Source organism: Dermacentor variabilis, unplaced genomic scaffold, assembly GCF_050947875.1.
Source record: "Dermacentor variabilis isolate Ectoservices unplaced genomic scaffold, ASM5094787v1 scaffold_20, whole genome shotgun sequence".
NCBI classification, from domain to species: Eukaryota; Metazoa; Arthropoda; class Arachnida; order Ixodida; family Ixodidae; genus Dermacentor; species Dermacentor variabilis.
This window is the reverse complement of record NW_027460368.1, coordinates 2,090,580-2,142,500: the sequence shown is the minus strand read 5'-3', so window position 1 is coordinate 2,142,500 and position 51,921 is coordinate 2,090,580. Positions and strand designations below refer to the sequence as shown.

The window sequence follows — 51,921 nt, the reverse complement described above, 5'->3', positions numbered from 1 at the left end:
TGCTGATTATGCACCGATAACAACTTGCCCACTTACCGCTCTCGCAATTATCATTTTTAAAATCGCGCGTTTTGCATCGTCCGCCTTGATTTCTCGGCGATTCAATTCTTCATCGTTTTCGGTTCTGTCGCGCAGACAACCACGCGTCTCGCGAAGGAATCCCGAGACAGCGTGCCACGGGCAAGGCGTGCCAACAGAATCGCGCAGGTTCTCGTGCGAACCGCGCGACCCAAAATCGAGCTCGGCTCCAGGGATTTTGTCCAGCACGGCGTCCACACCTAGCGGCAGCCCAGCTACGCCGTGGATGACGCCGAAGGACTTGACGCGATCGCGAAGCTCCAACGAAAGAGTAAGACCCTCTCTTCGCTCTCTGCTTCGTCGTTCAATGCGGTAACGAAAAGCTCTCACACGAGCCGTGGTGGCTTAGTGGCTATATCGCGCGCTCATTCTCAACACCAGGTCGCGGATTCGATTCTACCCAACTGTAGCCTTACTGTAATGCAAGCCGCATTGCTTATGTCCTAGACGCGGGAGACATTTCGGAACAAATTCAAGCGCGAAGAAGAGAAAACCGTCGGAAGACCGTTTATATGTAGCTATATAGAACCAAATAATATGTGATGTTCCGTATAGCCAGCCTTTAAGCTTGCTGTCGACATAAATTCACTTTGCTGTTCATGAATTAGATCGTCGTTGAACATGCAATTTAAGCAGGAAACGCCATAACGTAACTTTGTACCTTTCAAATTGTTCGCGTTTGAATTTATAATGTCAGTACCTAAGAATACAGGCACGGCTGACGCGAAGAGAGAACCATAACGGGCCTAGTGATTTTTTCTGTGTGCCTGTTTCCCACTTAACATGCACATGGTATAGAGCCGTCAGGACGCTTAACACGCTCTAAAAAAAGTTTACACCCTTTGGGATTTATATCTGCCACACAACAATAATCGCCATCTGCCTTGCTTGCGTTTCCTTTCTTGAAAACGCCGCGCCGGTATACCTTCCAGTCGGGTATGCTATGTCATGCTGATAACGCGCATGCCGTTCGTTACTGGAAAGTACCGGGCTTGCCGCGTTAAAGAAAGGAAACGCATCAAGGCAGATGACGATTATCGTTGTGTGGCAGAACGGGCACTCCAAAGGGTGTAACTTTGCCTACGAGTGTAGACCGGCTTGGACTGACACCAGCGCCGCAAAGTGTTGTGCGCTGCCATCTTGGTATGTTTGCAGCGGCTTACGATAGCTGGAGCGCAGCTCGATTTCACTGCTCGTCTTGTGTTTCGCTTGTGCCTGACCGGCGGGGACAGTGCGCTCACTTGACGTGTCCGTTCCGCCATGTTTCGCTGGTGACTGCGGTCTCACTCACGTCCAGAAAACACGTTGCGCTTTGCTTACATCGGCAAAGCGACATGGCGGCCGACAGCTCGCGAGCCTTTCGGGTTTGGCCTCAAATCTGGCGCTTTAGGGAAATGATAAATATTAAAAGGAGAGGAAATACAGGCTTGTGGCGATTGTAAAGGCAGGACAATAAATAAATCTGCAAATCAGGTGGCATAGTTTATGTTCTTCATTTCTTATATTCTCTGACCGCACGCATCGGAGTGCTCTCGCGGAGTGCTCTCGCAGGTGCAATTCGCAGAAAAATTGTGACGCAACCGTCCGTCGTACAACGTTCCGGGTGACGTCATAGACGCGTGTCTGTGTGCGCAGTGCTTATAATTCGGAAAAGTAAAGACTGACCGCCTGAAAAAGCAGGTAGATCCTATGCCCTGCGGGAATCGGTGTTCTGCGAAGCAGTGCGCGGGGAGCCTACCAAGTTAACGAAACGACCATGACAGCTTAACGAAACGACCATGACAGCACCAAGACGTAGGCGGCTACATAGATAGCTGGATGCTGTCAAAGTGGCAAATATGCGCCAAGAAATGCATCGCATTCAATAAACTCAATTCGCAAACCGCAACCAAACCTCTATGTCGTCCCTATATAAATGACATGTTTTCGCACTCCCATACGTAAGCAGTCTTGAGTGCCTTTGCCGAATCTTCTTCCATAGGAACATACAGCCATTTATTATACTGACTGCAGTTTGCCTTTTTGAAACCAGCAATATAACCATATAAGAAACGCGCATTGCAAAGTGTAAAGCGTGACAATGTGAATAAGATCGGGAACACGCTGTGTAAGTCAAAAACATGCGACGGGGACGTCAAGTTATCTTATGTGCACTTATAAGCTATAAGATGCTACCTTTCGATACATTGCATCTATGGTCAGAGTGTTTCTAGTTACCTAAAAAGCCAGTTTCTTATCCCACAAGATGCCACTTAGCGATTTTCGCCAATACTTAGACATTAAAAGTTTGCATCGCATCCACGCGTCTTCCTAGCTCTGGACACGCACAGCTCTTACAACCCGACCGTGGATCTTCAGTGGATCGTGGACTAAACTGGAAGCCAGACACTAACCTGTGAGAGCACTCCGATGCGCGCTGTCAGAGAATATAAGAAATGAAGAACATGAACAACTATGGGCCACCGGATTTGCAGATTTATTTATTGACCAACCTTTACAAACGCCACAAACGCGCTTTTCCTCTCGTTTTCCTATTTATCATTTCCCTAAAGCGCCAGCTTCGAGGCCAAACCCGAAAGGCGCGCGAGCTGTCGCCCGTCATTTCGCTTTGCCGATATAAGCAAACCGCAACGTGTTTTCTGGACGCGCGTGAGACCGCAGCTACGTACGGACACGTCAAGTGAGCGCACTCTCGCCGCCGGTCAGGCACAAGCGAAACGCAAGACGAGGAGTCGAATCGAGCTGCGCTCCAGCTGTCGTAAGCCACTGCAAATATACTGAGATAATAGAGCACACCACTTTGCGGCGCTGGCGTCAGTCCAAGCAGGTCCAGGCCACGCTGCAGCGATCGTGTTAAGCGTGTTGACCGTTCTAGGTGCATTTACTTAGCAGCGCTATCTATTCGCTTATTGAAAGGCTTCACCTACATTGTGGTGGTTCCTTAATGCATCACGCATATTCAAGTCTAGAACATAAGCCGGTAGCTTTACTTGCCGTTATTCATTCGCTGTTGACAATGTTAAGTCACAGAGAAAATTGCAGCTAAAGCTTTCCTTTGGGAAAGGACAGTTTCGTTGTGCGCAACGAAATGAAGGTTGCTGATATCCCTACGCTAGGTTTCACAATTCTATGGCACTGAAGTCGAGGCTACGCAGCGTTCTCTCGTACTTGAAAGTGCCTCCGGAAAGGAAAAGACAACGCTTTCATATTCTGGGGCACATTGCGCAATTGCACTCGCATTGGCGTGGTTCTCGCTCCTCATTTGGCGAGCACCAGTGGTAGTTCCTAGCGCATTGCCTCAGTGCCGTAAAACACGGTATCTAAGTACAGAAGCTGCACACCCTGATGTCACGAACACCCCTATGGCTACCGTCAGTTTCAGAAAGGCAAGGCATTTTTCAACAAACTTCACACAAGTTAACTTTCTGTAAATATGAGATGAATATTAGGCTAGTTTTGTAACGCTACTTGGCGATGCTTACTTTTCAAAGAGGTAGAAGACGCACATTAGCGATTAGCTATGTCAACAGCAGAGTGCAATACAAGGACGACATGTGTTTGTCCACAGGTCTGCAAGATGGTATCACGGAGGGGCCGCCTGCGAGAGTCGGCTGCGTACCTGGTCGGCAGCTGTTCCGTCGTCTGCCTGTCGGTCAACCAGCTCTCCTCCAACGTTCGCTGCGTGCGCAGCATCTCGGGCCATCACCAGGAGGACCTCGACAAGTCATGCACTGCCAGCGCAGCCGATAGGTGTCTGCACTTTGCAGAGCTGTCTCTATGGAACAACTTCCTGTGGGTCATCATCATCAAGCTACGCGAAGGACGGCTGGGCCTGGCTTGCCTACGCGGACGCGTGGTTCCTTTGACCTTCATGCGGCGCAGGCGGTCGTTCATTCTGGTTCATTGTCCGCTGATGCAGCACCGCTCCACCGTGTTCCTGCAGCTGCTCGAGTCACGGATGTCTCCAAAGCAGTTCCAGTTACGGGACGGGGTGGAGCTTAGCAAACACCTGAGGTACGCCAGGCCCTGCTGCCGCATGTTGGACTATCCGACCAGGGACCCGATGGACGCGCTCCCCTCCACATTGACCTCACTCGACCCGCTGGAGAACCTGAGCGTGCGCTTTTCGAGCGTGGGCGTGAGCAAGCCATGTGAGGTGGTGGACAGCTGCGACATCATGCGAACGCTCGTCGTCTTCGAGCGCTGGACCGACGTAAGCGACGCTCAGGCGCTGATGCGCTGAGGCGGCGTGCTACGCGCAGCGCCAGATCCACGTGGACGAGCTGCTCCCGACGAATCACTCTCGCTACGCGCTGGCCCACAATCTGTCCTGTACCGCAGTCATCCAGGAGTTCGTTTTCAGCTGCTGTGCGAAAGACACGTGCGCGCTGCTGACCATCTCGCAGCGTTGTGCGTCCTTGCGGCGAGTCGGCGCGCGACTCAATGAGTGGCCAAGCCCCTTTGACTGTAGTTTCAGCTTATCGCGACGTTTTTGGACATTTCAGTGTATATTAAATAGTTTTCGTTGGCTACTTTGGTCTTTTTGAACGGTGGAATGATGCCACACAGACAATGGGCGAAACACAGCGACTAAAGTTGTCAAGTAGCTTGCGCCATTAGGCATGTGCTGCCTGCTGTCTTTGCAAGCAGGCTGTCTTTGCTATTAGGTGTATGCCCGAATGAGCCTTCTATATAGCACATTACACGTTATTAATTACCCACATTCACTTGAAATTTTTGCTCGGCAACGCTTACTCCTATTACTTTTGACAATAACCAATTGCATGTAACCAGTTATTACGAGGCAAGCTTCTGTTTGCAACGCAGGCTTAAGCGCATAGAATTTTGCGGGAACTAAATCAGAAAGCCCACGGTCGATGGCACGCTGCAGCCTATGGGGCATTCGTGTTCAGTCTGGCATACACACGTCACAGTATTCGTTTCCTCATTATGAAGCTGCATCAGATGTTCGCCGACAATTTGCACCGGCCTTTCTATATACTCGATAGTAATGACCACTTACGACGATGATGCCAGGAAATTACCTAGGGAAGCTTTTTAACTCTTCTTTGGCCCTATGGGGATCGCCCCCTTTTCTGTCACTAGCAACAATGTAATGCTCCGCTTCGCAGAAGCAACGGACGGCACTTTTGGAACGTTGAGTAACAATACTCGTGCGCGGAAGATATTCGTACATTACAACATTGGCCTTTGTCTCAGCGCGCACATGCCAGAGTATTTATTTTCGCTGCTGGCGTCCTCATGTAGAGACTAGCGAAGGTAGCCGACGAAAATTTTGAAAAGTAGTTGTTGGAGAAGGCGACTCGCGAAAGGCTACAGAGGACACACTAAAAGCACCAAACAAGTTTGCTGACTTTACCATGTATGAGCAATATTTATAAACATTGAGAGGACAGTGTTGTAAATGTACTCGATTACATTTCCGAACATGCTCTATTAACTTCATCGTGAGTGAGTGAGTGAGTGAGTGAGTGAGTGAGTGAGTGAGTGAGTGAGTGAGTGAGTGAGTGAGTGAGTGAGTGAGTGAGTGAGTGAGTGAGTGAGTGAGTGAGTGAGTGAGTGAGTGAGTGAGTGAGTGAGTGAGTGAGTGAGTGAGTGAGTGAGTGAGTGAATAAACTTTATTGTAGGTCCGGCGAGGACGCGAACTCGTCGCGCACCCGGCTAGTCCCACGTCGGGACCGGCAGGTCAAGCCCACCGGCCCGCAAAAAAAAAATCAATTTTGGAGGAGAAAGTTCGTATTGCTATCGGTTAATTTCTTTTTCTTTAATTTCTGTAACGTGTCCAAGCCGGTCCCGAATAGACAATTTGCTGCTTGCTACAGTCTCGCCTAGTAGACTGCTTAAGTTACTGGATATGTGCCACTGGGTTTGTTCCTGAACAGACACCTTCGGCAGTACGTGTGCAATATAGGAATGTGCCCATTCTCGGCCCACCACCTGTAATGGATGTGCAAAGGGGAATCAAGCGGCATTTATGCACTCCGAATGTACTCCTATAACTACGAACATCAAAGTGACCTAGTCAGTGTTCACCTCAGGTCACTTCATTGCCTCACTGACTCACTCTGAGGAGAGCTATTTCCCTTTAGCAGCCTATGTTATATCCAATGCTGGACCAAGGCTTCTCCCAGTGATTTCCAATTACTCGCGTTCTGTATTAGCCACACCCACCTTTACCAGCAAATTTGCTCATCTCGTCACCTCTCCTAACCATTTACAGCAATTTACCGGATTTGCTTTCCCACGAAACACGACACGTGCTTTTGCTGTGCATAATGCGCCCCGGATATATATATATATATATATATATATATATATATATATATATATATATATATATATATATATATATATATATATATATATATATATATATGAGGATTTATTATAAGACACTAGGCACAATCTAGTTGCACCGGCAGTACACGAACACTGATCGTGCGCACAGCCGACACAAGAGCGTTTACTTCGTCTTCCTCTTCACAACAATGGCTCTCGGGAGAGAAGAGGAGCCATCCTGGCGACTTACGGCGTAGTTAGGAAGAGGGGGTCATAGTACGGCTTAAGTCGATTTACATGAACCGTGTCACGCCCGCGATGCCTGAGGTCGGGTGATGGCGTCACAGGTTCTAGAACGTAGGTGACAGCGGAGGTATGGTCTATGACTCGGTAGGGGCCATCATAGCGTGCAAGGAGTTTGGTTGAAAGGCCAGGGCTGTGAGGCGGGACCCACAACCAATCAAGGAAACCAGTCGGGAAAGGTGGTGTAAGCGCGCCATTGTCACGCCGCAGCTTTTGACGACCTTGCGCAGCGGTCGTAAGGGTTCGCGCGAGCTGCCTACAGTCTTCGGCGTATTTGGTGGCTTCAGACACAGGCGGTCACTCGGAAGCGTCGGGTCGGTATGGGAGCAGTATGTCCATAGTACACGAGGGCTCTCGTCCATACAGCAGAAAAAAGGGGCGAACAGCCAGTGGTAGCTTGTGTGGCCGTATTATAGGGATACTTGACGAACGGCTAAACAGGGTCACAGTTACTGTGGTCCGAGGCGACGTACATAGTCAACATGTCACCGAGTGTGTGGTTGAACGTCTCTGTGAAGCCGTTCGTTTGCGGTTGGTAGGCTGTAGACTTGCGGTGAACGATGTTGCATCCAGCAAGAAGGGCTTGGATTACTTCGGACAGGAAGACACTTCCCCTGTCGCTGAGCAGTTCGCGTGGTGCGCCATGTCGAAGAACGAAATTCCCCAAGATGAAAAACGCAACTTCGCGCGGCTGCCGGGAGTGAGGCAGTCTTGGCATAGCACGTCAAGTGGTCGACACCTACAATTATCCATCGGTTACCCTCGAAGCTGCAGGGAAGTGGCCCGCATAGGTCTATGCCGACGCGATCGAAGGGCCGAGCTTATCAGTGCTGCGGCTGTAGCTCACCAGGAGGGCGCGGTGGAATTTTACGTCGTTGGCACGCCGTGCAAGCGCGTATGTACTGGCGCACGAAGTGATACATGCCGTGCCAGTAGAAACGCTGCCTTAGCCGCGTACACGTTTTCAGAACGCCGGCATGACCATTATGAGGAGTAGTAAGAAAATAAACGCTTATGTCAGAACGCATGTGTCGTGGTATCCCAAGGAGCGATTTGCGACCATCAGGCAAATAATTTTTGCGGTAAAGGACGTTGTCGCGTACAGCAAAGTGAGCGGCTTGGAGACAAAGTGTTCGAGGAGAGGGTGTGGCGGATGGTTCGTGGAGGAAATTCAGCATAGTTAAAAGCAGGGGAACCTTACGCTGCTCGTCCGGCATATCAGCGACGTTGAAGGCTGACATGGATGCGAAGAGCGGAGACACCGAAGCCACATCAGAAGGTAGCGGTGATCGGTAAAGCGCATCGGGCGTCAAAGTGCTTTTTGCCCGATCGGTAGACAACGCGGATGTCATATTCTTGTAAGCGAAGTGTCCATCGGCCTAGGCGACCTGACGGATCCTTCAACGAGGACAGCCAGCAAAGGGAATGGTGGTCGGTGACAATGTCAAAATGGCGTCCATATAGGTATGGACGCAATTTGACGAGAGCCCAAATAATTGCCAAGCACTCCTTTTCTGTTACAGAGTAGTTGGATTCTGTCTTCTTTAAAGTGCGGCTCGCATACGCAACGACGTAGTCGTCACAGCCGTCTTTACGTTGTGCTAGGACTGCACCAAGTCCGATGCCGCTGGCGTCCGTGTGTACTTCTGTAGGCGCTGTGAGATCGTAGTGTCGAAGAATCGGTGGCGAAGTAAGTAAACGACGTAGTTGCTTGAAGGCTTCGTCACAGGAAGTTGACCATGCGGAGATGCCGTTGGTAGCGGTGAGCAAATTGGTCAGTGATGCGATGACAGTTGCAAAATTGCGCACAAAACGTCGAAAGTAAGAGCACAGCCCTATAAAGCTGCGGAGCGCCTTAAGAGTAGTGGGCATCGGAAACTCTGCGACCTCGCGAAGCTTGGCTGGGTAAGGTAGCACACCGTCCTTCGATACGTGTCCCAATATTGTTAACTTGTGGGCAGCAAAACGGCGCCTTTTGATGTTGAGTTGGAGGCCAGCAGAGGTGAGGCAGGTCAGTATCTCACGCAAGCGAACGAAGTGCGTCGGGAAATCTGGCGAAAACACCACGATATCATCAAGGTAGCAGAGACATATTTTCCACTCGTAGTTACGAAGGAGGGTGTCCATCATACGCTCGAAAGTAGCGGGCGCGTTGCAGAGCCCGAATGGCAATACGGTAAATTCGTGCAAGCCATCGGGTGTGACGAAAGCTGTCCTCTCACAGTCATCTTCTGTCATCGGCACTTGCCAATAGCTGAAGCGATGATTCAAAGATCAGAAGTACTCCGCGCCCTGTAAGCAGTCGAGGGCGTTATGATATCCGAGGCAGTGGATAGACATCTTTACGAGTGGTCTTATGGAGTCGACGGTAATCCACACAGAAGCGCATTGATCCGTCCTTCTTGCGTACTGATACTACAGGAGACGCCCAAGGACTGTGGGAAGGGCGAATGACGCCACGGGGCAGCATATCGTCGGCTTGCTCGTGAATGATCTGTCGCTCGGCGGCTGACGCGCGGTATGGTAGCTGGCGTAAAAGAGGATGGCAACCAGTGTGAACGCTGTGAGTGACGGTTGCCGTACGCCCCAGAGATGGTTGTTCACAATCAAAGGACGAGCGAAAATTCTGAAGAAGCGCGAGGACTTGCTGGCGATAGGGAGGCGGCAGATCGGCGTCTACGACAGATTTAAGAACGTCTAACGACGACGATGACAATGATCATGATTACAGGCACAGCACGGGAGAAGTGAGGGCGTCGAGCTCATAACAGGCCGTGTCGTCGGAAGCATCGAGAATGTGAAGTGGGTCAAGGGGCTGAACACGACCTAATGATTCGCCGCCCACTAAGGTCACAGGGTAGTGAGACGGGTTACACACAAGCTTAGAGGATAATCCAGATGTAGTGGTGAGGACAGCAAAGGGGAGAGGTAGGGCCTTGCGACGTAGAAAAATAGGTGATGGTGTAAAAAGTACTGTAGCGTTTGACGCGGTAGAGCAAGAGATGAGCACAAGCATAGACATTTAGGGCGTTATGTCCGTATGGGACACAACGGTGAGCTTGGAGGCTTTATCTTAAGAATGGTCAGGCAGCGGGGCATTGGCAAGCGGGAAAAGCGCCGCTTCGGCCCGGGCACAGTCGATGATGGCACGATGGTGAGGCAAGAAGCCCCAGCCCGAGAACGATGTTATGTGAACATGAAGACAACACGAAAAATTCAACAACATAGACGATGCCCTTGATGACCACCCTTGCCGTACGTTGAGCAAGCGGGGCTATATGCTGCGCAGTCGCGGTGCGTAGAAGCATACCAAACAGCAGCGTTGTGGCCTTGAGGAGGTTACGCCAAAGCTTTTCGTCGATAACAGAAACTACAGCCCCAGTATCAATAAGCGCAGTGCGGCGGTTCCTTCGACTAAAACGTCCAATAAATTGCTTGGCGACTGTGCAGGCCTTGTAGAAGTCGCGAATCTTGCAGTTCGTGCCGGCGGAACTGCAGCAAATGGTTTCCCTCGCTAGGTGACTGGCTGCGCGGGAGGAGGTACAGCTTGAAGTCGTACTGGCGCAGGAAACGGGAACGTCGGCAGCGCGACCGCGAACCGACCGCGACAGCGCGACTGCGATTCGCAGGTCGCGCTGCCGACGAGGGTGGTTTGGACGCCAAAGCACCCTCGCTGTCGGAAGCCTGTGTCATCCGCGCGCTCCTTGACCGCGCAAGCTCTCGCCTGCGTTCTAACTACGCCTCCGTAAGGCCAAATAAAAACGCGTCAAGCGTCTCAACGCACTCGCTCGCCCCCCGCGAGGAGTTCATAGCTCGAAGGAGCGTTCAGTGGCGTTCAATAGGATATTAATGCTTTCGCATTCAAAACAAGTAAGAAGTTTTTGGGTGTCCTCGGATGTTCGTAATATTGATCAACGACATGCCTAACGGAAGGTGATCTACAAGACGTCTTTCGCAGATGACTTCGTAATTTACCGTCGCATCAATAATTGCCAAGATCACGTACATCCTAAGAATGACATAAACCTAATTGAAAACTGGTAATCGAAGAGAAAGATGATGCTTAACGTTTCGAAATGTGAATGTATGCCTGTACCTCGGAAACGTTTTATTGCCTTGTATACATACTCTTTGTACTCGACACCGGTATCGCGGGTGTAGGAATAGCGGTACCTTGGCGTCCTCACTACAACAAAACTAAACTGGGCAGAACATGTAATAACGGTCGCAGCAGAAGCATCGAGGTTGCTGGTATTCATCAGAACGAATCCTTGTGGCTACCCTCTGTCAGACAAGGGGCGTACAAAACATATGTCCGCACAAAGCTTGAACATGCGGCGTCTATTTGTAACGCCCATCAAACTTAGATCATTAACGCCATTCAGGCAGTCCAAAAGCGCTCAGCACGATTTGTATGTTCTGATTATGATTACAAGGACCGCATCAGCAAAATATATTCCTGCCTCAGTCTGTCTTCTCTAGAATACCTATGTAATCTAGATAGATATTATACGTAACCCTTGTGCTAACTACAGCTCACCTTTCTTTTTGGTTGTTCAATGCTGCTTTGTTTCTCAGCATTCCTTTTCTTTACCAAGTGTTTTTGAATTGTGTTTGTCGCTTCCACCATCCGCATGCTGCGCAATATCTTTTTTTCAAATATGTCTTTAGTAATTCATGCTTAACCACATCCTGTTGTATCCTGTTGTTTTTCAACTGCGTTTATTGATTGAATTGCTTGTCGCGTGTTTTCCCCTACTTTTTACTACGGTGACGGGACCCGTCATAATATTAGATACACTGGCTAGAGGAATATCCCTCAGGCCGACTTCTCTGCATTTCGTATCACTAACCTTCTCTCTTTCTCTCTCTCTGTTGTAGGGAGCGGCGAAATCAACCAAAATACCGTTTCCAACATAATTTATCAGTCCAAAGTGATCGACTGTTTTTCTTTACTGCCCATTCAAAGGACTCGAGTACGGCTGACATTTTTACTCCAAGGGAATAGGAGGGCTCGATACTGGCACAAGTGTCTTCCATGCAACACGAGCAAATAACTTTCCCGACTATGCGAGGCGACGGCACCAGCACTGCAGTTTCCTGTCTCAATTTTCACCTTCACATATCTAAGTTTTCAGTGACTAATGTTTCTGTTCTTTTTGTAACGAGCCGGGAATAACTGGATCGTTTTCTTCCTTCCTGCCGCCGCTTCTCCTCCCTCCGTAGGATGCTCCTTGCATTTCCGACTAGCAATCTAGAGGCTTCAATTTATCGACATCAAACCTCTCCCTATCTCGGTAGTTCAGTGGCTACGACGTTACGCTGCTGAGCAGAAGGGTTTGGGTTCTATCCTGACCCGATAGGCCACATTTCCATGGGAGTGAACTGCAAAAACGCTCGTCTACTTAGATTAAGGTAGACGTTAAAGAACCCCAGGTAGTCAAAATTAATCCAGAGTTCCCCAGTACGCCGTGCCCCTACATCGTGGTTGACGCACGTAAAACTCCACACTTTAATTCCGAATTTAACATCAAACCTATTGTCCTGTCAGTCGGGTACCAAACCGCAGCTCCATGATATTAGAGCTCCGTATGAGTTCATTGAAGCTTCCGGAAGGTTACGTGCTTCTGATGCTACGCTGCTAAGGGTGCCCAGGGAACTCTGTTATGTTTTGGAATGTTCCTTCGTTGATTGTTGGTACTGTTTCATTCGTTATTGTTGTGCGTACCGTTGGTTAATTACCTTGAGTGTGGTCAATTCCCTTCCGGGAGTGAGTCATGATTTTGGACAACAAAGACATGGATTTCTCGGTCGTCTTGCGTTTTTCTTCTTCCGCCAGGAAGCAACGACTGTGACGTAACAGTGTGAAATTGTGAAAAGATTGCAGGGTATATAACGAACTCTGTAATCTGCGATCACTAAGACATGCGGTGAAAAATGGAGGCAAATAAATGGGCTTGGAAGGAAGTGCAGGAACGCACGATGAGCTGTGGAAAAGAAGGTATTAGGAGTGACGCTACTGGATAAAAACAGGACAGTATGAATTAGAAGTCAAACAAAGGGTATTATATGGAATTCTGCCGTGTATTATGGGGAACGATCCAAGTTGGGTAAGTAGAATAATGATCAAAACGTTTATCCGTAGGCCTACCAGAGCAACAAAATCAGTGCCAATGAAAGGGAGAGGTGACTGAGGGCGGTAGATTAAATAGAGCATTGATAGTGGCAAATATCCAGGCATAGTATTTCCTAGGCTGACGCATAACGGGCATAAGTGGACATCTCGGAGACATTCGGCAAATCAGCATATCTAAATTGGTATATTCATCATCATCATTTATTATTCCCCTAAAAGCTTGGGGCATTACATAAAAGGGGGATTGCCTATATAGAATACCCTAAAGGAACTGACTATACTGAGGGGGTCCTTCACTATAGCTATAACACTATACTGACGGCTAACAGCAGACGATGCAGAACCTTTGCAATAGCAAGCTTTTCCGTCTCGTAAACATTTTTCTTCAAGCTTCACACCGGCACCTTGCTTGTGAAAACGTGGTTAGAAGAAAAGGGGTTTGCGTGCCATTGGGGGGCGGGGGGGGGTGGAAGCAGATGTTTACTGCCCGACGAAGCTGAAGCTATTCAACATGCTTTCGTAGATTCTAATAACGCCATACTATTTCGGGATATATTACAGAGAAATTTCAAGATTCGCTTACATCTCAATCCACATGGCATTCTTTTTTGATATTTTTAAGTTTGATAGGGGTTACAAATAGCCGCTGCATATTCAAGCTTTGTGCGTACATATGTTTTGTAGGCCAGTTGTCTAACACGGGGTGGTAACAAAGATAGATTCGTTCTGATAAATCCCAGCGACCTTGAAACTTCTGCCGCAACCTTTATTATGTGTTCTCTCCAGATTAGTTTTGTGGTAATGAGGACGCCAACGTACCGCTATTCTTGCACAAGCCATACCGATGTCGAATGCAACGAGTATGTACAAATAGAAATAAGACCTTTCGGAGACACATGAATAAATTTACATTTCGAAACATTAAGCTTCATCATCCAATTTGATCACCAGTTTTCAATCATGTTTAGGTTACTCTGCATGTGTACGTGATCTTGGTAGTCACTGATGCGATGGTAAATTACACAGCCAGCTGGGAAAAGGTGGATTGTAGATCGAATTCCGTTATGTATGTCGTCGATAAATATTAACAACATCCGAGAACCCCGCAACAGTCGTACCGTGTTTGATTAGTGCATTTGGCGTTGTGTGCTAAGCACGAGGTCGCGGGATCAAATCCCGGAGGCGGCGGCCTCATTTCGATGAGGGTGAAATGAAAAAAATAAAAAAATAACACGCGTCTACTTATATATAAGTGCACGATAAAGAACCACAGATGGTCAAATTTAATCCGCAGTCCCCCGCAACGGCGAGCCTCATAACCACATCGTGGTTTTGGTACGTAAAACCTCACAATACAAAAAAAAACTTAAACACTTACGAGCTCTGAATGCGAAAGCATTAATGCGCACTCGAACGCATCTGAGCGATATCGCGGGCAAAGCGCTGTCTGGCCCTCGCGGGCAAGACAGCGGGTTGTGGCGCTGGGCGCGTTTTGGTTTTTCCTAAAAGAGGTGAGAGCATGCGCGGACAAGGAACCCGCGGATAACACAGCCTTTCGAGAGCGAGCATGATTTGGCGTCGCGGCGATTCCCTCTCCCCTCACGCAGCGTCTGGCGCGCTACTGCGGCAGCAGGTATTCCCTTTCCCTTTCGCCCACTCTGCTATACGCCAAGGCACGCTTGTGACGTGGCGTCGCGGCTAATGGGAATTTAGGTTCCGTTTCGCTGCTACAGACGCTGGACGCCGGCTTTTTTCGCTCAACGAGCCCTTTGACCCTTTCGCATCAATAAGCAATGGCCAAGAACCGAACCTTGAGGGGTACCTGATGTTACTTTTGTTCTTAGAGAATGCTGACTTCCCATGACAGTAAACTGCACTCAATCGTCTACAACAAAATTAACTTTGTTGCCCAATTAAGACCTTTCCCAGCGTTCCTACCACGCGTATGTCCAGCGACAAGCGTGCTTGCAGGGCTGTTTGCATGCTGCTTCGGAAGTTAATCTTTCGAGGGCCTACAGCGTGAGATATGTAAACACATCGCTCCATACAAATCACAGACACCATCCATACTTTTCCTGGACTATTCTGTTACAATAATTAAAGAATCAATGCCTGCGCTTCACGTGTCACCTCCCCTTGCACAGTTTATTTCTGTCTCCTACTTTCGGGTATATTTCACAAGCCTCGCTACCCGCCGTGGTTGATCAGTGGCTATGGTGTTGGGCTGCTGAGCACGAGGTCGCAGGATCGAATCCCGGCCACGGCGGCCGCATTCCGATGGGGGCGAATACACCCGTGTACTTAGGTGCACGTTGAAGAACCTCCAGGTGGTCGAAATTTCCGGAATCCTCCACTGCGGCGCGCTTTATAATCAGAATGTGGTTATGGCACGTAAAACCACATAATTTAATTCACAAGCCTCGCTATCCCGTTCGTGAAGTATATGTCCACAATTTTTCTATGATCCTCCTAGCCCCAAGAAACTCGCAGAGCACTGTAATAAGACCCACGCTATCTTGTTATATCACACATTTCTTCCTCCAAAACTCCAAAACTTCTGAGAATATATGCCCTCTTTACTTTCTGACTTCCCGAAAGCCTTATAGCGATCAAGCGTATCTGGTCGATTCCACTAAGAAGCCATTCAACCATGTATAATCGAATCGAGACCTTCGATTAAATATGCCCAGAAGAATGCCACCCATAGTCTCTTCAAGGACAATTGCTTTTCTTTCTGTACGTTCTTCAAAGTAATTTTATTTCTCGTCACGATTCCTATTTGACGGCGCGCTTTAATCGCGGGTGCGCCAAATATTTTAGCTCAAAAGCTGAAGCACAATGACGCGTTAAGGCAGAAGTAGGTCGCAAAGTCTTTGTGAAGAAAGCGAACACGCAATCCGTATTTCCCAAGAACAATGAAAAAGGAACAGATTGCTGCAACCCTCATGCTCTTGAGCTGTTCCATTTGTAGTAACAACAACTTGCCCAGTAATTCCTTCATGTTCAGTTATAGTGCAAATATACGATTCAAAAAGGGATGTTAGTAAACATTCGCATTGGAAAAAAATGAGCAGTAGAGATGGTGATTCTCTTCGGATGTCAACAGGCGCAAAATCTAGACAATGTGACCTGCGATGAGAGTGAGTTTTTACAGCGAAGCTGTTATACGCTAGGTGCTTGCGCTTTGTGTGCGTAGGCAAAAAAAAATGGCGGCAACCCCAGAGCTAATAGAGCTAAAGCATAAAGCGAAAGCGTATCGCCGGGTATGCCCCAGCTGCGTTTAATCGCGAGAAGTGCCAAAACCAATTGTGATAAAAAAAACATCGTAATAAATAAAAATAAAACTGGAACAGACACTGCTAAGTATGGATTAATCTTTGATGCCACGGGCTCTATAGTGGAACCACGTAACCTTATCTCATTTCCCTTCCACCCGTGCAATGGGTTGGTCGCGTGCGGTGAGGGCTGCGGAAGAACAGCGCGCCTACGAAGAACGTTGTCGCGAACAGAAGCGCGACGGTGCGCGGCGTCGGCGGGCTGCACGTAATACGGACGAAGAAGGTGCCGCAAACGCCGACTGTATGCACATTTGCTAGGATCACCCCTACCAACTCCACTCCCATCGTAATCGTGGGTCATTTCAACATAGACGTGTCACGGCCAGATGGAAAGCGGTTCGTGGCGTTTCCCTTGGAAAGGTTCGGCATTCAATGTTACACAAACATCAGTGTGCCCACGCCACGTCATCAGTCGCGTATTGACCTCACACTGACCAAGAACCTTTCCAGTGTCGCCACATAGCCACTAGCCGTATATCATAAGGATCATAAAGCGATAGTCACCTTGGTTACCAAATAATAAATCCAAAAAAGCAATCAAAAGAAGGTTAAAAATCAGGAAGCCATTCAGTGTGGAATTTAATAAAACAAACAAAATCGTGAAAAATAAAGAAATTCATTGTGGTATGCGTCTATTATTTTCGATCAACATATTTATTATCAACATATTTATCACCATATATACAGCTCCACTGGTCAGCCGCCTTCACAGAGTGGAACGGTTCTGAATTTTTTTCACTCCTTGTTATCTAACTCTCAAAAAATATTAAGATTTAAGTAAAAGACCACGCTCGGAAGAACACAGCAGTGTAGGTGCCTTGCGCATGCTATGCGTACTGCTACGAGCCAGCCGCGTTAACACTGAAGCGATCACGTATGGCCACAAGCCTTGTGTCCTACGGAAGCTCATTAGGATGACATGCAGCAGAACAGCTTTAACCGATCATAATGAAGAGCAAGGCACAACGGATCACATTGCTGTTTTCTATGGACGTACGACAAGTACTGCGCCTCGATGCACTGCAGTCCTGTTTGCTATCGTGACAGGCACACAATGCGACCTTACACAGGCCGCGAAGAAGTCAACGCAGTGCAGCCCCATCGTCTGCAGGATATCCTCGATGCTAAAGTGGCATACTAACTGTCCTCAAGAGGATAAATGGCTAAATTTCATCCGCCTGGCGAGAAGGGTTGCCTTCGGCTGAGTCGTACCTAAAACGCCTAAATCTTCTGAAAGTAACCACATCTTTCTCCTCCTCCTCCCCGGCGCTACTTCTCTCGGCTCCTCCCGGGCGCCGATGATGGCGGCACCTCGGCCGGGTGCAGCTAGCAGACGCTCCCAACGTTCGCGCCTGAAGGATTTTGTTGTTGCGTTTGTGACAGGAGAGGTTCATAAATGAGTTACCCCAATAACTGCCTGTATCCACGTTGCACTGCTTTATCGAAGCTCCCTCCACTGCGATCACTTCTATTGCGATGTCAACGGTGGAGGTGGTGTGTTCAAGCGAGCTAACGGGGTGTTTTTTCTCGAACGGCGCCTTTTGATCAGCCTCATTTGAACTTCAACGCCGCCAACAGAAATTGCAACAACATACGCTTTGTATGTGGACATTTATCTTTTACCTTTTTAAAACACAAGCGTGGGGTCTAGGCTTCATAAGAACTGACGATGCTGTACTAGTTCCATAATCTGTAAAAGGCGCGTTTGCTCGTACTACAAAAAGGTTGGGTAATGCATCTGGCCTTAATTTCTCGATGCCGTAATTCCGAAGGATTGGGCTTCCGTATTGGTCTTCGGTGAAGTGATGCTAAGATGAATAAACTAAGATTTTGTATACGGCACACCTTTTTGGAGAATGATGCAAGGCACGGAATTAAATATACACCGTGACATTCCACAAATAATTTCGAAAACAAGAACTGTTGCTATGTCAGCCCGCCATATGCGCGGCCAGAACGATTTTAGCAACGTCGAAAACGGTCTGGGTCATTGCGCGCCCCTTCGTTTGATGTTTCTTTTACCCGACCTACACGCGTTAAAAATGTTTCAACCAGCTTAGATTTGCACGACATTTTTGAACCCAGTATAATTTCGGCTGTGTTTAGCGGATGTCTGCGTCATGATTTATTATGCGCGCAGATATGGCGCACACAAGGTATAGCTGTCGTTACTGCGCATAGGCACAGTAACTGCCGACTTGAGTAACCAACCCGCAAGTACACATGCATGCACCAATGCGCGTTTCATGAAAGCTAGACCTTCACCGCTTGTAGCATGAACAGCGGGGTCTCAAACGATGAGAACCGCCGTTTTAGTCTCGAGTTTGTCAGCGGAGTTTAAACAAAAAATACGCCTAGCAATGCGCGTCACTTCAGTACGCAATACACGTCACCGAACGGCTGGTCAGTGACAACATATGAAGCGCAACTTTCGTGTCTAAGCCTAGCAACGGTTTCAACCACAATGAAACTAGTGCGCCAAGAATCTGCGCAACGTCATAATGTAGCCTGCCGAACCAGAAGCGTGAACGGCGAGGCTCAGACAACATGAAGCATGGCTTTTGTAGCAGCGAGTGAACATTTGCAAGTGCAACCGTGCCGAACGTTATTTAGTGCGAAGAAAGGCTGCAGACGCTCGCGCTTCTCACTAAATCGTCCGAAAAATTACGAGTGACTTCTGATGAACGGCGACTTTCCTCACAAAGGCTCGGGTCCAGCGCATTTTCAAAATTTGCGCGGCCGATCCTCTGCAGCCAACTCTTTTGGCGAGCTGCGTTGCTTCTTGCGGATAGAATAACGAAAAGTCTTTTCCCTAGCCTACTCGGTTGTTCCACCCATGAGCACAACATAGGACATCAACATCCATCAACATCCCCCATTTCTTTTTCTTGATTTCAACTAAGATGTCATTAACTCGCGTTTGTTCCCTCACCGAATCTGCTCTTTTCTTATCCCTTAACGTTACACCCATCATTCTTCTTTCCATAGCTCGTTGCGTCGTCCTCAATTTAAGTAGAACCCTTTTCGTAAACCTCCAGGTTTCTACCCCGTAGGTGAGTACTGGTAAGATACAGCTATTATACACTTTTCTCTTGAGCGATAATGGCAACCTGCTGTTCATGATCTGAGAATGCCTGCCAAACGCACCCCAGCCCATTCTTATTCTTCTGATTATTTCCGTCTCATGATGCGGATCCGCCGTCCCTACCTGCCTTAAGTAGATGTATTCCCTTACCACTGCCAGTGTCTCGCTACCTACTGTAAACTGCTGTTCTCTTCCGAGACTGTTAACCATTACTTTAGTTTTCTGCAGATTAATTTTTAGACCCACTCTTCTGCTTCGCCTCTCCAGGTCAGTGAGAATGCATTGTAATTGGTCCCCTGAGTTACTAAGCAAGGCAATATCATCAGCGAATCGTAAGTTACTGAGGTATTCTCCATTAACTTTTATCCACAATTCTTCCCAGTCCAGGTCTCTCAATACCTCCTGTAAACACGCTGTGAATAGCATTGGAAGATCGTATCTTCCTGTCTGACGCCTTTCTTTATTGGGATCTTGTTGCTTTCTTTATGGAGGACTACGGTGGCGGTGGAGCCGCTATAGATATCTTTCAGTATTTTTACATACGGCTCGTCTACACCCTGATTCCGTAATGCCTCCATGACTGCTTAGGTTTCGACAGAATCAAACGCTTTCTCGTAATCAATGAAAGCTATATATAAGGGTTGGTTATATTCTGCACATTTCTCTATCACCTGGTTGATAGTGCGAATATCGTCTATTGTTGAGTAGCCTTTACGGAATCCTGCCTGGTCTTTTGGTTGACAGAAGTCTAAGGTGTTCCTGATTCTATTTGCGATTACTTTAGTAAATAGTTTGTAGGCAACTGACAGTAAGCTGATCGGTCTATAATTTTTCATGTCTTTGGCGTCCCCTTTCTTATGGATTAGGATTATGTTAGCGTTCTTCCAAGATTCCGGTACGCTCGAGATCATGAGGCATTGCGTATACAGGGTGGCCAGTTTCTCTAGAACAATCTGCCCGCCATCCTTCAACAAACCTGCCATTACGTGATCCTCCCCAGCTGCCTTCCCCCTTTGCATAGCTCCCAAGGCTTTCTTTACTTCTTCCGGCGTTACCTGTGGGATTTCGAATTCCTCTAGACTATTCTCTCTACCATTATCGTCGTGGGTGCCACTGGTACTGTATAAATCTCTATAGAACTCCTCAGCCACTTGAACAATCTCATCCATATTAGTAATGATATTGCAAGCTTTGTCACTTAACGCATACATCTGATTATTGCCAATTCCTAGTTTCTTCTTCACTGCTTTTAGGCTTCCTCCGTTCCTGAGAGCATGTTCAATTCTATCCATATTTTACTTCCTTATGTCAGCTGTCTTACGCTTGTTGATTAACTTCGAAAGTTCTGCCAGTTCTATTCTAGCTGTCGCTTTGGCTTCTTTTAAATCCCCAAATGGTACCAGTGCGAGAGTGAAACAAACAACGAAAAACATTATGGCACGTACACAAAAAGAAACTGATGGAAGAGAAGGCGCTTTTTTTTTCCCACCATGACTTCGGGCCGAAATATGCTCAATTGCATGACGAATTTCCCACGATTACGAAATTACCGTCAGAAAAGGCGCATCAATAGATGGTGTCCAGATACACATCGCACATTTCGTCGCCGATTCTATGCGGTGGTCGTCATCGTGTGCTGACAACAGAAGTTGTTGTGGTCTCTGCCCTTGGTTTCCTATGCATGTTAACTTGTGCCTATACAGTGTACAGCTTGACTGAAAACAAGAGGAATCTTCGCAGTATGATAATTGCTTTGCCTGTGCTATAGGAACAGCTCCCTTTTGAAGCGGGCAGTAGATGGCGCCACCAAGATTTTGTTGAGCTAGCATTCAGACTTTCTGAATTTTACCGAGAAACGTAAAAAAAACGTTGTTTCATCGAAACCAGCTAGGTGCGTCATTCATCAACCATTTCCTACATAAAATAGGAGGGCGCGCTGAATCATCCTCGAGGTCCTGTGATGAAAATGTGCTGTTCGATTTATGCCAAGCGTAGGCAAGAATTGCTCGCCATGCTTAGAACGGCGGCGAGTCCTGTGGTCTCCTTAGTTTTTTTTTTCTTTCTTTTTTTGCACCATGGCTATGGTGGCCAGAAGGGGCAGTGTGACGGGTGGCAGCCAGCTGGCTCCTCAGATTAGCGATGAAAGTTGTAGATGTCGCTACTTGCAGCTGGTGTGCAGTTTTCGCGGCTTTTGAAGGGTGCGGTGCACGGCAGCTAGCACGCGCGTAGCGTTCACTTTGCGTCGCATTTGAATTTTTAATGTAATGCGCGGTGCGAAGATCGCGAAGTTTTTGCAGCTTGCAGATGCATTATTAAGAAGGGTGACACTTCTTCGGAGAGCAGATAATGGAAATATCCGTTATTTGCAACACCGGAACACGCAGCAGATGTTTCGCCACGCGATTTAAAAAAGGAGGACGATCACATTTGAAGGCCACTCTGTACGAGTTCGTTTTTTTTTTTGAAAGGGTTGCATGGTGTTAGCGCAAGCGAGCGTGGACCGTGAACAGAAACAACCCGAAACGCCTACGTTCAACTTGGGTCATCTGCCACAAATATAGCCAGTGGGCGCAGAGAAAATCGTACACGCAAACAGACAAAATAATGCCGGGGCTGCGCGCAATAAACCGGGGTATAACATCACCACGTCGTTCAGCTCACTATTCGCGTCTGCATGCGCCTGCAACATGCCTTTCAAAAAGCGTTAGCTTTGTAAAAAAAATTTGGTCCATATGTCGGCGCTTTGGCGAACCTCAACATGCACTCAAGATTTTCCATCACTGCTTTTGTTGTACAAGTCCACAAGACGAGAGGAAACACTTTATTACGTAGTACAGTAATCCACATGCACACATCAGACTGAGCATAGCAGTAGGCTGTACTTCACTCTCCTTAACTTCAAATGATTCTGGCGCACCCTTTGAAGAGCCTTGTCCCTGTGCAATGTGAAAAGGCGCCGCCTAGTTAACACCACATACTGGATCATTTTTGCAGTGAGCTCTCTGCGACGAAGCTCGCGTTCCACATGGCGGATTGTTAAACTGCTCAAGAACTGCTAAAATCATGCACACGGAAAGCATAAAGCTTCTCTGTAAAAAAAAAATAATGTCAATGCATACTCTAGCACGAGCGTGCCTAACTCATCTCCATGGTACAATAGGCCTCCCCTATCAAATTTTTGCGTGAACAGGCTGTCTGCATTGCATCCAGCTCCTGCTCCGGTGACTACTTCCGCATTTATCACTTGCCGAAAAGTCCGACTTCAATTCGATCTGCCGTTCGCGAAGGACACAATCCGTTGTGAACTCGTTGTTTGATATTTTGCGAGTCCCGACCACAATTCAGACCGAGCTGCGCCTTTAGGCGGTCTAAAAAAGGCAGGCATTGGCTTTGCACGTTCTGTACCCGCTTCTGCGCCCGTATTCAACACATGTTCGCGCTTTTGACGCCATGAGGGCACGACGTGTTGTCTAATACATAACACATGAGCAGCACAAGATCACCCACTACCCACCTCAACATAATCTCAGTGGCACGTGTGCGACGCTTCCCACTGATCACGATCGACGTGCAAACAAGCGCGGTCTACAAGCCTATGCTTGCCCGGCAGACCTCCCTGGCGCTACACTGGCAAGGGCCGCGCCTCCGCTCGTCCTTTGTACGGATGGATGGATGGATGGATGGATGGATGGATGGATGGATGGATGGATGGATGGATGGATGGATGGATGGATGGATGGATGGATGGATGGATGTTAGCGTCCCCTTTAGAACGGGGTAGTGGGTTGTGCCACCAGCTCTTGCTATTATACTGCCTAATGTTGATGTTGATGTTGAGTTTAATGGCGCATAAGCAACTAAGGCGATCATGCGCCAATCGCAAGGTATAATGTAGGAAAAAGCTGGGTAACCTCAAAAGGTCCTTTTCTGATAGAGGACCCCGAGGAATCCCACAAATTAAATAAACACCTCAGCATTCTTCTCAGACATGAGAAGGTGGATGAGGTGTGCCAGTGGATGTGAAAGGGAACAAGGTCAGGCTTTACAACTGTTCAAGAAAACCGGTTTCTTTTAAAAAGCTAAATACGTGATTTGTCCCAACCAGTGCATCTTCACTTCAAATCAATGAAGGATGAAAAGGAATGCGTTCGCTATAAAATGGCGTAAAATATTTTTTTCTCAATGTCTCAAGTTGTCTGCAGGAGAGTAAAATGGGGTTTACTGTAAGTTCGTCTCCGCATTTGTCACAAACAGGCTTGTCTTATTTTGTCAGCAAGTAATTATGGGTAAGGTGTGTGCGTCCAATGCGGAGGCGACAGACAACTTCAATAAAACGTTCTTGGTGTGAACATTACTTCCACTCTTCTATGATGGGTTTTACAAGGCGTAGCTTATTGTTCGTTTGATTGTTCCATGCGGACAGCCATTTTCCTTTCAGTTTATGGCACACTAATTTCATGCAATCTCTGTAAGGAATTATTATGTTTTTGATTTCCTTATTTAGAGCTTTCGCTGCGCTCTCGTCTGCTTTCTCATTTCCAGAGATTCCTACGTGGCTCGGCACCCAACAAAATTTGTTGTTTTGTCCCCGCCTCGTGGCTCCTGTTATGTTGTGGAGGATGTCGCCGATTATTGGCAGAACTGCATTCCTAGGCTGAAGTGCTGTAGGAATGCTTAGTGAGTCTGCATAGATGATGCTGTTTTCAATGTTTTCATTTATTATTCTTTCCACAGCCATGGAAATTGCATGACTCTCTGCAGTGAGAATTGATGCACATTGCGGTAGCCGTACTATTTTTTCCCAGCTATTCTGTATCACAGCACATCCCACGTAGTTTGCAGCTTTGGAACCATCGGCATAAAATGCTGTATATTCCACATATTTTTCTTTTAGTTCTAAATATTCTTGTAATATATGTTCCTGCGGCGTTAGTTTTTTCTGAAATCGTGTTAATGAGAAGTCACAAACCGAGGGCAGGCAGTACCATGGTGGCAGTGGATCGGGTTTCTGGGCAATATTAGGCAATATGTCCGTTACCTCTAACTCTTGTAATTTCTCTTCAAAACGGAGAAGGAGTGGTCTGGTAGCCTGGGTTTGCTTGTGAATAATATTCTAGATTGGCATTTGTTAACTATTGGGTAGCATATATGTTTTGGCAAGGAACGGATCTTTAGAACATACGAGCATGTCAGCATGCTTCTTCTGTCGGCAAGTGGGGGTTCCTTAGTTTCTACATACAAACTCGTTATGGGCGACGTCCTGTAGGCACCAGTTGACAAGCATAAACCTAAATTGCGTACTGGGTCCAATCGTTTCAAATATGATGATCTGGCAGAGCCATACACTATACACCCGTAGTCCAAGGAGGGGCGTATGACGGAGCGGTATACTTGTAGATGGCATGCCCTATCAGATCCCCAGCGTTTCCGTGAAAGAACTTTAAGTATGTTGAGTGCTCCAGAGGCCTTGTTTTTCAAAGCATTTATGTGAGGTAGGAAAGTGAGCTTTTTGTCAAAAGTAATACCGAGGAATTTGTGCTCGTTTTTTACTGGGAGTTCGGTTTCATAAAGGCGTAGGGTGGGATCAGGCTGTAAACCTCGTTTCAGCGAGAACATAACAGCCACTGTTTTCTGTGGGGAAAACTGGAATCCATTTTTATCTGCCCATGTTGATAGTTTGTTTATTGTTAACTGTACTTGCATCTCGCATGTTGCTACGTTTGATGATGTGCAAGCAATCTGGAGATCATCAACGTAAACTGAATACATAATGGATTTCGGAATTATTTGTGCTAGGGAGTTCATTTTTACAATAAAGAGGGTAGTGCTTAAGATACACCCTTGTGGTACCCCATTTTCCTGACTGAACTTCTTTGAGAGAGTTGAACCGAGGCGTACATGGAAATTATAAAATATGAAGACGCCAAATAAACAGACACACACAAGAGAAGAGAACGGGAGAGGGCGCCACTCGCAACTGTCCTATTCTCTTCTCTTGTGTGTGTCTGTTTATTTGGCGTCTTCATATTTTATAATGAACAGCTACCGGCTAGCCCAACAAGAAGTGCTTTGAACGGAAAGAACGGTTGGAAAGAACGGTTGGACAAAAAGTCTCGCAGGCAGTTTAACATCCTGCCGCGAATGCCCAGATCTACTAGGTCGCGGAGAATTCATACCTCCAGGTAGTATCATAAGCCTTGTCTAGATCAAAAAAAAAAAAACGGCAAGGCAGTGTTGTCTATGGATGAATGCCTCTCGGATTGTGTTTTCAAGTCGAATGAGGTGATCAGTTGTAGAGCACGTTTTTTAAAACCACACTGATGGATGTCAGGTAGTTCACGGGAGTCTAGAAAAAAAATCAATCTAATACTGCCTAATAGTGCCTAACGTCCTACCTAGGTTAACAAAGAAAAAAGACCCAAGATGAATTCCCATAACCAAATTTTCTGACTCCCTATCGTGAACTTTGTTTTTGTACGTTTCCCTACTTTTCTTTCACCAATCTTCCAATCGCCTCTTATTATTCTCTATTGCGGACATGTTTACTTTCCCCCTGCTCTCGCTGAACCCAAGGGCATCAAGGAGGCCAGGGGTGCCTAAATCGACCGCTGAGAAGATATCTTCACATTCTAATAAAACATGCTCCATAGTTTCCAAGCTTTACCGCAGCAAGCACATGCTTCTTCTTCCTTCTTATATCTCGCTTTATAGGTGCGAGTTCTGAGGCATCCTGATCTCGCTTCGAAAAGTAATGAGCTTCCCCTTGAGTTATCATAAATTGTTTCTTTCCTGATTTCGTTTTTTTTTCCTCTTAAGTAGTTACTCATGGCAGGTTTCTTTTCCATTGCCGCCACCCATGAGATTATTTCAGCTTCTCTGACTTTCCACTTGACATTCTTTGTTGCTGCGTTGCCCACCCTACAGGCCGCATACTTGCTGGTAAGGTTCCTAGGTCTTTTCCTCCACAGTTAATCAATGCTTTTCCTATACAACTACCTCAACACTCTCCCAGCCATTTACTTTCTTCCATACTCGTCAGTCGTTCTCAGTCACCTTCACCTCAAAACTTGTCAAGCCCATATAACCCTGCACAGCTTCATTTGTAGTCTTCCCGTGAGCGGCCAATGCGAGGCGTCCCACTGACATTTGTTTCTCATCGAGTCCCGATTGTACCTCCTGATTTCAAGCACACAACCGCATTTTTAAGAATAAGTCCTGGAACCATTACACCTTACCACATACCCCGGAGCACCTCGTGCCTATTGTATCCCTATAGCACTCTGTGTTTCATTATTTCTGCATTTCTCTTCCCCTTTACTGTCATTGTTTTTTCCTATGTTTCCATATATACATTGCCTTCGTTTATCCATATATCAAGGTATTTATATTCTGTTACCCGAGGTATTTCCTGGCCCAGTATTGCCACTGTGTGTTCACTGTTTTCATTGAATACCATAACACCGGACTTTCTAACACTAAATTTCAAACTTAAGTTCTCGCCATCCTGTCCGCAGATGTCAGACCTTGCAAGTCACTGTGCTTGTTAGCTGGCAACACAATGTCGTCTGCATAAAATAAACCTGGAAGCTTCTGCTCTGCTACTGTACCCGCCTGTTTGTATGAGAGATTGAACCGGATATCACTTCCTTCTAGCACCCTCTCCATCCTCACCATGTACATCATAAACAGCAATGGGGATAAAGGACACACCTGCCTCAGTCCCTTGTTGATACTGACGCGTCAACTTTCCCCTCGCTCCTCATCCCTTCCCATTCAACGCAAACAGTATTTTCTAGGTCAATCTCTCTCAAAAGCTGTAGACAATCGTTCCCTTCCCCTTGCAGAATATCCCACAAAATGTTGTGGTCTACGTTTTAATCATCATCATCATCATCATCATCACCCTGGTTACGCCCACTGCAGGGCAAAGGCCTCTCCCATACTTCTCCAACAACCCCGGTCATGTACTAATTGTGGCCATGCCGTCCCTGCAAACTTCTTAATCTCATCCGCCCACCCAACTTTCTGCCGCCCCCTGCTACGCTTCCCTTCCCTTGGGATCCAGTCCGTAACCCTTAATGACCATCGGTTATCTTCCCTCCTCATTACATGTCCTGCCCATGCCCATTTCTTTTTCTTGATTTCAACTAAGATGTCTTTAACTCGCGTTTGTTCCCTCACCCAATCTGCTCTTTTCTTATCCCTTAACGTTACACTTATCATTCTTCTTTCCATAGCTCGTTGTGTCGTCCTCAATTTGAGTAGAACCCTTTTCGTAAGCCTCCAGGTTTCTGCCCCGTAGGTGAGTACTGGTAAGACACAGCTATTATATACTTTTCTCTTGAGGGATAACGGCAACCTGCTGTTCATGATTTGGGAATGCATGCCAAACGCACTCCAGCCCATTCTTATTCTTCTGATTATTTCCGTCTCATGATCCGGATCCGCCGTCATTACCTGCCCTAAGTAGATGTATTCCCTTACGACTTCCAGTGCCTGGCTGCCTATTGTAAATTGCTGTTCTCTCCCGAGACTGTTGTGCATTACTTCAGTTTTCTGCATATTAATTTTTAGACCCACTCTTCTGCTGTGCCTCTCCAGGTCAGTGAGCATGCATTGCAATTGGTCCCCTGAGTTACTAAGCAAGGCAATATCATCAGCGAATCGCAAGTTACTAAGGTATTCTCCATTAACTTTTATTCCCAATTCTTCCCAATCCAGGTCTCTGAATACCTCCTGTAAACACGCTGTGAATAGCATTGGAGATATCGTATCTCCCTGCCTGACGCCTTTCTTTATTGAGATTTTGTTGCTTGCTTTATGGAGGACTACGGTGGCTGTGGAGCCGCTATAGATATCTTCCAGTATTTTTACATATGGCTCATCTACACCCTGATTCCGTAATGCCTCCATGACTGCTGAGGTTTCGACTGAATCAAACGCTTTCTCGTAATCAATGAAAGCTATATATAAGGGTTGGTTATATTCTGCACATTTCTCTATCACTTGATTGATAGTGTGAATATGGTCTATTGTTGAGTAGCCTTTACGGAATCCTGCCTGGTCCTTTGGTTGACAGAAGTCTAAGGTGTTCCTGACTCTATTTGCAATTACCTTAGTAAATACTTTGTAGGCAACGGACAGTAAGCTGATCGGTCTATAATTTTTCAAGTCTTTGGCGTCCCCTCTCTTATGGATTAGGATTATGTTAGCGTTCTTCCAAGATTCCGGTACGCTCGAGGTCATGAGGCATTGCGTATACAGGGTGGCCAGTTTCTCTAGAACAATCTGTCCACCATCCTTCAACAAATCTGCTGTTACCTGATCCTCCCCAGCTGCCTTCCCCCTTTGCATATCTCCTAAGGCTTTCTTCACTTCTTCCGGCGTTACCTTCGGGATTTCGAATTCCTCTAGACTATTTTCTCTTCCATTATCGTCGTGGGTGTCACTCGTACTGTATAAATCTCTATAGAACTCCTCAGCCACTTGAACTATCTCATCCATATTAGTAATGATATTGCCAGCTTTGTCTCTTAGCGCATACATCTGATTCTTGCCAATTCCTAGTTTCTTCTTCACTGTTTTTAGGCTTCCTCCGCTCCTGAGAGCATGTTCAATTCTATCCATATTATACTTCCTTATGTCAGCTGTCTTACGCTTGTTGATTAACTTCGAAAGTTCTGCCAGTTCTATTCTAGCTGTAGGGTTAGATGCTTTCATACATTGGCGTTTCTTGATCAGATCTTTCGTCTCCTGCGATAGTTTGCTGGTATCCTGCCTAACGGAGTTACCACCGACTTCCATTTCACACTCCTTAATGATGCCCACAAGATTGTCGTTCATTGCTTCAACACTAAGGTCCTCTTCCTGAGTTAAAGCTGAATACCTGTTCTGTAGCTTGATCTGGAATTCCTCTATTTTACCTCTTACCGCTAACTCATTGATCGGCTTCTTATGTACCAGTTTCTTCCGTTCCCTCCTCAGGTCTAGGCTAATTCGAGTTCTTACCATCCTGTGGTCACTGCAGCGCACCTTGCCGAGCACGTCCACATCTTGTATGATGCCAGGGTTAGCACAGAGTATGAAGTCTATTTCATTTCTAGTCTCGCCGTTCGGGCTCCTCCACGTCCACTTTCGGCTATCCCGCTTGCGGAAGAAGGTATTCATTATCCTCATATTATTCTGTTCCGCAAACTCTACTAATAACTCTCCCCTGCTATTCCTAGTGCCTATGCCATATTCCCCCACTGCCTTGTCTCCAGCCTGCTTCTTGCCTACCTTGGCATTAAAGTCGCCCATTAGTATAGTGTATTTAGTTTTCACTCTCCCCACCGCCGATTCCACGTCTTCATAGAAGCTTTCGACTTCCTGGTCATCATGACTGGATGTAGGGGCGTAGACCTGTACAATCTTCATTTTGTACCTCTTATTAAGTTTCACAACAAGACCTGCCACCCTCTCGTTAATGCTATAGAATTCCTGTATGTTACCAGCTATATTCTTATTAATCAGGAATCCGACTCCTAGTTCTCTTCTATCCGCTAAGCCCCGGTAGCACAGGACGTGTCCGCTATTTAGCACTGTATATGCTTCTTTCGGCCTCCTAACTTCACTGAGCCCTATTATATCCCATTTACTGCCCTCTAATTCCTCCAATAGCACTGCTAGACTCGCCTCACTAGATAACGTTCTAGCGTTAAACGTTGCCAGGTTCATATTCCAATGGCGGCCTGTCCGGAGCCAGTGATTCTTAGCACCCTCTGCTGCGTCGCAGGTCTGACCGCCGCCGTGGTCAGTTGCTTCGCAGCTGCTGGGGACTGAGGGCCGGGGTTTGATTGTTGTGTTCATAGGAGGTTGTGGCCAAGTACTGCACCAGGGTAGCCAATCCTGCTCTGGTGAGGGAGTGCGTTACCGGTTCTGGTCACCGGGATCAGGCCACACTCCAGGCCTGTTTGTGCAATTTTATCAACACGCGGATTTTTTTTTTAATCCGGTGGAAAATTGCCGGCACCGGGATTCGAACCACGGACCTCTTGCACGCGAGGCGGGTGTTCTACCTCTACGCCACCGCTGCAATAATAATAGGCTCCTGTAATGTCTGAAAACGCCACATGTAACGGTCTGCTTTCTACTCTTGATATTTCAATACATTGAGTAAAAACAAATAAGTTATCATCGAAACACCCACCTGTTCTGAAGCAATTCTGAAGTTCTCCCAAAATGCAATTGTTCTCTGCCCATGCTTGCAGCTTTATTTTAATTGCCTACATTGCTAGCCTGTGTATTACCGTTGTAATGGTCAACGGTCTATACGAGTGAATTCTATCTTTCTCGCCCTTACCTTCATAAATTAAATTCATTCTACTTTGTCGCCAACTGTCTGGTATTCGTCTATCTTTTAAAATTTTTTGCACTGCTTTTACCAGAGTCTTCCTTACTTTTTGGCCCTAGTTCATTGATAAGCCTAACAGGAACCTCGTCTAGCCGTGAGGCTGTGCGCTTAGGAATTTTCTCTTCTGATTTCTTCTAGCTGAAATTTGTCAACACCAGCTCCTTTTCCAGCTGGTTCCCTTTCATGCTCTTATTTTCTTCAAATTCAACCTCGTCATTGCCTTGAAAACATTCGGCTGCTATTTTTCTGATGTAGTTTAATGTCGCTTCCCCTTCCAGTTTGTTTCAATCTTCGTCTAGGATATGTTGTCTCGTTGACTTCCTGCCTGATAATTTTATGTGGTTCCGAGATATTCTTGGCGCGGCCTTCTTTTTCCCACGTATTTCTGACAATCAACATTCACTTTCACTTTTATCTTTGCTTGCACCAGTATTTGAACCATAGACGTTTTCTCCCCGTATTTTTCCCATTAAGGGGCCGCATCATCCTGCGGCAACTGCGCCTTCTTTGCCTACCTGTGCACCCGGGATGCTTTCTATTGTTCGGTGATCGCTTCTCGTATCTGCGTGTTCCACCAGCTTTTACAGCGAAGCTGCATAGCTCTACCTTCCAAGGAAATTTTCGTTTCGTTGGCATGGTAAGCAAAAAACTCCTCATACTTGGGCCGATCCCGAAGATAGTGCAATGCAGGGCCGACCCGCGGCGGAGGTGGAGTTCGCCATTAAGGGGCCACATACACAGCTTGCGTTGAGAGACAAAGCTGGCAATATCATTACTAATATGGATGAGATAGTTCAAGTGGCTGAAGAGTTCTATAGAGATTAATTATTATTTTATTTTATTTATTTATTTACATATACTGCCATCTTGCATAGCAAGATATTGCAGGAGTGAATGCATACATATGTCAATCAATTGAAGAATACATTTGAGTGGCAAAAAGAAAACAAACACTAGAAAAAACAATATCAGGAATAGCTAGTTGATTAATGAACATGATTAGGTAATATGTTGGCAAATACCTCACTTGGTAACTCGCGCAAGGACCCCTCAAGGCCATTCCAAATCACAATTGTATGGGGAAAAAAGGAAAACTTAAAACAATCAATCGTTGCATTCAAAGTAACAATGTTAAGATGATGACTTCTTCTGGTGGGCCGAGAAGAAGGGTTAGTGATAACAATAGGTGCATTGGCATAAGTGCATAAGTCTTCCCATGAACAATTTTATGTAGCAGAACAACACGGTCAGAAGTACGTCTAAGGGCCAGTGGCTTTAATAGTAGTAGACTCGCATGTGATGTCGGTGAGAACTGGCGGTCATAACGATTATATATAAACCTTATGCCCTTTTTCTGAATAGACTCAAGCATGTCTATGTCTTTGGAATCATGTGGCAACCACACTACCGACGCGTATTCAAGTAGAGGCCTTATTAGTGATCTGTATGCCATTAATTTACATTCTTTAGTTGCATCTCGTAAGTTTCTTTTAAGAAAACCCAGTTTTCTCAACGCCTTGTTGGTTATACAGTTAATGTGAGCATGCCATTTTAGATCAGGGGAGAAAGTAACACCAAGGTATTTGAACGTGTGGACGCTTGCAAGCTTGTGCGCTTCATTAAAATATGTAAATTGTAATGGTTGTTTTTTATTCGAAAAAGTCATTGATACGGTTTTCTTAAAATTAAGTGACATTTGCCATGTTCTGCTCCATTCGCAAAAACGGGTGAAGACATCATTCAGCTCCAACTGATCATGATTACAACTTATAGTAGAATAAAGGACGCAGTCATCAGCATATAGTCTTATTTTGACAGAAGTGCCCGCGGTTACTTCAACGACATCATTTACATAGACTACAAACAGCAAAGGACCCAAGACAGATCCCTGTGGTGCACCGGATGTAACATTGACACGACATGAGTGAACATGGTTAAATGCAACAAACTTGGTTCTTGTACTTAGGTAGTCCTGTATCCAACCTAGTAATTTATAATCATGAATTATTGCCCTGAGTTTAATCAGAAGCTTTTTATGGCACAATGTGTCAAAAGCTTTACTGTAATCAATAAAAATGGCATCAAGTTGTCCTCTAAGGTTAAGTGCGGATGCAATATCATGAGAGAATTCTAGAAGTTGTGTTACCGTGTAGAATCCGGAACGGAAGCCATGTTGAGCATGCGAAAGAACATTATGTTCAGATAAGTACTCAATGATATATTTATGAATAATGTGTTCCAATAGTTCCAACAGTAACAGGGGCACCCACGAAGATACTGTGAGAGAGAATAGTCTAAAGGAATTTGAAATCCCACAAGTAACGCCGGAAGAAGTAAACGCCTTGGGAGCCATTCAAAGGGGGAAGGCAGCTGGGGAGGATCAGGTAACAGCAAATTTGTTGAAGGATGGTGGGCACATTGTTCTAGAAAAACTTGCCACCCTGTATACACAATGCCTAATGACCTCGAACGTACCGGAATCTTGGAAGAACGCTAACATAATCCTAATCCATAAGAAAGGGGACGCCAAAGACCTGAAAAATTATAGACCGATCAGCTTACTGTCCGTGGCCTACGAAGTATTTACTAAGCTAATCGCAAATAGAATCAGGAACACCTTAGACTTCTGTCAACCAAAGGACCAGGCAGGATTCCGTAAAGGCAACTCAAGAATAGACCATATTCACACTATCAGTCAGGTGATAGAGAAATGTGCGGATTATAACCAACCCTTATATATAGCTTTCATTGATTACGAAAAAGCGTTTGATTGAGTCGAAACCTCAGCAGTCATGGAGGCATTACGGAATGAGGGGATAGACGAGCCATATGTAAAAATACTGAAAGATATCTATAGAGGCTCCACAGCCACCGTAGTCCTCCATAAAGAAAGCAACACATTCCCAATAAAGAAAGGCGTCAGGCAGGGAGATACGATCTCTCCAATGCTATTCACAGCGTGTTTACAGGAGGTATTAAGAGACCTGGATCGGGAAGAATTGGGGATGAGAGTTAACGGAGAATACCTTAGTAACTTGCGATTCGCTGATGATATTACCTTGCTTAGCAACTCAGGGGACCAACTGCAATGCATGCTCACTGACCTGGAGAGGCAAAGCAGAAGGGTGGGTCTAAAAATTAACCTGCAGAAAACTAAAGTAATGTTTAACAGTCTCGGAAGAGAACAGCATTTTACGATAGGTAGCGGTGCACTGGAAGTGGTAAGGCAATACATCTACTTAGGACAGGTAGTGACTACGGATCGGGATCATGAGACTGAAATAATCAGAAGAATAAGAATGGGCTGGGGTACGTTTGGCAGGCATTCTCAGATCATGAACAGCAGGCTGCCATTATCCCTCTAGAGAAAAGTGTGTAACAGCTGTGTCTTACCAGTACTCACGTGCGAGGCAGAAACCTGGAGGCTTACGAAAATGGTTCTACTTAAATTGAGGACGACGCAACGGGCTATGGAAAGAAGAATGATGGGTGTAACGTTAAGGGATAAGAAAAGAGCAGATTGGGTGAGGGAAGAAACGCGAGTAAATGACATCATAGTTGAAATGAAGAAAAAGAAATGGGGCATGGGCAGGACATGTAATGAGGAAGGAAGATAACCGATGGTGATTAAGGGTTACGGACTGGATTCTAAGGGAAGGGAAGCGTAGCAGGGGGTGGCAGAAAGTTAGGTGGGCGGATGAGATTAAGAAGTTTGCAGGGACAACATGGCCAGAATTAGTACGTTACAGGGGTTGCTGGAGAAGTATGGGAGAGGCCTTTGCCCTGCAGTGGGCGTAACCAGCCTGATGACGATACACAGCTTCGCTGGTCATCCTTCTTCACAGAGTGGACGGGCACTGAATTTTTTCGGTTTCTTTTTTTCTTTCCAACGAACATGTTGTTCCTCGTTCCGTATGTCTGTCGTTATTACACTTAGAAGCTCACCATATTCCCACTCTTTACTCGGCCATTTGCCAAGTGCTTCCCGGACTCTTGTGCCTGTATCTGTTATTTGTTCACCGTTCAAACTCATTACACCAGCGCTCTTCAGCGCCCCTAGCGACGCCGTGAAATTTCATCGCTCATCGCGCCTCTCCCGCGCACAGCGCAGATACGCCGGCCGTCACACTGCCCCTTTCTAGCCACCATACCGTGGCCTTCTCCAGGCATTGCAAGGGAAGCCATTATGTGCTGCGCGGAATTATGTTTTTTAAACCAAGTCTTGCTTGAAAATACTGATAGCATATTTGCACTTGAACTTCATTTTTGTTTTCTTATATATTATTTTACTTGATACTGAGTGACCATGCTTTCAAAATTTACTTTGACTCGTTTTTCGTTTGCTTGTTTTTAATACCTCACGCTTAAGTGTGGCGCATCATGCCTTACAACATTTCCTTATTTTCCACATGTAAAATAAAGAAATACTTATTAACGGAGAAAATTACTTTCTACGTTAATAAGTCTATTTTGTAATTTTCATCATTTATAACGCCTTAGTTCATACACTGCGAGTGAAGTGGAAACGTGCTTTCGACTGATACCATAGCTAAATCTATATATCGCTAATTACAAAAAATGATTGTCAGTGTTTGAAATTCAGTCGGCCGGATGGTAAATCCTTTTGAAAAGAAAAATGAGGATGGAGCAAAGAAAAAAAGAGACGCCATACGAGCCTGCCAGGATTCGAACCTGGAATCTTCTGATCCGTAGTCAGACGCGTTATCCGTTGCGCCACAGGCCCCGATCGAAAGTAAAATGGTAAGCGGCGCTGTCAACAGTTCTATTAACGGACAGTGTTTTCGCAAGTGATCCATCGCGGTGAGGAGGAGGAGGAGGAGGAACGAACTTTTATTGTGCGAAAAGTCGCAGTCTCCCAGTCTAGAAAGTCGTTGGCTGCGGCAGGTGACCAGTCCAGAAGACTTCGCTAATCCTCGTTTTCCTGATAGCTTGTGGCGATTCTGACGCTTCACCTTGAGTGCTTTTCTCGCGGTGTGGGCACACCAACACCACGTGTTGGAGGGTGTCCGGTGCATCACAGAATCGGCATAAGTATAAGAATTGTATGTACGGGGTGAATCCGGTGCATGGTAATTCCATGGACATATGTATCCGTTTGTAGTCCGCGGAGGGTGGTGGTTTCTTCCTTGCCTAATTCTGGATGTTGTAGTGGATACTGTCTTCTTTCGAATGGGTAGTGTCGCAATATTGCGGGGTACTTGATGGGAATGTCCTCCACCCTCGTCGCTTCCCGGAGCCCATGCGGCAGGAAATCACGGCTGCAAGCTTATGCTGTCGGGCGACGGTGATCACTTTTTCTTGGCGTTGTGTCCAATGCGACCGGCCTTTCTCCAGCTAGTGTAGCCAATCGGAATCCATTGAAAGTGATATGCCCGAAAGTAGTGGATCCTGCAGAGTGCAGCCCCAGTGTGAATGCAGTCATTGTGTACTCGAGTATGAAGGAGGCATTGTGGTTAGTCCAGAAGGCTCAATTTACCATCACAACACGCCGCGGCGGCCGCATTCTGATGCGGGCGGAATGCAAGCACGCTCGTGTGCTTAGATTTGAATGCATCTTCACGAACCGCAAGTGGTCGAAATTATTCCGGAGTGCCCCACAAGGGCGCGCCTCACAATCATGTGGTGGTGGTATTGGCACACAGAACCACAAAATGTAATTACATTATTTACTTTCATTCTCTCGATGTCCGATATAAGAGTTTTGAAGCACATAAACACCCGGCCCTTCCCGCAGCTAAGGCCTATTACTCTAAAGAAAAAAAGGAAATTGTTCCCCTGCCTATTTGAGGCTGACATGTCTTCGTTTGCGCCCGTTTCATTCCGTCATAAATGAAGCTCCGTGCACGAATTCGAACAGGTAGCCCTTCACGAACACTGACAGCGCCATTTTCTGCATTAAGGGAGCTCAAAGACTCTAATGTTCGTGCTCTCCTCAGTGGGGTATCTGCGAATTTATCTATTCATAGTGAATTGAATGGATGAAACCGTGGTCAAATGCAAAGAAAAAAGACGCGAAAGTCGTCGCAGGTCGCCGCGCACAGCAGAACGGACGCCCATGTTTGAGGGCGGCTGATATCAGGCATAACCGTGCAGGAAACGGAGGCGACCGAATGCCCGACGCCTCCGCCACGCATGTGGGACCCGGTGTTTCCTGATCACGTCCCGGTCATTTTGGCAACAACGACACACCTGGTGTCTTCGCCCGCTTCACCACGCTAGGGGCTCCTTGTGCGCGCCTTCGAAGGGCCCGAATGGAACTCTACAGCTTGCCGCAGCGTAGAAAGTTGTTCGGCTCCTTGCGCGGCGATCCCTTTCTTGGCCGCAGTGGGGTCTGACGTGCAGGGAAGGCATAAGAGTATAGTTACGCCTCTTTCGCCGGCGTTGATCGAAGCATGACAGGGACTCGTTCTGGCTGCGACAACCAGTTTTCCGCGCGTATTAGCGGTTCGCTGACCTCGCATAAAACAAGCGCCGCCAGAACGGTTAGATGCACGTCGATCGAGGACATTTGGACGGGACCGCGTTGCGTTGTGTAGGTGGCTGCACTTCCATAGGGAGTCTGCTTACGCAGGGATTGCCGGTCGGCAGGCATTGTCGAGATTGCGCTTCTCCCTCCCCTTCCTCAGGCGTTCCTCATGGCGCCAGTGTTAAAGAAATGGCACTATAAAGGGAGAAATGTAGTTTGCGGACGAGAGTTTCTTGGTTGTAAAAGTGCCTTGCACGGCAGCCAACTTTGATTTCGGAAACGATTTAATGCACCCTTTTCTGCCAATGGAAAAATAAGTGGCGTCTTCTTTAATCGTAAGCAGCATTAAAAAAAATAAGAAAAAAACTGGCAGTTTCGCCCGAATGCGAAGGATTCAAATTGACGTTCAGTAACGCGCTCGAGCTCCACGCACGGGGTTCTAACTATACGCAGAGGCGACATGGGACCGGGCAGCACGCGAGGCAATGGCTACTCCAACTGCACGCGAGACGCGGTGGGGAACGCCAACAACGGCATGGCCTGCGTCCCAACAAGTGCTTAATGTTCCGTGTCCACCCCTCCCCTCCTCTCGGCAGGTTCACTGTAGAACTGTGGCACCCATTCGACCAGCGCCGGAGGTGATTTTATTACCAGTAGGGCCTTGTGCAGGGCAAGTTCGGACTTTCAGTTTTTTTCTTATCAATGATTTCATCGCGATTAATTGGTTGATATCACGTGAGCTACAACAGGAAAGATATTGTCCTGCTGCATGCCTTTCCGCGAAGCACTGCGCATGACGCTCACCACCCTCGTTCGACTAAGATTTTTGGCACAGCATGCTGTTTCATGAGGCACCTGAGCGTGAAGCTACCTGCTCGTGAATTGGTGAATATTTCTATATGTCCTTCTATTTCCTGACCTGTTTCACTGCCGGATCCTGCGGTGATTCATCGCTTCACTCATATATATATATATATATATATATATATATATATATATATATATATATATACAGGGTGTGCCAGCTAACTTGGACCAAGATTTTAAAAATACCCAAGAGCTCTAGAGAAATCGTACCGACTGCATAGTAGCCGTGGTCGTATGTACTTACGTTCAGTATATCCTTCATGCCGAACTATCACTTAATTAATCACTTTTAATTAGTGAACTTTTTCATTATTGTTTGAATCGCAAAAATATCAATTACAAAGTTGTTGGGCCTCTCAAATAACCTCCGAATCAAGCATTTGTTTAGTGCTCAGCTTTGCCTCGTTAGCTTTTCCGAGAAAAAACAAAAGCGCGCGAAACATTCAAAATACGAAAAGACAGCTCGTGCGGCGCTACTCAAGCGCTCCCAAGCGAATAGCCACGGATACACGGCTTTACTAGCGGTGGCAGCTCGATACAGGGCTTCACGCTGTGTGATGGTCGCGGTATCAAGAGAACACGCCACTGACGCATTGATAAGCGTTGCGGAGCCTTGTACGATGCGGCTATAAGAGAATGCAGCTGTGTTTCAATGGTTGCTTGTAGGCGCTTGATTAGCCGCCTGCGAGTACGCGTCTATTTCGTATTTCGCGCATTTCCCGGGCTTTTGTTTTTTCTTGGGAAAAAACAACCAGGACCGCTTCAGCACGAAATAAAGGCTGACTCGGAGGTTACTTAAGGTGCCCTACAACTTTGTAATCGATATGTTTGCGATTCAAGCAATAATTAAAGAGTTCTCAAATTAAAAGTAATTATTTAAATAATACTTTGTGATGAAGAAAATGCTGGCCGTAAGTACATACGACTACGGCTACTATGCAGTCGGTACGACTTCTCTAGAGCTCTTGGGTATTTTAAAAACTTGGTCCAAGTTAGCGGGGACACCCTGTATATATTTCCAAATAATGCGAATGGAACGCAATTCGTTCAACCAGGGGTCATGGAGGTCACAGTACAGGTGCCCAATAACCAGATGGGAGCATATTGACCGTCTTCGTTGTCGCACAAAAGTTGCAGACATTCAAACAAAGAACAAAAGAAACACTCTCCTGGCAGCTACGACCGCTCGCATACTCCTTGTTAACATGTGACCCGTCTCCCCTACATTCCATTGGCTACGTCATTCTGCCCTCGTGGACACGACTGAATGTGTGACCGAATGTGAATGTTCCCGTGTTGGTTCTTCACAAACTGGCTACCTGTTTCTTTTTTATAATAGCACTGTATGGGGGGCGCGCAAGTTAGCATTCACGGTTGTTTTCCTCGACTTTGACCTGAGTCAATACACGTGTTGGTAATCACGACGCCAATAAATGTACGCGTACTTGTGGCCAAAGGCTGCGTACTTTTTTTTTCATAATGCCACTCTGTGTACGAAGAAATTTGCATTCACATTTTTGTTTTTTTCTCTCTGACTTCTTTATTTTTTTTTTACGGAGAAAAATGAATAAATTGAGCTCTGTGTGTTTGCAATCGCACTCTTGATGAAGGCCGAACGACAGCTGAAACGTCAGTAAACTCCCGTTATTTTTCTACGTGCTTCTATTCTTCGAACTATTTCTGTGACGGATCCTATCGTTTTGCACTTCACTGCTTATATATATATATATATATATATATATAGTGACCGTGTGTGAGTGCGCGCACGCTATACTGGTCGCCGCCCTATGAGCCCCCCCCCCCCCCCCCCGCCTTCCACTGAAAGGAGACTTCAAGCACTGGTAGCACCTCGACTGTACACGACATGGGGCTGACGGAAAATTGTCGGCGTTTGCCGGCGCCCACTGAAGTTATCAGATGGTCTGCGCTTGTCCTCTACTGTCCGTTCCTCTCGGGCACGATGGTGTGGTACGCGCAGCTGCTCAACAGACCCCGGAATGGATACATGAATGGATGTTATGAGCGTCCTTTTTGAAATGGGGCGGTGGGTTGCACCACCAAGCTCTTGCTCCTATACTGCCCTATGTCCTACCTAGGTTTAAAAAGAAAAAAAGAAAAAAAAACAGGATGAATTCCCATAACCAAATTTTGTGGCCCACTATTGTGAACTTTGTTTGTGACCCCTTATTGGGAACATTGTTTCTGTACGTCTCCGTTTTTTTTCTTCCAATCACCTCTTACTAATCTCTATTGCGGACATATTTACTTTCCCCCAGCTCTCGCTGAACCCAAGGGCTCCAAGGAGGCCAGTGGTGCCTAAATCGACCGCTGGGCAGGTATCTTTACATTTTAATAAAACATGCTCCATCGTTTCCCTGGTTTTCCGCAGCAAGCACATGCTTCTTTTTCTTATATTTCGCTTTGTAAGTGCGTGTTCTAAGGCACGTGTGCAGGTTGTGGCAGCTCCACATGGCCTACCTGCACAGAAACGCTGCGGGTCTACATGCGGGCAATCGTCAGCGCAAAACAAAGGTGAGCATGTCGTTTTTTCATCGCACGGTTAAGACTTTTCCGTCCTTGCTACTGCTGTCTTTTCATATGTTTGCTTACCCTGTAGGTCCGCACGCACACACTACCGCGTGGCCTTTCGTCTGATGAGCTTCAGGCCGCGATTTCGATTGTCGGACGATACGGCATTATTCGGACAGCCGAGGAGCGCGAAAACGCCCGTGTGCATTGATCTCCGTGCACCGTAGAAGCAAGCAGGCGTTCAGAAATAATCCGCACGGCTCGTATTTGCCTCGTAGCCACGCTGTAGCTTCGAAAAAGCTTTAAGAACGGGCGTTAAAGCTCCGACTGCCGAAGAACCCTGTCAAAAGTGTAACAAAAAAGCTTGGTTACCGTGAGATGTAACTGCAATACCTGAAAGGCACGGAATAAAGGCCCCGCAAGTTTAACGCGGGACAAACACGAAGAACGCCATTTTTAACTGTAGGCCTCACCATTCAGCTATGCTGAAAACACCCGAGGGAACGTGTTTATCGCTTCATCGCTCCTCACAATGTTGAAACAAGCAAATAAACAAAAGCACAGATACTCTTGTCTTCCCCTGCCGCCTGCTTTCTCGTAAAGTTCCGCAGCTTTTCAAGCCTTGTCTGATCTTCGGACACATGTGCTGATAGAGTAAGAGAGTGGAAACTTATAGAATCGCAAAAAAAAAAAAGCGTTACCATCCCGGCACTGCGAAAGTGGATGTATAGCGAAACTATTGAAAAACACCACTACAACTGCTGGGGGGTATACGCAATGCTTTATTGCTTTAGAATAGTGGTAGTAATTGTAATTTAGAGTAATCGTAGTTAGGAGGGTAGTGATAATTTTGACAGCACGCCGCCACCCATAGCGGGGCTGCAACAACATTGACATTAGTTGCTAGGCAAGTTCTTTTATATACGAAAGGTTAGCGACGTCACTCCCCATGTCGCAAGCTGCCATCGCCGCGGAAGCTTGCGCAACAGTAATCTTTACCGAGAAACGTATGCGGGAACGCTACGTGCTTCGCATTATTATTACGAACACCTTATCATCAATCATGAGATTCGCTTGCTTGTTTTGTGCTTGTTCTTTATTGAAACGTATGCTGTTCTGTATGTTGCATGCGTGATTCCAAATAATGTGTACCCGCCGTGATTGCTCAGTGGCTGTGGTGTTGGGCTGCTGAGCACGGGGTCACGGGATCGAATCCCGGCCACGGCGGCCGCATTTCGATGGGGGCGGAATGCGAAAACACCCGTGTGCTTAGATTTAGGTGCACGTTAAAGAATCCCAGGTGGTCAAAAATTGCGGAGTCCTCCACTACGGCGTGCCTCATAATCAGAAAGTGGTTTTGGCACGTAAAACCCCAAACATTATTATATAAATAACGTGTGCACTGTTCGGCTCACTTTGCTGCGTGCTTGAAGCCTCTGCCTTACGTGGGTATGAGCCACTGCTCATACCCCTGCACTGCCGCCTGGATCGGCCCACATTTTCGCTAACGGGCGCCAATAGGAAAAATGCCGACCACCGAAAGGCTAACAGCTTCGCTGTAATAACAGCTTCACTCTGAAGTAGGTTGATCAACATCATCAGCTGTTTTCATATCTAGACAGGACCCCCATCTAGAAGGATCTAAACATGTGATTTTGTGTTCAAGGCGTTATCCGCCCCCAATGCCAATTATAGAGTTTTAGAATAGGGGCCCCAAACGTTTTGGGGCCCCAAAGAAATGGCGTTGAAGCTACTGCGCATGCGCGACACGCAAACTGCGTTTTGGTTTTGCGTCGAAAACGCTATTTCACCGATTTAGCGGGAGCCCTAATAGCGGCCCCAAAAGCTTTGCTTCAACAAACATGGCGGCTTAGCACCAAACTGGGCTCCAAACTCCAAACCAAACTAGCACCAAACTGGGCTCGATTCGTGCGAACGCGTGCTGTTCCTAAGCTAGGAAGTGACTACGATTATCGCTTTCTCTCAACCTACGTGTGTAATGAAGATTGATTCATTAGACGCCGCTGATTCCGAATTCGATTGTCGATATTGCGGCTAGTAGGCCTAACACGGAAATGCTTCGGCTGGGCAGGAAGCAGGCGAAGAGAGACGGCCGAATCCACTGGCGAAGCCAAACTTGAGGACAAACGCAGCCGAGGCGTGCCCCTTAGCCGAAGACTACACATTTACTCCGACGACTATTTTCGAAATGGCAACGACAAAGGCGGCAGCACCTACGGGAGCGCGATTTTCTTTGGGCGGCGACGTCGCTTTGTTGCGCGAGGTTGGCGCAGTGAACCCATTTGCCGATCCGGAAGGATGGGCAAGCTTATCTACAAACATAAAAAGGGCAACAGGAAAGGGCTTCAGCCAGCGTGCACTCCGTGACAGGCTGGGCCTGCTTCTCGCTCAGTACCGACGCAACGACCGGGCAAACACGAGGAAGTGCTATCCACCGTATAGTTATCGCCAGCGCCTACTTTTGTTTTTCTTTCTTGCGGTGGCTCGGTGTCTACTCGTTTCATTCATCTATAGCTCTCGCTTCGAAGGTCTGGAACTGAAGAGCAATACTCGGAAAAAGATAGTCTCCTGCGGGAGATTTGCCAGCTGATGAGTTTGGGCATAAAATCAGGCTCACTGTTGCGCGAAAAGTGGCTTGTGCGCGTCCGCAGCCGCCTTCCATCTCGGCTGCGGAGCGTAGTGTCGCCTCAGTCGCGAGAGGTGCTGCCACGGTATCGCACGCGAGGTGTACCGAGCAGCTGTTGCCGTTTCAGAGGAGGCCGGCCTCACACGTAAGGTTTTAGTCTCTGCAAGACAGCACCATGCGCTTCATGAACCCCGCGTTCAGCAAGTGTTATGCGAACGTTTAACGTACTTTTTCGTTCCAGGAGAAATGCATAAGCCCTGCATTTATAGGTTCGTGCCACGATAAAGCCATGATGGATTGCTATTTGCAACACAGCAACAGCTACACATGTATGCGGAGCAGCGATTCAATGTGGTAAACATGTTCGAAGTTAGAACATCATATTAGGGTATTGTAATTCTATATTTACTGCATGTCAACGTTACAAAATACATCATTCTGTGTCTGTCATACAATGTTCCGCACTAGGGCTCCCCACAACACTAGATGCATTTTAGTTGCTATCTCTACAGTGAAAGACACCTAGTAATGTTTTTAACATGAGAACAATAGCATGTCAAGTTCGCAAACATTTATTCCAACTAAGGGAATATGGATTAGTCAGAAAATGCAGCATCACAACTTATGCAAACATATGGGACAAAGAGCGTATGTCCATGCAACAACGTTACTATGATGTAGATGCAATATTCTACTCAATATGCTCCCTTTAACATCACAATTACTGGCTGTACATTAAAAGATATTTCACTTCAAATTTCAAATGGTGCACTACTCCAAGCAGTTACATGTTTTTTGTGAACACATTTTGTGAAACGACACATGCGTGAAGACACATGAAGTATGTTTAAAGCACTACAGTATGCCGACAAAACTGGGTTGTAAGGTGCCTTCACGGGCCTGCATTATGCAGCAGGAAGAAGCAGATGCGGGGGTATGACTTTCATATTTCTTCTCTTGACCTCCTTTTAGCAGGGAAAAGAAGTAATGCCAGCCAGAATATAATCTTACAGAATTCGTTTGTTTGTGTCAGCATCAGCACAGTTGCTGCAAACGTACGAAGGTGTACACCCCAGGTGATGAAGCTGCACTAGAATTTGATGTGCCCACCCGCAGCAACTCTCCTCTGCATCCAAGCGCACAGCCTGACCCTGAACAGTGTAGTGCAAGAGGCTCGCTGCGGGGAAGGCAAGCCAAGTATACGCTGTGTGTAGTTGGGCCACATGTAAAATACAAATATTGTGTGGAGTAGTTTGTCATTGCCTATTTACAAGCCGCATTTTAGCTGTACCCGTCTCATTTGATCTTTATTTACAGGTGTGAAAAGAGCTGCCGAAGGGGGGCAACCTGGCTTTCTTTGAAAGAAGGCTACAATACGAGAAATCAGCGAGAGCCACGGAGTACTTCATGGAGGAGCGAGAGATTGCCCTCGCAGAACAGCGCCTCAGTCTGGAAAAGGACCAACTGGAGCAAAGAAGACGGGAATGGGAGGGGCAGCAGCGAATGCTGGACGGAGACCGGCAGCTGCGGACTGAAGAACTTGCAAGACAGCAGAAGCAGCATGAAACAGAAATGCAGGAGCGCAGGGCAGAACGTGAGGCATCCCTTGGAACCCAGAGGGCTCTTCTTGAGGACATACACAAGCTTTTGCAGAATAAAAAACAGGCATCCTTGAAGCTCACTACGATACATTTATTTCTTAAAAAAAGGAAGTTACGAAGTCATTATCCTTGGAACACCACGCCTAAATGCTTGAATTACTTCGGGAGGCATTCCTTGCAACACAGAGGGCACTTCTTGAAGTTATACACAAGCTTTCGCAAAATCAAAAGTAAACATCCTTGAAGCTTACTACGATGCATTTAGTTCTTCACAAGGGAAGTTACGAGGTCATTGTCCTTGTAACATCACGCCTAAATGCTTGAAAATAAAGCTATTTCGCAAAAACGTGCGTTACAGCTACAGCTCTGATGCTGGTGCTCTACCACTGCTCTAGTACAGCATATAAGATAAATAAAGCTTTCTTTAACAGGTCACACAAACCGTAGCATCTGCAAATATCAGACTGTTCAGTGGTTCAAATTGAGCCAATATTTGCTTGACAATTGTAAAGTGCTTTCCAAAATGCTCTTACGGGCTACGCATATGTAAGTTCCAAAGACACATATACGTGAGATCCCCGATCCGAGGATTGAGGATCTCAAGCAGTGACAGGAACCAGATATTCTGGCAGAAATGGCAGCCTTGAGTCAGAAAATATCGAAACTTAACTGCCATACAAACATGTATGGCAGTTTGTGAGGATTGTGCCTAGTTTGTACATCTTCGGTACATTTTGTGAAGAATCTTTTGATTTTTTTAAAGTAAAAAAAACGCAAACAGTCCAACAGCCTTGCCGAACCCCCATTCTACGGCCTGGCGGACTGCACTCATGGCGGAATTAAGCCTTTGCTGTGTCTCTCTGAGAAGAGCCGGCATATGGGCTCATCAGCAGGGGAGGCAGTGGGTATGCAGGGTCGCCGTAGAGCCCTGCACCAAGTGCTCAAGCCTGCTGTAAAGGTTGCTGTGTCCCAGGATACTTACAACATAAGCAACTCTTTTCAGCACTCGGTAGGCACCCAAGAAATATTTTCACAAAGAGCACTAAGAGCGAAATTTCATAGCTGAAGTGCCTCAAGTAGAATATTACTTATAAAACCAAATGGTCCATAGAATGGTTATTTTTCAATCTTTGTGCCGATCTTTGTGCCAATCTTTGTGCCGATCTTTGTGACTTATACGGCCAGGGTGTGCGCTGTCGATGTCCAAAGAAAGTGTCTTCTAGATCACTCCAGCTGAGATCTAGATAAAGTAGGCGCTCAAAAAGAACACCTACGCGCGATTGACTCACTTTCGGGGTGAATGGTGAAGGCAAACTCTGAACTTTACGTCAAAAACACGTCAGGAAGCACGACTGGCACTCTGAGCACGGGCGCAAGTATGAGCTTGTGGATTAACTTGGCTGGTGAAGGCACGTAAAGTTGGTTACTTAAAACTAAACACAACAAATTGGTTGAGGACAATAGAATAACCTCTAAATTGCAAATAAACGCGAGAACAGGAAAATCAAAATTGGTTTTCTTATCTTTAAATGGTATATTTCATTTTAACATTTATAATAACTTTTCTTTCACACCGTACGTAGTGGGTCTAAAAGCGCAAGACGCCATTCGCAATTGCAAAGACCTATTCTAAAGCTCTTCACTCCGGCGTTCTCCAACGCTAACGCCGGTAAAGCTCGTTGGGAAGCCCCTATTTTGGAGCCCCTATTCTAAACCTCTCTACTATCTGACAAACGGAGCTGTTATGAAAACAGTAAAAGCTTTATGAAAGCACGAAGTGTTATCATTGGGGTTATATTAGCGTTATTGAATACACTGTTAATCACCGGTGAAACACAAAGTTTGCCGAAAATAGAAAATAGGGTTTATAGTCGTAAGCGAAGGCCTTAACACTTCGAACGTTAAAACAGTTTGTCTGGCCATTTTGGATCGAGATCAGTGTGTAGTAGAGCGTCTTAGTACCAAACACCAACGTCGCCTTGAAATCAATCTTTTTAGCAACCACACGGAATTAATAGATGAAAAAACATCGAGGTGGAAGCCGCAAGGTTAAAAACCGCGGGTGGAAAGAGGGGGGGGGGGGCGAGGCTTCTGTAGGAGCACAATACATAAATAAAATGTAGAGCCAATAAAGCCTTGAAACGATACGTTAACGCTTGCAAAAATAGTTTGAATAATTTGGCTAACAAGCATAAAAATTCGAAAAAAGAAATTTCGCAGCGCTTACTTTATTCAGGAGAAGAGTCATCAAAACTTCACTAAGCTTATAGACACAGAGGAACTGGCAAGGAGGATGAGGACGAATATTAGGCGCTCCTGTATCCCTACGTATCTGCGAGCTCAATCTCGAACTTCATATTTACATCTTGAAGAAAACCATTTATCAGGGAATGAAATTCTTACCGCAATGCGAGGTCAAAATGTGCCAACGTGTCCTTATCGTGCTTACCGCAACAAGGCTCGCGAAAGGAAGACAATCAAAGACTTCTCAGTCGTATCCTATCCAACACCCTCACGCACCAAATAGGCGGCAAACACTGCGAGACCACCAACATCCCTGTAAAACTGAATTTGCATTGCGAGATCAGAATTAATAGTGCTGCCGTGCTTGCAGACGACCGTAAAGTACGTATCCCTCATGTACAGCACCGTAATAACAGCAAACTTTCTCCGTTCTCCCTGCCACAGAACAGTTGCGTCACCGTTCCCGAGGGCAAGACATAACCGAAGCTCCCAAATGCTTCAGTCCGCCTGTGTGTCGTCAACAGCGCACTAATTGAATGCGAAGAGTCAACGTTCAGTGGGGCTCGCGAAACACGCAACGACAAAGCGGTCCCCAGGATGCGGGAAAGTTTGCCGCAAGTGTTCTAGAGCACTGGGTGACAGGATGGCGAAGTGTTCCCATTTTCGAAGTATCAACGCCTTCTCTCCGGGCGCAGCGGCAGCAGCGACGACATGCTAGTGTCCTCTGTCGGATTATGCCGGCGGACGACACACAAGGCAGCTGGTTCGACACCCTCGAAGAAATCATGGCCGTGATTTGAGCCAAGCGTCTACCTTTAAATGTTGCTCGGGCGCTCCAAGCTCACGAATGGTCTCGGCGAACCTGGCTTCCTGGTTTCTGATTTGCTCTGTAAGCTCATTCAACTGACTCTGAATCGCAGGCAGCAGTTGATCGTGGTTCGGTTCTTCCAACAGCACCTTCAGGCCTTCCATAGCTGCACTGACCTGTCTTCGAGGAGCAGTCCTGTATATTCTGGGGACGGGTACTCCGTTACGCGGAAGAAGCACTGGCGCTGTATCCGGTCGCGTAGGCCAGTTCAGTCTGGTCCGTTCGCCTGCCAGAGCTTGCACAATTCATTGCACCTTCTTTCATTGTGGCTTTAAGTCTCTACCGCAGACATTTTAAAGGAATGAGCTGGGTGAATACACGCTCTGCATGTGCTTGCGAGGGTATGACTTGCTACGGAGATTTCTTGCATGGCAGAGCTGATTCTTCGGAAAATCTTCCCAGCTCACTCCAAAGGCAGACGAACGGAGATGGATGGACTAGCCGCTTACTAGCTGTTTCATTACTAACGAAAGATACACAGGTGAACGGAGAGACAGAGGCTATCAGGGAAAACTGCAGTTTTGCCTGGCGTCACGCACATCATGGTACTCGAGGTGAATGTGACGTGGTGTCCACCCTACTGCATGCACGGAGGTCAAGTTGGTAAAAGCAGTTGCCTCGCCTTGATCTATTATGCTGTGATGTGGTGCTCTCATACAGCGACGCTTAGATGAACCTTATTCTCTTTCATTACATTGGATTAACAGTTCAGTCTTGCTTCTTGGAGCCCGTCTGCGCAGAGTGTCCGTTATACTAATATAGGTCTATAACCTTCTTTAGTAATCCAATTGCATAGGTGCTCACCAGCACCAAGCGTACTGGAGAGCACCAGCACATATTGCGTAGTATATACCGATCATTGCATTCTCCGAACAGTTCACATGGCCAGCGAGAAAGAATTTCCAGCTAAGAAAGCGAATGCTGCCGTCATCGAGAGTATTCGCTGGTAGGGCATCGTCTTGAGCACCCATAATCCGGCATCGTGTGTATGCTTGCAAATCGAGCTTCCAGTACATTCGGGCAGTCCCCTCAACTATGCCGCGAGAAAATTGGGAACTTGCGCAAGCAATAAGTGAAACAACTTGTCAATATTCAATACACCCTAGTGGCCCCTTCAGGACATCAAAGGGGAAATGGGGGCATCATACGTCATGCATGCGGGGTTTGGGGTTCGCCGAGGACTGCAGGTGACGGGGATGTTACAGGAAAGGCGGTCCGCTGTCGTGGACAGGCAATTTTGCATGCGAACACCATCTGACACGCTCCAGCCTCTGCGGCCCAGAATTCACGGACCTCCCATCTTCCAGCTTCGATCCCCCCGCGGCCCCTTGGCTGCCCTGGAGATACTGCGGCGTCCGCTTTGTTATCTCAGGCACCCTCCTGAGCATGGAGGAAGGAAAATATAGGAAAGAGCATTACGTCACGCAGCCAGCCTTGGCAAGCGAACGCTCCGTGAAGCCGCAGTGGTGGCCCGACACTTGAGCTCTTGCGCCGAGATCACGGAGCAAGAGTTGAGATTTTCTGAGACGTTTGGTTACCAGTAGCAATGCCAGTAGTTTTTATTTGGAGCGCGCTTGTTCAGCTGCCTTGCCGTGGCTCTGCCTGCCAACCGGGAACACTAAAATCAACCGCGCACTTTGACGTGCACTCACGTGTTGTGAGTGAGTGAGTGAGTGAGTGAGTGAGTGAGTGAGTGAGTGAGTGAGTGAGTGAGTGAGTGAGTGAGTGAGTGAGTGAGTGAGTGAGTGAGTGAGTGAGTGAGTGAAGAAACCTTTATTGCAGGTCCGGCGAGGACGCGAACTCGTCGCACACCCGGCTAGTCCCACGTACCGTACCGAGGAGATCCTCGGTATGGGTCCTGATGGGTAGCCCGAGAGCCCTCTTGACCACTTTGCGGATGAGAAGGTTGAGCTTGTCTCGCTTCGTTCTGAGCCAGTTGTGCATAGAAATTGTCTACGTAAACTGACATAGTACGAAGGCATTGATAAGCCTGAGGAGATTGTTTTCCTTCATTCCTCGGTGCCGGTTTGCTATTCTGCGAACGAGGCGGCAAGCGTTGTTGGGCACGTGTTCGCCCACCACTGGCCCAGTAGATTTCGGCTTCAACCGCGCTGTGGTAGGCTCCCTCCTCTAGTTTCTTTTCTCCGTGCTCCTGAGGCGTGAATTCTTCCCAGTTAATGTGGCCTCCTGGAGTAGCAGTTGTCAAAAAATACAATCCTTTAATTCCCCATGACATGGGTGGCCAATGTTGCTAGATTACGGCGTGGCGAAATGTCTGACCGAGACGAAATGTCCACTATTGAATATTATCGTTGGACATTCAGGTCGCAAGTAGTCCGGGTGCAGTCGACATTATTGGGGGTGAGCTGCACCACTGGAAAACGTGGCGCTGCCGTCGGCATGACGTAGTGTGAAGGATCACGAGTACACAGAGGTCGCGTTGGCTGCTTGGGAAGCGCCGAAGCAAGCTGAAAACGAAAGTTTAGCGTCCAACCTGTGCTGTGGGTCTGACTAAGTAGGGAGATTTTCCCACTTCGGGTGCCTGCTTGACAACACTTGAAAGCACTATAATAGATAGTGACTGCCTTTGAAGACGTCCAACATGGTAGGTTACTGCTCGGTGCCGCAGTGCCGGACGTACGCAATGGAGCCCGGCGCAGCCTTCACACGCACCCACAGGACAGGAAGCTGCGTGAAGCTTGGATCGCGAAGCAGCCGTCGGCTACAACTCGGGTGTGTAGCAAGCACTTCTGCGAGGAAGATTATTGCTATGGCGTCGGGGCTGTAATGTTCGGTGACTAGCAGAAATTGCGCACTGGGACGCTCGCCCGCGCGCGCTGCCCAGCTAATGTCATGAAGTTCGGGTCTATGAACTTGTTGGTGCTAGATGCTGGCAAGTTCACTGGAATGGAAAGGAATGGTTAAGCACATTAGAAAAAGGCACGGCGCATGCTCATGGTTGTGTGCCATGGTTGTGTGTCATGGTTATGTATAATGAAGCGGGAAGTTGCTCGCTGAGAAGACCTATAAATATACAGTTTGATAATGTTTCTTCTTGTTCTTCTTCTTCTTCTGATGCAATTTGAGAATATTGAAACGTGCAAGAATTTAGGAGAAAGGAAAAAAAGATTGAATCGTCTCGACAGCATATAAAAAGTCGCCGTAGGCGTCGTAGTCCCGAGTTATAACGAAATTATTTTTGAGCAGCTGTGATAGCGTCCACGCAACATTCGTTGTTTGTGTACGGTCAAATGCTCATATGCGGCGGCCTGAAGCTCTCGCCACGGTGCGCAAACGTGCTCGGAGCGAAAGCGAAACTCTGTACGCGCACACGCACGCAGACACACAGTCGGTCGCTACGAACCCGTGCGATCACTGCATTGAGGTTTCGTTCTGTTATGCTCCATTTGGTTACACAGACAGCCCACTACAAGAACATATTTCACATAGTTTGCTCTCAGCCGATTGCCTGCTTTCGCGCAAAGAGCCGGTTCGGGGGACTCCATCGCGGCGACCGCGCGCAGTGGGCATTCGCTGTACGTATTCGGTAAAGAGATAGCGTTTGTATACCATCCCGTGCTTTCTGTTAGCCCAAGGTTATTATTTTGACAGTAAAAGCTTCGCTCGTTTCGAGAATACTTACAGAAATGTTCAGGAGGGCTGCCGCGTGGTGTTTTTATTGAGCACCGACAGCCAAGCTTATGAGGAGCGCGCCGCGTTTCATACTACGCAAGCGAGGCGCTTCCGACAGATGGCGACTCCCTAGGTCCTTCCCGCCAATACTGCTGTCAATATGACGGCGTAATGCTGTCGTCGCCATTGCATCCTTGTCAGACAACCATGGTCGCGCCGTCACGGTCGTTCTATCGTCGTCATATCATCATCATTGAATCGGCGCCATGCGTGGGCGTTTTATGTTGCAGTACGAACGTTAAAGCGCCATGGAAGACCACCGCTTCTCTCAAACACCATTGAAAGCTACGCCTAAACATTTTTCTAGATCGTATAAGATTCGCACACATCGTTTTTAATCTGTTACCTGGTTA

General features: G+C 46.9%; 1 protein-coding gene and 1 non-coding gene across 2 annotated transcripts in view; one reads left to right on the top strand and one right to left on the bottom strand.

Annotated features, from left to right (window-relative positions):
• LOC142568530 (uncharacterized) overlaps window positions 1-4,602 on the top strand; it is a 10,807-nt gene extending 6,205 nt beyond the window's left edge. Inside the window, exons 2-3 of the mRNA XM_075678439.1 lie at window positions 136-349; window positions 3,647-4,602. Of these exons, the coding sequence (XP_075534554.1) occupies window positions 136-349; window positions 3,647-4,321 (889 nt within the window). The 3' untranslated portion in view covers window positions 4,322-4,602. The remainder of the gene's footprint in view (window positions 1-135; window positions 350-3,646) is intronic.
• Window positions 4,603-35,303: 30,701 nt separating this feature from the next.
• Window positions 35,304-35,376, bottom strand: TRNAR-ACG (transfer RNA arginine (anticodon ACG)). The gene has a single exon. It is a non-coding gene; the product is annotated as a tRNA-Arg (tRNA).
• Between the last annotated feature and the right edge of the window lie 16,545 nt (window positions 35,377-51,921).